This window comes from Lupinus angustifolius, chromosome LG01 (genome assembly GCF_001865875.1).
Source record: "Lupinus angustifolius cultivar Tanjil chromosome LG01, LupAngTanjil_v1.0, whole genome shotgun sequence".
NCBI lineage: Eukaryota > Viridiplantae > Streptophyta > Magnoliopsida > Fabales > Fabaceae > Lupinus > Lupinus angustifolius.
The window spans coordinates 30,503,926-30,576,014 of NC_032009.1; the positions used below are offsets into that span (position 1 = coordinate 30,503,926).

Genomic DNA, 72,089 nt, shown 5'->3' on the forward strand with positions numbered 1-72,089 from the left:
CTTGTTCTCTTGGCAAATCACATAAACTACATGCCCCTGCTTCCACTCATGTGTATGCTATCCCCTTTGAACTTTTACATCTTGATCTTTGGGGTCCTACTCCTATGGACTCTGATTCAGGTTTTAGATATTACCTATCAATAGTTGATGCTGCCACTAGACACACTTTGATATTTCTCCTCAAAACTAAAGCTGACACAATACATGTTTTCACCTATTTGTTACAAATGGTGAAAACTCAGTTTGCTTACTCTGTCAAGTCAGTACAAAGTGATTGGGGTGGAGAATTTAGGCCATTCACTAATCTTCTGCAATCCCTGGGCATTGTTCATAGGTTAACTTGTCCACATACTCATCATCAAAATGGTACTATTGAAAGAAAACATAGACACATTGTTGAAACAGGTTTATCTTTACTTGCTCATGCTTGTTTACCTAGGAATTTTTGGGATCATGCCTTTCTTATTGCTGTTCATTTCATTAATAGATTACCATCAGTGTCTTTGTCCAATAAAACTCCTCATTTTCTCATGTTTGGGGCTCATCCAGATTACTTATCTCTTAAGGTGTTTGGTTGTTCTTGTTTTCCTCATCTTCGACCTTATAACACTCACAAACTTGAGTTTAGATCATCTGAATGCACATTTTTAGGCTACTCTACAACTTATAAAGGTTATAAGTGTCTCACAAAAGAAGGGAAAATCATTGTCTCTAATGATGTTGTTTTTAATGAGTATTCTTTCCCTTATGCCTCAATTTCCAGGTCTGTGTCTCCCACTTCTACTCCTAATATTGACCATTCCCTTAGTCTTGTTCCTATGTTTTTCCAGTCACCTAGTTGCCACACCAGATGCTCTAATATACCTGCTACTTGCACTAATTTACCTACTGATTTCCCTGTTGTGGAAGGTGGTTTGGATACATCAAATACTCTTATTAATGACTCCTCAGATGTGCTTATCAATGACTCAAGCTCTCCTAATACTTCTCCAACACAGGCTCCACCTACAAATTCTTCTGCTCATCCTATGCAGACCAGATCCAAATCTGGTATTTTCAAACCTAAAGTCTTTTTCACTCAGATTGAACCTTCTTCAGCCAAGATTGCCCTCACCATTCCTGTTTGGAAGACTGCTATGCAAGAAGAGTTTGATGCCTTGATTAACTTGGGTACTTGGTCCCTTACTAATCTACCTCTAGGGAAACAAGCAATTGGCTGCAAGTGGGTATTTCGAGTCAAACAGAAACCTGATGGATCTATCAGCAGATACAAGACAAGATTGGTTGCTAAAGGCTTTCATCAAAAGCTTGGAGTTGACTACACTGAGACATTCAGTCCAGTAGTTAAACCTGTCATAATTAAGGTGTTATTGACTTTAGCCTTGACCTATCACTGGCCCATTGAGCAACTAGATGCCAATAATGCTTTTCTCAATGGCACCTTGGTTGAAGAGGTGTATATGCAACAACCTTTAGGTTTTCAACATTCCAACAAAAATTTGGTGTGCAGATTACATAAGGCTATATATGGGCTCAAACAAGCTCCTAGGCAATGGTTTGAAAAACTTAAATCCACATTAATCTCCTTTGGTTTTGCAATCAGCAGGTGTGATAACTCCTTGTTTATTCTCAACACTAACTCTTACAAAATCTATGTTCTGGTTTATGTTGATGGTATTATCATCACTGGATCTTCAATTGAGCAAGTCAGGAAGATCATCACTCAACTAAGCACTGCTTTTGCTCTTAAAAAGTTAGGCACTGTAGACTATTTCCTTGGCATAGAGGTCAAGTCTCTGCCTAATGGTAGATTGTTTATGTCTCAATCTAAATACGTTAGAGATTTGCTTGACAAAGCAAATATGAGTAATGTCAAGCCTATCAATTCTCCTATGGTTCACACTGTCAAACTCACTAAAGAAGGTTCTAATCATCTTGACAATCCCTCCCTCTATAGATCTATAGTTGGAGCATTACAATATGCTACAATAACAAGGCCAGACATTGCTTATTCTATGAACAACATTTGCCAATTTCTTGCAAACCCTCTAGAGGAACACTGGTCAGCAGTAAAAATAATTTTGTGTTACTTGGTTGGTAATCAGAATCATGGCATCATTCTTCAACCTATAATTCTTTGCTCTCCTCTCCCAATCACTGGTTTTTGTGATGCTGATTGGGCTTCTGATTGTGATGATAGAAAATCTACCTCTGATGCTTGTGTTTTTCTTAGCAACAATCTCATTGCTTGGTGGTCTAAAAAGCAAACTACCATCTCTAGATCCAGCACTGAGGCAGAGTATAGAAGTATGGCTCTTCTTGCTCAAGAATTACAATGGGTGCATTATTTGCTCATGGAGTTGAATTTTAGTTTTTTTGCTCCTCTTGTGCTCTGTGATAACTTGAGTACTGTGTCTCTTTCACATAATCTTGTCCTTCATCAAAGGACAAAGCATAATGAGCTGGATCTCTTCTTTGTTCGTGATAAAGTTCAAGACAAAAAGCTTGTTATCAAGCATATTCCTGCCAATTTGCAAACTGCTGATATCCTTACAAAAGTTATGTCTCCAACTCGTTTTCAGTTTCTCAAACATAAACTTCGAGTTATTGATGTTCATGAAGCAACAAATTCACCCTGAGTTTCAAGGAGGAATGTTAGGAATATAGTAAAGGGTAGTTTAGTCCTTGTATAGCTAATCATTTCCTCTTTGAGTTGTTCCTCTTATTCTATAAATAGAAGTTAGTTATTCTCTTGTTAACTAACTTTCATAAATCAATAACAAAATATCTTCTTCTAATTTTATGAGTTAGTTTTCTTTACATAGATTATCAACATTTGATGAACCTTTCGTGTGGAGCCTTTAAGAACCGATTCGAAGAGTTGGGATTATTTGACGTGCATTATGAGATGATGTGCTTTTTGATTCAGTTGGCGAGGCTTCACATGTAATGAAGTGAATCATGGCAAGATCGTAGAGGCGCCAAGGTCGTGTTCATGAGAACCCTTAGGATGTAAATTTCTAGAGAGCTCTACAACCTGGGCTTGTTAGCCACCATGGTCGTGGACCAATACGCGAGAGCATTACACAGTGATTCATGGCATGGCCATGGTGATAAATACAGTTGTGGATGGACACCTTACTCACATATTTATGAAGCTTTAGGGTTTATATATTGGATTTATACATGTATTCTATAACCCTAAAAGGTTAATTGAATTATAATCATATTCTATACCAACATATCGGTAGTTATTCAATACTTCGGAAACATTAACACAATTTGATGAGTCTAGTTAACAATTCCTCATGTGTTTTCTCTCTTATTCTTATTTCTATATCGTTTTTTCGATTGCTCTTTCCCAACAACTCCATTGCACAACAATTGCTATCATAATCATTGGTATAAGATAATTTTTAATGTAGACGTTAAATTTGTGGGAATTGGTAATTGTGGTAGAGGACGGGTAAAGACATGTTAGCTCAACATGGTTTGTCAAATGCAAAACATGAGAATAAACCAATAGAAATAGATCAGCTAGATTGGGTAAGGTTGAAGGAGAATGATGTTAGAACTATACATTTATATTTGTTATACAAGATGATGTATCATGCCAGGAATCTAGTGTCTCTAATAGTGGCATAGTAGTCATTTTAGAGAAATGGTTATGTTCAAGTCTTCAGTTATATTTGAAGCAGAGAATTTATGGCTTAAAGATGTTGAATGGTTCTGATTTACAACATATCAACGCTTTCAATCAAATAATTACATTTTTACACAGGCTTGGTGTGAAAGTTGATGACAATTATAGAGCATGATTATGTTCAACCCCTTGCTTAGTTCATATTATTAAAGTAGATGAGATTATGACTGCACTTTTGTCTCACCATCAAAGAAAACATAATGCAAGGGGAAGTCTTAGGACACAATTTTGTATATGAAGGGCAGTCAATAAGGTGGAAATAAATGCAGTGAATAGCACATGCATTGACATAGATGTAGAGTTCGACATATATATTGGTTGATGTTATGTAAGGTGTTTGGTGGGTATACTTCTTAAGGTGAAGTATGATAATCAATTTGAACTATGATTGAAGGTAGACAATGATTGTCAATTTAGAGAACAAGGCAAAATACATGACATCATTAGGTTTTCTAAGGAAGCACTATGGTTCAATGTGTTGAGTGTTGAAAATATGAGTTGTTGGTGAATTATAGTGTATAAATTTCTTGTGTCGAAAGTCTTCCTAGTAATGAATAGCTAGGTGGTGTGTTATGTTGGTCAACGATGCAAGTTTTGGTGAAGTTATACTACAAGTTTAGCTAAGGGATGAGTTCTTAGTGACATCGTCAAAATTAGTCAAACTCTAAAGGGGAGATGCTCTAATCAGGAGGAAGTCCGATGTAGGAGCTGAGAAAGATAATTAGGCATTGCACAAGTGGAGCAAGGTATTTTCTAAGATAGAGTTTGTTGCAAAGATTTCCTGAAGAGTAAGATATTTGTCAAGGTGAAGATTTTTATGAATAGTGGCTTGTAAGCGAGGAAGCGAAACACAACCTAATCATGGGGCACACCATGGTTGTGTTCTCAAGAACCATAGGAAAAACTTGTAGAGAGATCCACAATCATAGTGTGTTGTAGACCACGACCGTGGATCAATACACATAAGCATTACACATCATTTGACGACTTAGTCGTGGAATTACACCTTAGTGAAAGATTTCTAAATTTAGTTTATGAGCTTTACTATTTATGTATTGGGTTCAATTGAAAGGTTATATATACATGTATTATGTAACCTTAAAATCTAAACTAAATTGGTAGTTATTCAATGATTTTTGATAAAGTACACACAAATGACTAAATTGTATTGACAAGTCTTTTTGTACTTTATTTCTTGTTTATTCATCATTATTTCATTTCATTACTAACACACAACACATTGCCCAATGCAACAATGGTGCATAAATCGTAACAATGTTTTGGTTGATTTGTTATTTAGTTGTAAGATACATGCATTTTAATATCAATGATGATAATTATTACTAGTAAACATTTTAGCGTATAATTAGATTTTTACTAAGAAGTCATGATAGGTCAACATGACTTCTGAATAGCCCCATTTTTTTAATTTTTTATTTAAAAGTTGTGATGAGCAAATTAAACTTCTGAGTGGCCAAATAATTTTTAATTTTTCATTAAGAAGTCGTGTTGAGTCAATACGACTTTTAAGTGACCTTATTTTTTTTAAAAATTTCCACTCAAAAGTTGTGATGAGCCAACACAAATTTTGTGTAAGTCAATTTTTTTTACTATTCCACTAAGAAGTTATGTTAGGGCAACATGACTTCGAGTCACTCATTTATTTTAAAAAATTTCACTTAGAAGTAGTGAAGGAGTAACATGACTTCAATTGTCCAATATTTTTTTAAATTATCACTAAAAAGTCTTGACTGATCAACCTGCTCAATATTTTTTTTATTTTGCAGTCAGAAGTTGTGAAGGGCAATATGACTTCTGATTGCATAATTTTTGTTAAAATTTTATAATCAACAAGCCAACATGACTTCACTTATGTTTTTTTAACTTTTGGCTCAGAATTCATGATGGGCCAATAAAACTTCTAAATGATCAAATTATTCTTTTTTGTTTTAACTTAGAAGAGGAAATTTGGCTCTAAATTTCTACAAGTAACTTCTGTTCCTTTTCTCATATGGGATAAAGAATAAAAGAAGAGCTGACACTATTATTTTTGTTTTTCGTAAATATAATTTTTCTTGAAAAAGTTATAGAACTTGGTTATTAAAATAAAGCATTTAAACTATATGCAAACTGGGTATATATTTATTTATTTGGGAGAGAGAACTTAGAACATCATTAGTACTGCAACAATATTATTATGATTAAGTGGATGTCATAACTCGTTTTATAAATGATCATACTTCTTAGTAAATTAAGTAACTTCTCATTTTATTTTAACAGTCCAACTTACCATTTGTCCTTAAATTTGACCCCGTAACTTAAAAGCTTACAAACTCACATGAAACTGTAGTGATGAAAATAAAAGCGGACTTTTCCACATATGGTTACGAACTAGAAAAGTAGTTGCCGATTATGTTCTTACACAACCTTTTGAAAGCATTCTATGAAAATACTGACATTTTTTGCTTATTTCATTAAGTTTGTGGGAAAATCTTGTGAAAATAAGTTACTTTTAATTTATTCCAAAAAACATATTGAATTCAAGTAAGCTATTTACCAAACATCCCCAATAGTTCAAGAAAAAAACATTTCCTCCTCTTTTATAACTTAATTTAATACATAAACAGAGATGAATTAAGAACAATAATATAAAACTTCCACAATTGATTGGTAGATAAACTCACTTTAATCCACTTGAGTTACATGAAGAAAACTCAACATGGCTTCCTTTTTCCTAGGTATAGCATGCTTGTTGGTATATGAGTAAGGCTCCACGAGCAAGCTTGTTAATTACAGGTTGAAATTTGTAAGATATTGTATTAAAAAAAGAGATTACAATATCTATTCACTGTTAATATATTACTAAATCATTAATCATTTATTTGAATTACTTTTTTTTAGGTGTTAATGATAATTAGATTTGAATAATAAATAATACGACGAAAATATATAAAACTCATACACTATTAGAGTATACATTTTTCTCTTGAAAAAAAGAATAATATATATTTTCAGAAAACAAATTATTTTCTCGTCCCACTAAAAATATAACATTTGTCTTATTTATTCTTTCATTAAATATTATATTTATTATTTCATTAAAATGGTGTTCAACTGTCACAACCTATTATAGGTGGACATGGTCTAATTTATCTCATTGTATGATACTTTATCCTCATTAAAAGAAGAATTAAATATATATATATATATATATATTAAATATGTCGATTTCTGCCAAGAAAATAATGTAATATTAGTTAAGATATAGTAATAATCAATGGAAGATGATAGCAATAGAAAACTTGAACCAATCATATAGATATACTATTGGGTATTCCACGTCCTGTTACTCCTGGTCCTGATGTAGGAAGTAACAATTCATAGGGAGGAACACCTGCACCATTTCTGTTTTTCAAACTTGTGTCCTTATTTCTTGCATTTATTATTTCCTCTATCTCCTCCAATCTACTAGAAAACTTATTCAATAATTTCATGATTTCATGGTCATTGATCCAATGATTATGCTGAAGGTTCACTTGACCCAAGTATTCTTCATCAGCTGAATGAGTAGACAGTGTGTCCTGAACAGCCATTACTTTTGTAGCTTGAAGTTGTGTAGGTAGTGATGATAGGAAAAAAAGTTGAGGATTTTGAATGAAATTCTCATAATCAGGCTCATTTTCTTGGGGGATAAGTTTTCTCATAAGGGTAGGACGGTTAGGCACATACCCTCCAAAAGGGTATTGTCCAAAATTTATGGCTGCATGTTGACCTGAAGCAACCCATATCATTGTGGTGAGTATGCCAGATAGGTCCTCTTTGGTGTTGAGTTTAGGCCACCATGGTTCATTTTTTTTGTCATGGTGACCCTTAGTCTTGATTTCAGTCCACCATGCTTGGAGCTCAACATCAGTTGTCACGGAATTCAGATCGGTGTAGAAGTGTTTGACATAAGATTCTACCCATTCTTTTATGGCAGACCAGATTAGGAGTCCATCTGCAGCATAAGGGTAGTCATCAATCACAAGTTTTACACCACATGACATTGAAGAGTCTTCTACTGCCATGCCCCTGAAAAGCAAGTAGAGTAGTAACTATTAAAAATTAACACAATGCAAGGATGTTGACGAAGGTAAGGCCGCATATATGTATTCTCCCGAATCCTACCTGTTGGTCATACACTAAGCCGCCCTTTTAGACTGCAAATATATTATATCCAATGAACAAAATATTAAAATGGCGGCGAAGTGTCACTGAGAACCAGTTACCAGTGTAGTGTTTCTTGACCATCAAAGTAGGACACATTAAATGCTTGTATACAAAGAAGATAAAATGTAAGAGATGGAGATAAATGTATACGACTATACGTTATCAAATGCAATGTTCAAATTTTGATGTTGAAATAGTAGGACTCTGTAACCAATAAGCACAAAAAAGACTGCATAGTAGGATTTAGAAGCTTGGTTTTAGCCTTAGAATATGTTTTACCTCCGAATAAGATCTGCTGGCAATGACTCCAAATCAAATTGCCACATGTTCTTATAAGCTGCTGAACTAAGCTCCATAGCATACTTTCCTGGACTGAAAGAGGCCTCGATTATACCGCCTCCGTTTATTAGATTTTGTCGAGCAATTGCATTGATTTCTAATGTATAGCGCATATGAGGGTGTAGCAACTTGTAAATGGGATGCATTGAGCTCAGTTGTCTATGAGTAGCAATTATATATGGCTCCATACATGCATGAGTCCTTAACCTGCATATTACAAATATCTTAGTGAGAAAATGCACCATTTATTCTGAATGAGTTATTTATGAATCTGAATTGAGGCATTTCATATTACTGAACCAAGCAATTTATCATAATCAACTGTCTTACCAATGATTTACTAGTTGATGGATTCCAGCATCATTTGAACAAACATGAGCCTTTGCCAACTTCCAAATCCAGTGTGTTGTGGCATCGTGCCCGTGCGTGTAAACTCGTCGGGATGTACGAGTTTGATGAAGCGAAAGCTCAATAGCTATAGGCCGAAGAATACCACTATTTGAATTGAAAAGAATTGTCCTGGAGGCATAAGCTTCCCTCCCAGGTATGGAGTTCATCTTCTTGATAAATGGCAAAAGAATGTCATGGTAATCAATGATGAATAGTCTCTTTTCCTCAATAGCCTGCCCATATAAAAACAAATGGTAGTAAGGACAGGTAAGAATATCTATAATCTTTTTTTGGTATAATTAAGGGTATCCTCTCACTCTATGCATAAGGAATTAATCTCTTTCGGGGTGAGCGTTGTCCCTCACAACAAGTATCGCTCCCAGAAATCAAACATTTGACCTTTTGGTCTATCTAGGGATCTAGTGGGACCTTATATCCATAGACCAACACATTGTCGGTAGAATATCTATAATCTATTACAGATAAACAAGTCAAGCAAAACTAATAGTCTTGATCTAACCTTTTCCAAGCTCATTCCACCAAGTTCTTGCTCAAGTAGTTCTTTTGTTATCGCCGACTCAAGAGGACCGTAAACAGCAGGATCTAGTTTGCTTTGGATGGGAAACTCCTATGGAAGACATAATTGGTAAAGAGACCACAAATTAACAAATTGATACCCCTGCAACTACTTAGACTGTTATGAAAACGGAAAAGAATCATCTCCAGCACCGGAAAGTCAAGTTATTGATTTTACTTTTACCTTCAACAGCTCAATATTCACAGGATTGACCCCTGCTAAAGTCTGTCTTGCAAATTCATTGTCCCTCAACCAAGAAAATCTATCCCCTGGAATAGTAACAGAAGGAACTAGTGAAATGAATGTGCTTTTGAGAAATACTTTGCATGAGGTTCACTAGATACTTTGGCTTCATAAGAACTAACTCTCTCAAAAGCTGAATTTTATATGTAAAGTCAAGTGAATGGTTTTTATATACATGGAAAAAGTCTCTAGAGTAAGATTGTCTTGTCTCTAAAGTAAACAAGTAAGCATATGTATATATTCTCGATTTTTATGTCATTTCGGCTACATGGATCAAGTGACTTATGTCATAATTCAATACTACTTCATTATTTTAATGCCATTTCGAGAACCTACTCTTCTGAAAACTAGCTTTTAGGTGAAGATCCACAGATAAATTTATATATATAACAAAGTTAAGGAACTATTACAAAGGAAAAACAGAGGTAACATACTTTTAATAATGTCAGGGATTTCATATTTCAACAATCTCCCCCCAGCACTGAGGACCTGATTCATCACCTTTCCCAGTAATAGATCATTTATTCCTCCTTTATTCTCTTCCACATTCAAAAGAACACCATCAATATAAAGCTTGTCGATGTCCGAAAAACACTTGAAAGAAATGTCTGAACTTGACAAAGTAGCTGCTAGTGAAGGTATAAGATTGTGGAATAGAGCCTTCAACCTTCCAGAAGAGAAAGTGTTCTGCTTGATTTCTTCAAAAGTTTCATCACGTGGAACATAAACAGGATGAGGCTTCTCAATTCTGCTCTCAGAAAATGGATCTAATTGCACCCATTACAGAACAGATTTGCATGACTCCGTTAGATATATGCATATGCTACTATATGCTCCAAAAGCCAAGACATCAACACACACTAACAAAAGCAGTTAATGAAGGAAAAGGTTCCATGCACTCCAAAATTCTTACACCAATATTATTCTGCTTAAGGACTTTTTAAATGAGTAATACTAGAAATCAAAGAGTTAGGAAAATGATTGTGTATATCATTGATTGAACGAATTCAATGATATTGAATGATTACAAGAGAGTGACGAAGAAGCCCTTTTATATAAAAGTGGAAAGCCAAAACTGACTATACTAACTTAACCATATTGAAACCAAACTAATTCCAAATAATGGGCTTCAACAAACTCAAAGTACTAATATATGTTTTAAGAAGTAAGATATTGTTTAGTTGAATATAGTTAACCAGTTAAACATTTGATACATGTCATTAACCACAAAAATTTATAGGCCATTCTGTTAATATTGAAAATGTCATTAAACATTGGTGGACAAATAGAGAAAATAGTTAATGCAGTAAAAAGACTACAAGAGCTTTTTAGACTAATAACATATTATTTGTGTTAATTATCATTTACGCCAACAATGTATAGATATTAAACTCGAATATTATGAAGTATAGTACCAGAGAGGGTGGGAGGTCTGCCGGTTCTACAGCGGCGAGGATAAGGCGTCTGGACACCCTCAAGGATTGGCCTAACAAGTTCCTTATCCTTATCAGGGTTGCCCAAGTCATTGTAGGGAGCATAGTCATAGATTCTATCATGTTGCTTTCTTTCACCTTTACCTGTACCCCTAATACTTAGCAACTCCTCACGTCGAAGATCTTTAATACCAGCTGGTGTTTGTGATGGTAAGTATGCCTGTTCATACCCACATAAGTCATTGACATCAACAACAAAAGAAATAAGAGTATTATTAGAATGCTATTTTTATTATATTATTTTACACCGGGTATGTATGTAGTCTTACTTGGTGTGTTATTTCTAAGATTGAAATATATGAATCATAACAGCAGTCATTTTAATATTCTAATCATTTTTTCTCTATAACATTTTTTACCTTTATATTATTTTCTTCTCTCTTTTCCTTTTCTATTTCTATTTATATATGTGTACTTTTATACATATTTATTATTTATTATCTTTCTTCACATCATTTTTATGTGCTGTTATTGTGTACTTTTAATGTTAAAAAATTTATTTGTTATTTTAGCATAAAAACTCAAACCAATCTTCTTTTTCCACCAAAATTTATCATCTCAATTGCTACTTTTACTATTTTTTTAACATTTTCTTAATAATGCATAATTCATGATTTATATATATATAGAGACATGCATGCATGCATGTTTATTAGGATAGCAATAGAATGGATTAGGGTTGGGTTTATGTCTGTCCAAATCTGAACTTGAAATCTCCTACCCAAACATAGTGGGGTTAACAAGTATTTTTCCTCTTAGTATTATCCATATATTATATATATATAGGATAATTCTATAAATTAACATTTATCTATAAGTTAAGTTTGGATCCTGGTCATATATCATCTATACCAAACTCAAATCCAATATTTAAAATCAGAAAAAACTTGAACCCAAACCAGTCAAAATGGTTTTCCTACGCTGTAATCCGTAAGCAACATCAATACTCAAATGTAAAAATAATGGTGTGAGAACGTATGGTGGTTTTCCTACTCTCATATAGTGATTTTACTATAATTTACTTTCTTTTTCCAATTAAGAAGAGTGTAGAACTATCAACAACATTTGGTACAAGGTTCCTCTCAAGTGCAAGTCTACAATGCATGAACCTTAACTAAATTCTTATATAAGTTTATTACTTGATAATTATTTTAAGAGTAACATAAAATTATATAAATTATCCCTCACTTTTCTGCACCTACACAAACCCCCTAATTTTTATACTTTTATTACACCCATAACCTTTGCATGAGAAATAAGTGTGATTTTTTGAACAAAAAATGTTATAAACACAATTAAGTTAAACAAAACATGGTATACTATGGAGACAAGTCCAGATAATATATGAGTCGATACCTCTTTATTATTTTTGTTTCGTTACAATATAGTATAAGAGCGATTTAAACAATATCTCTTCAGAATTGTTGATGCATTTTGTAACAAAAATATAATAAATATACATTGATTTGTATATTATTTGGATGTTCCCTCACAATATATCATGTTTTGTTTAACTTAATTGCATTTATCACGTTTTCTGTTTAAAAGATGACACTTATTTCTCATGCAAGGGTGGTCAGTGTAACGAAATTATAAAAATTAGGGAAAGTTTGTGTAGGTGTAAAAAAGTGAGGGATAGTTTGTGTAATTTCACTAAAAGTCAAGGGTGTCAGTGTAATTAACTCTTATTTTAACTATTCATCATATTTAATGGTCTAAATTGGTAAATGTAAAAAGGTTAGCTATCACTGAGTAATATAGAAAGTTGTTACAAACCTGATTACAAAATATGATTCTACTTTCATGGTTGTCATTGTGGGAATGAATCCAAGTGTTAGCTGGGAAGAAAATGGGTTCACCATTGAAACCATGAATAACTATCTCCAAAAGGTAGAACTCCTTAGCATGAAGGTTGGTAATAAGAATAGCACAAGGGTATCCAAAATCACTTGGTACAGTGAAGTTAGCATCATATTCAACTATGTAAGAAACACTTGATGGCTTAGGTATCCACCCTCTTACATTTGATTGCACACTTTTCCCTGAATTAGTAACTGAAAAGTGAAAATACAATATTAATTAATGGGAAGTATAAAACAAATACAATGACATTGAGGAGCCAATACAAATTTGAAAGTTCTTTTATTTCACAAAGGTTAGTAAGTTAATTAAATGCCTTTGGTGTACTTTTTAAAGGTTAAATTATTCTCTAATCAACTAAACTATTTGAGAATTTTTAAATATGTTGTTAAACTTTAAAATTTGAGTATAATATCTATATGTATCATCATCATTGTAAAAATTTATATAGTATTGTTATATCATCTATATTTATTTGGATTATTCTATTTGAAGAGTTCATGATGATAAAATATCAATGATAATTGATAAAACTTATACATTATCGGTACATATATTTTTTTTTAAAATATTTGTAATTGGGTCCATGAACTTCAATAACATTTACAAATAAGTTCTCAAAATAAAAAATAATTGAGTCCTCCAACTTCTAATTTATTTATAATTGGCCCCTCAAACTTTAAAGTTAGACAACGAATCCATTAAATTCAAAACCATTTGTAACTAAAAATTTAATTTCCATTTTTTGTTCCTAAATAATATTTTTTTAAATCTCACGTTCTTTAATAATTAATTATACTTTAATTGGTTTAGTTTTAATTAAATACTTATAAAATATTTACATAAGATTTAAGATAACACTATTAGAATAAATCCTTATAAACCGTACAATAACTAAGAATAGTAAAACATACCATTGAAGATTTTCCAAGCACTAGAAATAAAGAAAAGTGAATAAAAGGAGAACATTTATATTAGATGATCTAAAAATCAATTATATATGTGCCTTTTCTTTTGATTTTAATGCATTATTTATTATCATCATTATTATTATTTTAATTACCATTAACAGGATTCTTATTATTATTAAAGGCAAAAAAAAATTAAGAAAGAATTTATGGAGATAATTATCATTGACTTTATTGTTTAGGGATCCAATTACTATTTTTTATGTTTAGGGTAATGAATTATAAGTGTTTTTCCTATTGCATAAGGTATGCTTGCAGGGTTCATTTTGTTGTTGTTCTAAGGAGACTAAAAGCTAATGTAGTTGCCTACTAAAGTTGATGTAGAATCTCATTGCATGATTCTATCCTAGGTTGATCAGTGTTCTATTCAATGATGCTAAGGCTGCACATATAGCCACGAGCACAATTTCACTCCCTATGGACAAGTCTTGCATTACAAATACTTGCAGCAGAACTCTTAGATCTTTTTAGTACATGTTATAATTATATTAACACATATGAATTAAGAGTTAGTTAGAGGTTGTTAGAAGTTATTAGGTCTATTCTAGTCGTTACTTTTTATGCAAGGCACTCACATCTTTGTATAAAGCTTGTGACTAATCATCACAAATCAATCAATGAAAATACATTGCGCGATATCTCATCATACTTTCATAATATGGTATAAGAGCTTTCAATCTAAGAGCTCTACTGCAAGAAGCATTCTTGTATACAAATCATCCCTACACCTATGGTGAAGTCTACTCATCTCTCCCAACATGATAACAACCCCTATCCTGACCTGCTCTATATAAATAACTTGTTGGTAGGCTCTTATACTTGACCAATACTCATCCTGATTTGAGTTTCTACATCCAACAATTGAGCCAATTCATTGCCAATCCAACCATGAACCACTACAAGGCAATGACAAGAGTCTTGAGATACATTAAAGATAGCCCTGGCCAAGGTTTGTTATATCCCTACACTTCTATTTTATAGTTAAAAGGCTTTACTGATTCGGATTGGGCAGCATGCCCTAATACCCGAAAATCTATATTTGGTTTTTGTATGTTTTTGGGCAATCCTTTAGTATCTTGGAGACCCAAGAAGCAAAGCACAGTATCACGCTCATCCTCTGAATCTGAGTACCGTGCTTTGGCCATATCATCATGTGAAGTGTAATGGCTAACGTACTTGTTAATTGATTTTAAAGTTCCTTACAAGGAACCATCCTTATTATACTGTGATAACAACTCAGCTAGGTACATTGCAGCTAACCCCGTGTTCCATGAACGTATCAAACACATAGAAATTGATTGCCATGTGGTAAGGGAACGTTTACAAAGTAAGCTATATCTTCTACTCCATATTACATCAACTCAACAAACTGTTGATATATTAACAAAACCATTAGATCCCTCTATTTTTTACCATTTTGCTCTACAAACTGGGAGTGAATAATATTCACTCTCCAGTTTGAGGGGGGCTAATGAATTATAAGTGTTTTTCGTATTGCAGAAGGTATGCTTGCAGGGTTCATTTTGTTGTTGTTTTAAGGAGACTAAAAGCTAATGCAGTTGCCTACTAAAACTGATGCAGATTCTCATTGCATGATTCTATCCTAGGTTGATGCAGTGTTCTATTCAAGGATGCTAAGACTACACATATAAGATATGAGCACAATTTCACTTCATATGGACAAGTCTTGCATCACAAATACTTTCAGCAGAACTCTTAGATCTTTTTAGCACATGTTATAATTATATTAACACATGTGAATCAAGAGTTAGTTAGAGATTGTTAGAAGTTGTTAGGTTTATTCTAGCCGTTACTTCTTATGCAAGGCATTCACATCTTTGTATAAAGCTTATGACTAATCATCACAAATCAATCAAAGAAAATACATTGCACAATATTCTCTTAAAACATCTCATCATACTTTCATAATATATGGCCTTAAATACAAATAGTTTTATAGCTCGGGCACCTAAATAAGTTTTTATAAGTTTAGAGACTTATTTAGAAAACTTAAGTTGTCCAGGCCCTATGAAAAACCTTTTTAATAAAGATTTTAATAACTTCTAACTGAATCATTGTTTTTAATACAAAAAGCTACTTAATAATTTTTATTAATAAGTTACAGATAATAATAATAAACATGATATATTTTTAATTATTAAATAACATCATAGTTATGTGAGTATTTGTGGTGCTTATTTGTAATAAAAGTATTTTACTTAAGTATTCTAATTTTTGTTACCCAAGCCGATTATAACCTATAACTGAAAATTTAAGCAGGCTTAAATAATAAAGCTAAGAGTTTTTGTACAGAGTGTATACATCTTTAATTAGAACTTGATAATAAATGATGGATGCACCTTTAAATGATGGATGCACCTTTATTTTCTCATTTTAGTCGAGCTTACTTCAGATAACTTTTTCTTTCCTCCAAATAATTAATGAGATTACAATTCACAATACAATCATTTGCTACCTTCTTCCCATATTAATTTAGTTCCTCGTTAAAAAAGAGTGAAGAAAATATTGATTGGTTTTCAATAGTATAATTTAATTAAAAATATTGATCTATGAACTTTTCTATCATTTTTCCCCATATGAAAAGACTGGTTCTTTATTAAGAAGTAAACATTCTACTAATTATAAAAAATATATAACAATTGGCATAGAACTTATTAATAATCCCTTACCTAACTATAAATATTTATAACTAAATTTTGAATTGAAAGATCAACTCTCCTCTCCTTTTTTCGTGTTCTAAACCCAATATTTACCACTTTAAACTATTGTGATCGTACAAATGTCTAAATGAGTTAGTAAAATGAGGAATGATCACCTTCATAAATTTCCTTATAAATCTTTTGTGATATATAAATTGAATATTTAAAAATATCAATATACATATATCATTACATTTTCTTTTAGATATATGGATCTTCTCTATATAAATAAGATCATCTTATAAAGTATTTTATCAAGATTTATCCTTTTTTTTAAAGGTGTGTCTTGGCATAACAATAACATGTTTGTCTTATTACTTGATTTTATAGAATTAAATTATGTAAACACTTATTCGCTTGCAAGAATAATGATGTATGCATTTTCCTTTTCATACCGTGAGAACTCTATGCAATATAGTACTTTTTATTTGTTTCTTATATTTATAAGGGGCAAGTTTTTCAGGTAATTTTCTTTCACTCAATAATTTATTTTTGAAGAAGACAAATTACTTTATTTATGCAATGACAAATTCGACCTACTCACTGAAACTTATGCTTGGTTGTTTTTGTTGTTAGGTGACAGTGACAGGTAATAATGTAGTGATTTGAAAACTAATTAATTGAACCTCCCCAAGAGACTTTTTGTCCTTCTGGCCCAAGATCTACATTTTAAAAGTTTAAGCACTAATAAAAAAATAAGAGAAATTTCCACATAAGCATAAATAAAGAAGTTGTGCGAACCATTTCTTAGAAGAAAAAAAGCAAGATAGTAGAAAAATCTTTAAACACGTTTGAAAGATCAATTAATAAACAGATAAAAAATAAAATAAGTCAGTAAAAGCCTTTCAGTAGTAACAACAGATTGTTAATTGTAAGTCTGTGATGTCGATTAAATTTTAAAGAATGTGTTAGTAATCTAATATTTCTTTCAAGTTTCAACTAAAATGCCATTTGACTTTAACTTAGATATTTATGCCTGTCTTTTTCTATGCTTCTTTTAGTGGTGATGACATGCATCTTATGCGTTGTCAAATATTAAATTCTAATTTCATAATAAATAAATAATAACTAGTAAAACTTTAAACCTAAATTATCTTATATTGAGTTGTCTAAAAATGTATATAACCCTCATACTACTTGTAGGATTGTTAATAAGAATATACATATACCAATAATATAAGAGTTTTTTAAACTGTCATTACAATATCTAGAATTTACATTTAATCATAGATGTTTCTTATATAAATATTTGATAAGGCATATATTATAATTTACTAATTTTTGGTTACTTAAAATAGATAAGAAAATAAAGTATTTTAATTATTTTTTTCCACTACAAAAATCATGATATATATCATATTTAATTATTTTTTATAAAAATATTTTTATAATTAAATAAAATAGTACATATTTATATTTTTAATAGTCATCCTAAATTGTTTTCTTGTATAAGAGATACTTTATTCTCAATACGTAACTAACCAGGATCAATTTGGTGGCTAATAAGCTGAATCTGGATCCCTTGACCAACTCCATTGATGAAATATTCCCACTGATCCTCAATTTTATCAATAAGCTTCTCCTTCATCTTCTTCCTTATTGTTATCATTGCTTTCACTTCAATCTCATTGCTATCACTAGTATCCAACAGAGCACTTGTTTTTGTTGTAGTCGTTGTTGTCTTAATCTGACCACCATTGTCTCCGCCACTGACCACCGCTTTAGTCTGCACTCTCCGCCACCTGGACACGGAGGAGAAGTGTATCCTCCGGCGTGTTCCGTTTGAAAAGGGCGGAGATCGGCAGAGGGTGATGGAGTTGAGAGGGTTGATTGAAAGCATGGTTGGGATGAAAATGATGGAATTGTGTTATTGTGCTTTGCTGTGTAGTGCAGAGTTGAGTATGGAATTTAATGCAATTGGGTTGTAACATACATATAATAAAAACGTGGTGGATATGGTCCCAACCCCCGAATCAAATTGATAAACGTAAATCTATTAAAATAAAGGCGTAAGAGTTTTTTATACACCAGGAATAATCCATCATTCATGCTGAATAAGGAACAACATCTCTACTTTCACATGTTTTGTAATAATTCATATAGTTCCGGATAATATATGGATTTTGTATAAAAATGTATTCACATATATAGATAGTAGGAATGAGTGTCCTCTCTAGATTTAAATTAGTTTTAATTAAAGTAACATCCAAAATTATAATTGTCTTATATTTTAGTATTGGACTCTTTAAGATAGAATTTCATCCAAGATATTAGCATTTAAATAAGGAGCAACATCTATTTATCATAGGTTTGTATCATTACATGTATTTCTTTATTCTCATTGGTCAAAATAATCAAATATGATATAAACTTTATATTTTATAATTAATGAGAATGAAGGGTGTATATAGAATAATACATTGGGACATAATATTTGCTACCGGAAATAAATAGCATGTGCACAAATATAAAATAAGAAATTGCGTATAATATTAAGTATATTGAGAATCAATGGTTTTGTTTTTTATTAAGAGGACAGCTTTCTTAACTGAAGGAGAAATTATTCTTCATTTATTAAAGATTAGAACCTATATTATTTTTCAAAATATGTAATGACCACCAACTTTTAACATAGTTGTAGAGTGAATTACACTGACACCCCTTGAGTTTTAGTGAAATTACATAAATCACTCATTACTTTTTTACACCTACACAGACCTCCCTAATTTTTATACTTTCATCAATTAACCACCCATGTATGAGAAATAAGTGTAATTTTTTAAACAGAAAATGTGATAAATGCAATTATGTTAAACATATCATTGCTTTCACTTCAATCTCATTGCTATCACTAGTATCCAACAGAGCACTTGTTTTTGTTGTAGTCGTTGTTGTCTTAATCTGACCACCATTGTCTCCGCCACTGACCACCGCTTTAGTCTGCACTCTCCGCCACCTGGACACGGAGGAGAAGTGTATCCTCCGGCGTGTTCCGTTTGAAAAGGGCGGAGATCGGCAGAGGGTGATGGAGTTGAGAGGGTTGATTGAAAGCATGGTTGGGATGAAAATGATGGAATTGTGTTATTGTGCTTTGCTGTGTAGTGCAGAGTTGAGTATGGAATTTAATGCAATTGGGTTGTAACATACATATAATAAAAACGTGGTGGATATGGTCCCAACCCCCGAATCAAATTGATAAACGTAAATCTATTAAAATAAAGGCGTAAGAGTTTTTTATACACCAGGAATAATCCATCATTCATGCTGAATAAGGAACAACATCTCTACTTTCACATGTTTTGTAATAATTCATATAGTTCCGGATAATATATGGATTTTGTATAAAAATGTATTCACATATATAGATAGTAGGAATGAGTGTCCTCTCTAGATTTAAATTAGTTTTAATTAAAGTAACATCCAAAATTATAATTGTCTTATATTTTAGTATTGGACTCTTTAAGATAGAATTTCATCCAAGATATTAGCATTTAAATAAGGAGCAACATCTATTTATCATAGGTTTGTATCATTACATGTATTTCTTTATTCTCATTGGTCAAAATAATCAAATATGATATAAACTTTATATTTTATAATTAATGAGAATGAAGGGTGTATATAGAATAATACATTGGGACATAATATTTGCTACCGGAAATAAATAGCATGTGCACAAATATAAAATAAGAAATTGCGTATAATATTAAGTATATTGAGAATCAATGGTTTTGTTTTTTATTAAGAGGACAGCTTTCTTAACTGAAGGAGAAATTATTCTTCATTTATTAAAGATTAGAACCTATATTATTTTTCAAAATATGTAATGACCACCAACTTTTAACATAGTTGTAGAGTGAATTACACTGACACCCCTTGAGTTTTAGTGAAATTACATAAATCACTCATTACTTTTTTACACCTACACAGACCTCCCTAATTTTTATACTTTCATCAATTAACCACCCATGTATGAGAAATAAGTGTAATTTTTTAAACAGAAAATGTGATAAATGCAATTATGTTAAACAAAAACATGGTATATTGTGGAGACAAGTCCAAATAATATATGAGTTGATACCACTTTATTATTTTTGGTTCGTTACGATATAGTATAAGAGCAATTTAAATAATATTTCTTTAGAATTGTTGATGCATTTTATAACCAAAAATAATAAAGATACATTGATTTGTACATTATTTGGATTTTTTCTCACAATGTACAATGTTTTGTTTAACATAATTGTATTTATCGCATTTTTTTTGTTTAAAATATTAACTTATTTATCATGCGGGATTGTCAGTGTAATAAAAGTATAAAAACTATGAGAAGTTTATATAAATATAGAAAAGTAAGGAATAATTTATGTAATTTCACTAAAACTCAGCGTGTCAGTATAATTAACTCTATATTTTAATAATTTGGGTGTATTGATTCATCGGAAAATTTACATTTTTCTTTGAGAAAGAAAATACGTGTTGGTACTTGGTAGCGCGGGAAAGAACCTTCCACGGTACACGTGAAAATAAATTGAGTAGTTAGGTCGTAAACTCGTAATAGAAGTGGGCACATGGTTGTGTAAGTGTGAGAGCGTGTGGAACCGGACTTCTGCTATATTTCTTCTTTTTCAATGACTTTCTAACTATTTTATACTTCAGAGTCTGGCATATTAATTAGGATGGGATAGGTTGTCCCATGAGCCTGTCTCTATTCCTGTCTAATAATGTACTGATATATGAAAAATGTTAAACAATTTTTTTTTCTAATTCAAGTTCTCCTAACTTTTGAATTATTATTAATCCCTTTTATTTTTTCATTAATTACACGATCCTCAAACTCCCCACTTTTATTTCATTTCTCTCTCCTCTTTATCTTTATCTTTCTCTTTCTTTCTCTCCATTTTGCAGAACAAATCGACTATAAGGGATAAAAATATACCTGGAATACGGGTATGAGGCTATAACCGACTATAAGTCAACTATCCAAAGAGTATGGACCTGCGAGAGTCGTCCAACATAGATAAAATAACTTATACTTGTGTGAGACAGACAAAACACGACAAGATGTTCAGCCATACCAACAACATCTGGAGAATATTTCATGTCATTCTCCGACGTAAATAAGAAACATCCACGTAAGAATATATACTCTCATATACTCACTTGAGCGTCAGTGCATATTTTCGAGTATCCACCTAAGCACTCCCAGAACGATCTCAGGCGGCATCCAGAAAAAAGTGGTACACCAATCACTACCACCCATTGCATTCTCCAAATGTTTCTTCACCCAGTTACCATTGCAACCAGTAGTGCCAAGATCAACAGACTATAAAAAAACACAAGCCTTAACCTCAGACGATAGCACAATATTATTAAAATCACCCATAAGCAGTCAAGGCCACACTCAATCTAAAAACAACCAAGTGATTCACGTAGACTACGGTATATAACCATTACCTCTAAAAATTCCAACAATAATGTCCTAAGCAAATCAATCAATGAGAAGTTGACAACATAAACATAACAACTTTAAGCACCCAAAGACCATGAGATTTACCCACTTCTTCCTAAATAGCAAAAGGATGGTAACCCAAGCTCTGCTAAATGCTTAACATTATTGAAAATAAAGAGTCTCATATATAAAAATAACAAATGGTCTACAAAGACCCACTAGTCCCCTCATAAGTCAGAATCCGCTTAGCCTCTTACTCCCTGCTCTTAGAATGTTCTAGGAAAGAAATGATAAATCGTTGAACTTTATATCTAAAAAATACTGATGAAACAAGGGCTAAACAGGGAAGCTAAAACTTACATTGCATCTTTCTCAACTCTATTACCCAGGTTCATGGTTTCAAATTGCATACTATGCTCCAATATTGAGATGACCACTATTACTCATCATATTGTAATTATGATATGACACTAAATCATAATAACATAACTATATCATGTTGCTACAACCATATTAGACTACATTTGGGTTGTATTGAATTTAAAATTATTTTTTTAGTCATAAAACAATTTGCACGGCAACAACATAATTTGTATGACAATAGTCAAAATAATTACAATCACAATAATCTCAGCTATGACCACAATCGCAACCACTACTTGCAATTATTGTGCCCATCATCTAAGCCATGCCCTGGTTCATGCAAGCCATGCAAATCAGTTGTGTGTGCATTAATATTATCTGAATTTCAAGGTGCATTGACATCCTTATTAACATCATCCACAAATTAATACATGACATTGGACCTCTTGACCAACTTCATTTTAGATTGGGACCCACCACCTAATGATATGCATGCTTGACCTTGGACTATCAAAGAAGGCATATGCTTCTCGATCATCATCGATGGAGGAAGAGAATGGATTGTAAGGGAATTGAAAGTGGTCCATTCTTTTGTCTGAGTTGAACTCCTCTCCATTAATGGAGAGGCCATTAATAGAATATATAGCTGAGATTTTTTTAAACTTTATTTATTTATTTTGTATTAAAAAATAATATGAAATCATGATTGTTAAAAAGATTTTTTTGCCACATGTCATCATCCTATTTAGCATTGGACTCTCCAATACTGGAGAGGATCCCTATCACTGACTCCTTAACGGTTGAGCTTCGTTTGGATGCTAGGCGAGACTTCTTCTTGGTCCAAACTCTAGTAAGTGTATATGTGAACCTAATGATTCAAATTGCAGATTGCATCATATGATGCGGCTAGAATATTGCGTGATTGTGTTGAGTGTCGCAAACGCATCATATTGCTGCAGTGTGACATTACATTAGGCCACAACACAAAGAGTGTCACATCAGGCCACAAAGCAACCGCATGTGTGCCACATCATATCACAAAGCGACTGCATCGGGCTGCATTGATTTAAAAAAAATGTACTAAAAAAATACACTATTTAGACCCATTCATAATAGGCACAACCTTGAAGTGAGATTTAAAAATGATAAAAAATGTATGGAGAAAGTGTAAGAATTTCATACATTGTCAATGTAATGCACCATCAATCATTTATATTAATCATCAACGGCTCTTCAAAAGCAAAAAACATAATATGAATGAATGATGTATGATGTAGTAAAAATGTATAAATCTTTACACTGATAATGAAAAGATATTGCATTCTCTACAAATCATATGTCCCACGTTTTTGTGATTATTTGCATGATGAGAATAGGGAATGGTATTTTTGGGATTAGATAAACTTTTATCTTGTTACTTATTCTTTCCCTATTTACCAAGAATAAGAAGTCACGTTTGAATTTCGAGTAGCAAAATCCTGATCTCTGCGATGTCCTCCCATATTCCCCTGATCAGTTGAAAATTAACTCCCTTACCAATGTTGTTGGAATCATGTTGGTCTTTCTGATCTCCACCACCTCGCCGTTTATGGTCTATTATGCCATCGCCGGGAGAAGTGAAGGCTACGTGCTGGTTAAAGATTTTTGTACAATCTTGCAATGATCGGAAACGTAGAGGTTTTCGAAGTTTCCGAAATCACTACTAAGACCGTTATTTAAAACCTTGCCTCCAACCACACTTAGCCCATAAGTGGCTTCTTAAGATCAATTTCATATAGCCAACCTCTTTGCTAAGAAATTTTATAACCAAAGCATCCTTCCAACGCACTAACATTCCCTCCTTAACCTTAACATCCATAAAAATCATGAGCTTCAATATATTACCATCTTGAAATTCAATCTTAGCCAGATAAAAAGTGCCTTCTAGGAAGGTGCACATCTTTTATCTCATAATGAATGCCAGTACATGTACTATAAGTTATAATTGGTTAAAAAAATATTTAAAAATTAAATTTTAACTTAAATGTATTTTTTTCAACCAATCACAAAATCATAACACATAGAGTGTCACTCATTGTGGGACAACAAATGTACACCCCTTCTAAGAGGTGCAACCTTGTTCTTCCCTATTATGCATACATAACGGTTTGCTTGCAAATTGAGTTTAGAAGAAAATGAAAGATTTGAAAGTTATGAAATACATGTATCTATTTCCTTAACAAAGTGTATGAGTGGACTATAATGACCAGTCCTTATTTCAAAAACTTCATTCTTTTATCACTTGAATCAGTGCACTGAGGGCTAACACATTTGTCAAACAACAAAAAGTTAAGAGTTGGTTGTAATAGCACTGCATTTTTATTAAAAAGGCCATTGCAATTTGTAAATACATTGAGCGCTTCATTTGAATCAAATCAAATAAGTCATATGCTGGATTTATAGACAAATAAATTGGGTTCTTTTAACACCATACAAAATTTCACTTCCCACCATTCTTTTTACCTTGTACACTTCTAGAAAAGTGTTTTTGGAACATAATCAAATAAGAGTCCGACTAATAAGGCATTGGTCTAGTGGTGGAAAGTCCCATTAGATCCGAAAAAGATCAAAAGGTCAGTATTTGATTTCTAGGAACAACACTTATTCGGAGGGATAGTCACACACCCTGAAAGGGATTAGTTCCTTACTCATAAGGTGAAGGGATACCTTTGGTAGTATAAAACAATTTGTTGCAAGACTACATGGGCATCACAAAGCAAGCAAAAATGTAAAATTATACTTTAAAAGAGAAAGTGGCACTATATGGTAATTAACTCATTTTGATGTCTATAAGCTAAAACACCCTTAGAATTGTTCAATCAACATTTGCTTTTTAAGGGAGCTTGCTAATTGTTCTCTCCATTTTCCTTTTCTTCTTTCCCCACTGCAGCTACATTACAGTAACCAAGAATCATAACAAGATACTTGATATCATGCACACTCTGCAATGCAAGCAATGTATTCAATAACTCAACCAGTTTATCATAGCAGAATGAAGTCCAATCTTATGTTCTGTGCTAAATCCTCTGATGCTTGCAAGAAATATTTGCATGAGGATGAAACTGACATGATATCAAACCACCTAATTGTGATAACAGGAAAACTTAAGTCTGGGTTCATCCCGGTTGTCGCAATCAGACAAATTTACTAACTGACCTGCTCTTCGGAAAAATGCCTAACATGTGAATATCATCATCTCCTCAGGTGTAAGTGTGCTCATTTATTGCCTTTGCGAGCAAGGAAGCGTTCTCTAGCGGCTTGTATTCTACTTTCACGGTCATCACCAGATGCAACAATGTCAACATCCTTCTTGGGAAAATCTGGGAGATTTCTCTCAGTTTCCTCCTCAACGTGTTCAACACCGCCACTGTTACAGACAAAGGATTAGAATAAACAATGATGATAGCCTCCTTCTCTCCAAATATAAGTATAGTAAGTTATAGGGCTCTTTTGGTTAGGCTTAAGAAAAAGTGATCCTCCAAAAATGTTTTTGGTAAAAACAATTAATGTAAATCAGAAAGCACATTGTGTGTTACTAGTCTGATAAGTGATTCTAGCTTCTTTGTCATCTCTTGCTCAGAACATTTTTACCACAAACTAGAAATTTAGCTTATCTCAACAAAAAACACTTATAATGTACAACATGAAAGTTTTCATACACACCCAAGGAAAAAATAACATTTAAAAGAATTTGACATATGTTATTCAATGACACAAGAGATAGGGTTACCTCAATTTGTATACATCTAGTGTCTTAAGCTTGTTAATAATGGGTACAACCCATCTCATCTCAACAGAACACACATTTCTCATGTATGGCCGTGGAGTTGCAATCAGCTCATGGTATACAACATAGTCCGGGAACTTGCCCAGTTCATCAGCTTTCAGCACGGATGATGGATGCACCTAAGACAAAAGATTACAGTTATTCAGGTATCTACAAATCAAGCATTTAGTTGAAATTGACAAATACTAGCTAATTGTTCTGAACTAGCATGATTTCACAGCATATATTAGTGATCCTACCCCTTTCTTTTTCTTCGGGGATACATTTCTGTAAGTTTTGTCGCCTTAGATATGGACTTGAAGGTAAAGTGCACAAGAGAAGTAACTTGAGGGAGATATTATATTAACAAAACATGACTACCAAATTTCTTTTTATTCATACCTGGACTACCTGGGATTGAAAACCCAGAATTCGATAGCCATTGTGATGCATCTTTCTTTCAGCCAGCTGATTAGCATAGCCCGTACATAAAGCTTTTCTCAAATTTCGATAACCCTTCCGGAACTCTTCTCCTTTCCCATTTGTCCTAATATCCAGTGGTCCTATTGCAAGGTTGAAAAAAACATATGTAAAGGATTCACTAATTTGATTGTAAAACAAAGAGACACAGATTTTTTAATACTGATCTAATTCCATTTATTTATTTGCTCTTTTTGTGAGTGTGTGTGTCTGGAGTGCATACTGGTTGATCTAATTATCAAAGATAAGCTCAACTGACCAATAGATTCCACACATTAAGTCAGAACAGAATGGTTATACTAGAAACAGCTAACTATGCTGTTAATGATGTAACTACTTTCAAAGAAGAAAACCATCTGTCTCTATGCAATAATTTAATCACATTATGGTAAAATGTCCATTCCCTTTTTACTCTTTTAACTTTTAAGCATGTGCCATATGTTAAAAACCAGAAACACAGTGGTAAAAGGTAAGAAGAAAATGGCAGAGTATATAAGTTGAATATGAGAATGGGGAATAGTGTATTATTTCATAGAAAGCTGAAAAGATTATTACAATAGAAGATTCTATTGCCACAGAGCTAAGCTCCTAATAGAGTGGGTTACTCTCTATTCCATTCCTAACAGAATGCTCTATTCCCCAAAAGATACCTCCTTTCTCTCTCTCATGTGTATAAGTAACCGAAAAGTGCACACCCAATTATCCTCCTTCATTTTGTCCTTTTCCTCTTGCCACCTCATTCTTCCCATCTGCCCCCTTTTTAATTCTTCTAGTATATACTTTCCACACTATGGGCCTATTTTCATCATGTATTAATCTGCCCAAGGTGTCAATAGGACCCTTTGTTGTGTTAGCAGGTCTAACAATACCTCCCCCTTCAAGATCAGTCTTGTCCTCAAGACTGAATTGCGGAAATTGGCTGCGAATAGTGAATTCGTCTTCCCAAGTTGCATCTTCGGGAGATTTTCCAGCCCAATGAATCAGCCAATGGTTAATTGTCTCACCTTCTTTAATCACCTTTCTTTCTGCAATGACAGCAGTGGGTTCGATAACCTCTGCGCAGTCCCCCTCGAGACCCTTAGGTAATTCCATTTGTACGTTGTAATTTCCAATGGCTTTCTTTAACAGCGATACATGAAATACAGGATGTATTTTTGAATCTTGAGGCAATCGAAGCTTGTATGCCACTGCTCCAATCCGTTCTATTATTTCAAAGGCCCCATAAAATCGTGCAGACAATTTCTGGTTAATTCTGGTTATGACTGATTGTTGTCGGTGAGGTCGTAGCTTTAAGAAAACCCACTCTCCTACCACAAAACTCAAATTTGTTCTCTTATGGTCTGAATATTCTTTCATTCTGGTTTGTGCCCTGCTAAGGTGATACTTCAACTGTCGCAAAGCTTCATCTTTGTCGAATAATTCACGCTGAATTGTTTCCACTCTCACCTCTCCATGCTGCACTTTGATCAGAGAAGGTGGTTTTCTCCCATAAACAGCTTCAAAAGGACCGCACCCAATGGATTCATGGTACGTAGTATTGTACCAAAATTTTGCCCAGTGTAACCAATGTATCCAGCCTCACGGTTGATCTGCTATAAAGCACCGTAGGAAGGTCTCTAAGCATCTGTTAATAACCTCTGTTTGTCCATCTGTTTGAGGATGGTAAGCAGTGCTCATCTTCAATTGAGTGCCCTGCATTCTGAACAATTCCTTCCACAGGTTGCTCACAAAAATTGGGTCCCTGTCACTCAATATTGATGCTGGAAAACCGTGCAGCCTCACCACTTCTTTAATAAATGCTTCAGCTACCACCCTGGCCGTGTAAGGGTGTTTCAGAGGGATAAAATGGCTGTACTTGGACAGCCTATCTACTACCACAAAAATAGCATCATAACCCTTCGATTTAGGCAGCCTAGTAATGAAATCCATGGATATTTCCTCCCAGATTTTTTCAGGAATAGAGAGTGGTTGCAAAAGTCCCCCAGGAACTGTAGTTAAGTATTTCTGCATTTGGCAAACATCACACTCCCGAACAAATCGTTGGACATCCCCTTTCATTCCTATCCAATACAAATTTGATGTCATCCTTCAATATGTCCTATAAAACCCTGAGTGACCTCCTTGTGGAGTGATGTGGTACTCCTTTAGCAATGTGGGTATCCAAGAAGATTGTCTTGAAATTACTAACCTGCCTCCATACAACAAAACACCATTCTCCCAAGAATATCCTGGCCTGGACGCATTTCCGCATTGCAAATCACTGATAATTTTCTGAATTGTTTCATCTTTGTAGGTCTCCTCGAGGATGGCTCCGCTGTCCAACCAAAAGGGGTAGTGTGCCATGGCGTGTAACGTTGTTTCTTCATCTCGCCTAGAGAGGTCATCAGCCCCTCTATTTTCTTGACCCGACATGTAGAGTATCCTGAAATTATACCCCAGAAGCTTGGCTGCCCAGTCTTGTTGGTTCACTGTGTTAATTTTCTGCATCAAAAGTTGTTTGAGGCTCTTTTGGTCGGTGCAAACTGTGAAACTTCGACCCAACAAGTACGGTCTCCAGTGTTGTATTGCTAAAGCTACTGCCATCAACTCTTTTTCATACGCAGACTTTGCCAAATTTCTCTCCCCTAATGCTTTGCTAAAATAAGCCACGGGTCTGCCCCGCTGTGTCAAAATGGCCCCAACCCCGTGTCCAGAAGCATCACATTCTATGGTGAATTCCTTGTTGAAATCTGGTAGTGCTAAAACTGGTGTTGTGGTCATTCTCTGTTTGAGTTCTTCAAAAGCTGCATGAGCTTTAGCATTCCAGCCTAAACCCTCTTTCTTGGTGAGGTCCGTTAGTGGCTTTGCAATCTTTCCATAGTCTTTCACAAATTTCCAGTAATACCCGGTGAGACCTAGAAAACCCCTCACCCCCTTTACATTTTTGGGAATGGGCCACTACAAAACACCAGAGACCTTTTCAGGGTCCATAGCAACCCCCTCTTCTGATACGATGTGACCGAGGTATTCGATGGATCTTTGGGCAAATCTGCACTTCTTTCTGTTAGCTACTAGCCTTTGTTCCTGGAGCACCTATAACACTTCGGGAAGGTGGTGCAAGTGTGAGTCCCAATCTTGGTTGTATACCAATATGTCGTCGAAGAATACCAGCACCCATTTTCGTAGCATTGGTCGAAACACCTCATTCATCAAGGACTGAAACGTGGCAGGGGCATTCATAAGTCCAAAAGGCATCACTCTATATTCATAATGTCCCTCGTGTGTTCGGAATGCTGTTTTTTCCACATCTTCAGCCTTCACACGCACTTGATGATAGGCGGATTTGAGGTCGAGTTTTGAAAAAAACTTGGCTCCGTGGACTTCATCCAATAACTCATCAATCACAGGAATTGGAAACTTATCGGGTATTGTGATTTTGTTCAAAGCCCGGTAATCCACACACAAACGCCACGATTTGTCTTTTTTCTTCACTAGAATAACTGGGCTTGAATACGCACTCTGGCTGTTTGTGATAATTCCCGCTGTCATCATCTCTTTAACTTGTTTCTCAATCTCATCCTTGTGGTGATGAGGGTAACGATATGGCCGAACATTAACTGGTCCCTCTCCTGGAAGAAGATTGATGGCGTGTTCCTTCGTTCTCTTTGGTGGCATTCCTTTTGGTTCCTGAAACACCTTATCAAATTGTTTTAATAATTCATTTAAAACAACCCGTTGTGCCTGTGTAATCCTCTCATCACTGTCATCTTTGATTTTCGGAATCCCTATCTCCATGGACATGATTAAACCACCTACCCACATCTTTGGTTGAACCAACAAGCTTTGCAAAGACCCATTACTTCCAACATTATAGTCCTCTCCCTTAAGGTTGATCAACGTCCCCTGCCATGTAAATTTCATAATATGTTGCTTCCAATTCACCACCATTTCTCCTAAACTGGATAGCCAAGAAACACCCAACACCATGTCAATTTCCTCCAAATCGAACAAGTAGGCGTCTATAATGAACTCCACACCGTTCATCTCCACCTTCATTCCTCTACACATCCTTGTTGTTTCCACCTTATAGCCATCGCCCAATTTGATTTTTATGCTCCGAGTTCTTTCACTGGCCCAACCCATAGACTCCACCAAGGTCCTAGATAGAAAGTTGTGAGTGGCACCACTGTCTACTAGAGTCAGCATCAGTACACCTTGAATCAGTCCCCTTAACTTCAATGTGCGTGGGGCAGTCTCCTTATTACTCCCCAAATTCCCAAATTTCAAAATAATGCACTCTCCTTCGGCCCCTTCGTTCTCACCTTGCTCTTCATCTTCCACTTCATCTTCTTCTATTAGATCGTCTGTCACCATAACTCAAAGTTGTTTATCTGGGCATTGATGAAGGGGATGATAGGGTCCTCCACATTTGTAGTGCCTCTGTCTCTTGGGTTGTAAATTTTCTTCTCATTGATTTCTGGTCTCATATTGGGCCTTGACCCACTGCTCTCATTTCTCCCTGGCCCATTCGTTTGTAAACGATTCTCTTTGACCCCATTCACCATCACCCACTCCGTTCCCATTTTATTGTGTTGAGCATTATGACTTGGGCCTGAATAAGACCCCACCTGAGGCCCAGATCCAAAACGAAACTCACCCCTGCGAATCGAATTAGCTCCTGGACTCCGTCCTTGAACCTCATTCTCTACGGCTCTGGTAACATTCATTAGACGAGCACGAGAAATGGGTCCCAACACCTTCAAGCTTCTGATCTTTGCACGTATCTCGTCCTGCAACCCATGCAAAAAGTAACCAAAAAATTGGTCATCGGGCAACCTTCTCACTTGTGATGTCAAACGTTCAAAATCCTGGATGTATTCCTCTACACTGCCACGCTGTCGGAGTGCAGTAAGTTGTTCATACACACTTCCTTCCCCAAAACCTCCGTAACTGTCTATTAGTTCGACTTTCAACCGTTCCCAGGATAGCTCATCTTCATTCATCAAAGAATTGAAAAAGTGTATAGTGGATCCTTCCATACAAAGTTAAGCTAGGCTAACTTGAACTGCTTCATGGGTCTCCTGTACTTTGAAATAAATTTCAGCTCGTGATATCCACCCAACGGGATCCTCACCGTTGAACATAGGCAACTCCACCTTCTTAACAAATTGCCAGAATTCATTGAGAGCTTCGCCCTGTAATTGTTTCATCCCCGAACTCGCTCCATTTCCCCCAATTGGTGATGATGAACTCCTACCCTTCTCCGGTGTTGATTTCGTTACATTAGGGAGCACCTCTTCTTCCTCTGGTGAGTTTATTTGTTTTCATTTATGTCGATCCTTCTCTAAATTCCTCATCAACAGAGCCATCAAGTTGGCTTGATTCTCTTCTGCTTTCTCTTTCATTTCTGCCATCGTTATTTTGATGCTCATTAACTCGTTTTCCATTGCTTGCAACCTTTGCTTCCATTTCTCTAGATTGGACTGTCTTCTTCTTCGGTGGCATTCAACGTGTGTAAATCCTCTTTCACCGGTCCCTTCGTTCACGTACCCGGTAGGTCGGACCAGTTTGTTAAAAACCAGAAACACAATGGTAAAAGGTAAGAAGAAAATAGCAGAGTATATAAGTTGAATATGAGAATGGGGAATAGTGTATTATTTCATATAAAGTTGAAAAGATTATTACAATAGAAGATTCTATTGCCACAGAGCTAAGCTCCTAATAGAGTGGGTTACTCTCTATTCCATTCCTAACAGAATGCTCTATTCCCCAAAAGATACCTCCTTTCTCTCTCTCATGTGTATAAGTAACCGAAAAGTGCACACCCAATTATCCTCCTTCATTTTGTCCTTTTCCTCTTGCCACCTCATTCTTCCCATCTGCCCCCTTTTTAATTCTTCTAGTATATACTTTCCACACTATGGGCCTATTTTCATCATGTATTAATCTGCCCAAGGTGTCAATAGGACCCTTTGTTGTGTTAGCAGGTCTAACACCATAGCTCAACATTACTCCGGGAATGATATCACCAAAAGATCTTTAAATTATAAGATAAACTTGCAAATAAGAAGAAATAACAGAGTTCTTCTCACAGTGAAGATGCTTTTGTTGTCATTTGTCAAATCCCATAAATTATAGCATGCACCATTACTATATGATTTGCAATAAAAAATGAATTATAAACTGCAAAATTTAATTCTACTCAAAAAACACAAATACACGAGGATGAACTGGAAGCAAATGGAAAGGAGCAATTAAAATATGCCCCATTTTAATTTCATAGTCAACTATTTCTCCACACTTCTATTTTATTTTTTAAAAGAAATGTATCAAAAGAAACATAAATATGTGTCAAAATCAAGTGCTAGTTCTTTTTGCTAGTAACATGACCACTGCATCTGAAAGGAAATTAGTTACTTTGTGCATTATGAAATGCAAACCTTTCGCCATTTTCTGCATTATCTGAGATAACTGCTTACGCACATCTCGGACAAACAACATCCCTCGCACCTACAATTAGTTAATTCCAGAATGATCATCACATCTATCATACACTGAACAAACTCAAAAAATGCCATATATGCATATACCTTCGTATTTTAGTATGCCTATGTTCATGAAATTAAAATTCAAGCATGGATTTTTATCAAAAAATAACAGAATGTCTTTCTCGACAAACCATAATATTTTTGCTTTAGAGGATACATCATACAACCATCTGAATTCAATGTGTGGAGGAAAATTCTCCAATACTACAAGGGATTATTAACAGCCTTATAACACAATATTTATTAACAGACTTTACTGCAAAAACTCAGTCCCAAATTTATACATCATTCTTGGAATTACTAGAATGCATAAAGGTACCTGCAAGCCATTATCTTTGCACCAACCAATGTCATAATCAGTTTGATCCCAACACTCATATATCTGCAGCAATTGAATGTGGTCACCCAAGCCAGAACCATCAGGAAGATTAGTTACTGGGTTTTTCCTCTTTCTCTCAATCTTGCTGTCCGGTAAAAGAAAGTTGTTACAGCCCGGTTACTAATTACTCGAAAATATTAAATGTACAAAACCTCAAGAAAACAGAAGAAAAACATCATGTAATATACATAAGCGTGTAGTTCATGAAAGTTGCAATATCAAAGTATACACAAGCATGGGAGTTGAAAAACATTTTTTAAGTATGTAGTTAATGTAAATTCAATCAAGTGGGTGCATTTGAGAAGTATGCTAACCTACTCAACTATGCATAGAGGAGAACATCCAAACTTTTATTTTGACCAAGTAATCACTCACTTTCCTCTTAAGAGTGCATAAGACTTGAGGGCATTTAAGTCATTTCATACAAAATCAAATGATACTAACTCTTCCATGTTAATAGAATCCCCGCTTAGCAATTTCTTTCTCCTGATAAAAGGTTCTCTCCATAAACTTGGAAAGAAAGACCAGGATGGCTGTGGCATTTTAACCATAAAAATTGTTAATTATCTAGCATGCTTGAGTTTACTGTATTCAGAGAAGGCCGTTCAATAATTCTATAAGCCTCGAAAGAAAGAGCGCCTTAATAACCACAAATTTTGTGCATTTCTTAAAAGGAAATGTATTTTTTATATTGTTGAAACTTGAAAGTGTGTGCCTTGTGACTCTTGCTTATATCTTATATCTATATAAATCAACCTCCGCCCTGGTGCTGATAGCAATGCAGTTTCAGCTGATAACATGGCAGCAACAGTCAAAGCCTCGGATATGCAACCATAATTGTTTGCCTCCATTAAGGTTCTCGAGAGGGATGGTTCTAACGGAAGTTCTGCATAGAATAAAAAGAATCAGGGAACCTAGAGAAATATATATCCCTAAACATTTTATCAGAAAAATTAATGGGTAAGAACAGAATAAATTTTATGTAAACACGGAAAAACTTGTTATAAAAAAATAGCTGTTGTGAAGAGGCCCTTATTATGGTCATTAAGATAATGACTAAAAATTGTTATGTACAATGCCAAGGTAGTCAAATCACAATTTGAATCGTGAAATGCCAACTTAATTTTTGAATCGTGAAAATCATAAATCGCAAACGATTCATACACACAATGACCTATAACTTAAAATATATCATATAAATCATGCATAATGCCTAATGTGATGATTTTAAAGTGGGAATAGACAAAACAACTTAACAAGTCTCACAGAAAAACGAATGTGTGAAATAGGGTGCAGAGTGAATGAACCTCTGAAGCACCTGTTGCTGAAAAAGGAACGTGGCAATGGGATAATCAAATAGGATATATATAGTTCTCCTTTAATTCCTTTTTCATTTAGCAACTTAAAGCTCGTATGAATATTCTTTTTATGAGATTTGGTGGAAAAAGTTAAAAAGAAAATTTTTAACGAATTGTGTGAATCGTAACAGTGATAATGAATCACACCGATTCACGATCATCTGTGATTCACCACATGATACAAATCATTCACTTGTCAAATCGTAAGATACGAATTCTGAATTGTAAAATTTTAACAACTATTGACAACTCTACTATGAAAATAATAATAATAATACTAATAGTGAAACAGTGTCCTGGTGAAGGCCCTCATCACTTATGATGAAGAAGATAACAATATTCCCCAAGGCATGATTTCTCCATACAAATATTTGAAATTCAATACTAAACTATAGAAACAAACAATAAGTACCAGCCATTTTTTGTCCAGTATTTGTAATTGCACCATTTTCATCAATTGCATCGATCAGGTATAATTGCTTCAAGGCATCTTGTAATGACTCGGCTGCAGAAAACCCAGTTATTCAATCACCAAATTATGGTTAGGTGCCTATCAAATTACTGATTGTAAAGGATCAAGAATATAACTAAGGAAATAAAAACATGCACAACTATAAGGTCACATGCAAAAAAATGGGGGGTAAAAAATAAAGACAATGAAAAAGGAAAGGAAATAATTAAAACTGACGAGATAACAAAAGAAAATAATTCCCAGGATCAATGAGAAACAAAGTTCAGTTACCAATGATCTTTTACCAAACTGGCAGAACAGCATAAGTGTCATTTACCAAACTTTTACATTATAAGAAAAATCTTACATGAAGGAGGATCAAGAAAGTCAAATTTGAGAATGTCAATATCTGGAAGGTCCAATGACTTCAAGTAAAGAACACAGCCAGCGAGAGAAGATCTCTGTATTTCAGGAACTGTAGCATCCAAGAACTCGTCATCGTAAACTCGGGAAGGATATAGACGATAGCATTTCCCTGGACGGGTTCGTCCAGCTCGGCCTGCGCGCTGATTAGCTTGCACTCTGCAATGTCAGAATTTTTTGAATAATCTTGAAAATTATGAATTGTTTATTTCAAAATAAAAATAGAAGAATAAATAACACAACCCCCATTGAGGTTTGGCTAAATGACATCCCCACCCCCCATCCCCACGAAAGCTATAACATTAACGGTTCTGTAAGAATAACGGAAATACAGAACACTCTCACTTCACCAAAAAAAATTAATATCATTGGAGGGTTTCTTCAACGGCCTGACCACTACCCAAAGCATGAAAGAGAGCAAGAAAATTCACCCCATTCACTGTTTCATTCTAGCAATTCAAAAGGTAAGGGTGGAAACTTCACAACACCCATGATGAATGTATCTCACATAAAGAAAGGATGCTCAAGTCATGGATTCCCCTTTAACTGCCAAAAATGTCATGGAAGATCATTCAGCACTAGTCGGAAAATTCTCGTCCAAGGTAAAATACACCGCAAAAATCTGATAATGCCATCAACAATCAAGTTGTACGTCACCCCTCTTCTGTAGTTCACTCTTCACCAGAGAACTGCAAACCTATTGGGTCACAGATTCAAGGATCAATTGCTGGTAAATGCTTATTTAATCAGTTCTCACATTCTTTTTCAAAGTCAAAGCACACCTGCTATAGAGCTTGGGAAAACCTTTGCCCAATGAGATGTCTACATCTGAGTCATAAAGGAACTGGAACATTTGACATTCATTCTCTGAACTTGGATGCCTTAGGAATGGACTTGTCCTCCATTGAAATCTTAAGTGATATAGAGCATCCTTGCAAAAAAGAAGGGTGGCCCAGTGCTCAAGGCCCCCACCTAGTGGGGTCTGGGGACAGTAGATATACGCAACCTTACCCTCACAAGCAAAAATGTTGTTTACATGATTTGAACTTATGACCTTCAAGTCAAAAGGCGAGTAACATGAGCCATAGGCCACAACCGCTCCCACTCACTACCACCATACATCAACTATCAACACTCACTCAACTCAAGAACACAATAGCCCACAACAACAAACAGTCACCAAATCCCACAATCTGAGAGGGGCATGAACGATTGGTGTTAACAATGGCATATGGAGTTTTGTGATAACGGCAATAGCAGCTGGGATAGGCTTGCAAAGGTGGCAGGCTGTTAGTGGTGGTGGTTCACGATTGGGTGGTGAAAATGGTAAGGGGAATGATGCTAACATGACAAAGATGAAGATGGTGAGTACATCTTATTCAGGGGTGGGGGTGTTAGAGTGTGGGAGGCACTGGGTATTGCAGTGAGGGTTTATGTGTCAAGGCTATGGTGTGTGGTTAGGATGCATGGAGGGTGCGACAACCTAGGTGGGCAGCCATGGATCATGGTGCTTTGCACTGGAGCCTGGTGAATTGGGTGGAATCTACAATGAGGGCTAAGGCCATCGAGAACGGCAGTTGCCATACGGTAACTGGAAACCACTTTAACCGGTTAAGTTTATGAGTGTGTTACTCAACCATGGTTAACAATAGTGAGTCACACCTAACAGCACAGTTTAACTGATGAACACTGGTATGAATTCAAGAAGAAAGAAAAGAATTAATGGAAAACAATACCCGAAACCAGAATCAATGTGATTCTTGATTGGGATGAAGAACAAGAGTATTATTACAAAGAATGAAAGAAGAACAAGAATAGAAAAGGAATGAAAGAAGAATAAGAATTCAGATTATACAAGAGGTCCCACGACCCTCCTTTGATTCCACAACCAAAATTCTAATTCCCAATTAACTCCCCCTTCTCCAAGAGGCTAGTTCCCTATTTATAGCCTAACTAACAAACTATTATAGAAAGCCTGACAAACTAACTGCTGAGGGACATTTTAGGAAATGTATTACAATTAAGAAGACTCTAACTAGACTTGCCTATTTTCCCTTCTATACACATTTTTAATCCTAGGCTTAAGCTTAATCTTATCATTAACCTTATCCATTCAATAGATTGGGGTGCATTTTCTGAGTAAGAATGGGATTATGTGTCAGTTAGCCAAACCTCTAGGATGGTTTGTGTTGTTACCCTTTTTAAACTATCCTAATAATTATTAACACAAGAAAAAAATTTTAAACATGTGTGATTGCTTCTTTGTTCATATCATAGTAATAAAAAAGTACTCAAGATTTTTAGTGACTATGAACCTCTATTGGGAAAAAAAAACTTAAATATGATTCACTTGCATGTAAAGAAGCATTGCATCAGAGCACCTATACTTCATGTTACAACAATAATCAAAGCCTTTTCCCACAAGGGGAGGAAATGCTTCAAGCCACAATGAGATATTAAATTATGAATAGCTTACTTGCTAATTTGAACAACATCAAGAGAATACATGCCAGCAGATGGGTTGTACTGTCTTTGCTTTACATACCCTGAGTCAATGACATACCTAAAATACATAAAAACATTTTCCGAAATTTTGAGAAGACAAACTAATGTGCTTGATCCAAAATAGAAAATAATTGCTAAATGCAGCAAAATCAACGAACACATGTAAACCTTGTAATCACAATAGGAAAATTCAAATGGCAAGGAAAGATCTGTATCCTCAATAGTTGCATCTCAGACAGTGTTACAAGAATCACATCATAAATTTTTCATACAGAAATTAACATTATGTAACAAAAAACATGTCTAAAAATATAAGCAAAATAAAGAATTAGTTAAAGCAACATCTTAAGTGAATTTTTAAATTATGTCAAGAGGAATAGAATGTGCTGCCTGCTCTTCTATGGTGTACATTGAGCACTTGTATTCTTGTTTTGTCAACAATATTTTATCCTCTTCTGGGTTCTATACGCTAAGCAATAGTCACACTGTTTTTATAGAAATAGCTTAATCATGACATTACTCCAGCCTGTTAGCAATATTCAAGAAATGGATCATAGGAGTTTGGTTTTCCAAACAGTATTAGACTCTTTTCTGGCTAATATGAAAATAAATGGGCTAAGAACAGATACGAAACTTTTGAATTATTACAGTAAGTAATAACAGCAATGGCAACCTTAACAAAAAAACTTATATCAATGATAATATATAGTGAGCTGGGTAGGCATGTCTTTCGTGAAGTTTTAATAGTAAATTAAAACTACTTAAAAAAAGTATCAGCGCCCTTACACTACACCATCAACAGTCAAAGAAGTTTCAGCAATGTTTGTTGCAACAATAATTCGTCTGCAATTTGGAGGTGGAGGACTAAATACACGCACCTGTAAGATTATACAAGACATGAATGAGAAAAAATGCACGAAAAAAGGTATAATGGCTCAAACCTATTTTTATATAGTACCTCAAACATCAAATGAAAATCTATGGTTTTTTCCTAAAAGAAAAGAAGCAAATATACGCTTTTAAGTGTATACTGCAAGTCGAGAAATATGATTTTACATATGGTTATGAAGCAAGCAAAGTAAGTATCAAGTCAAAAGAGCAAAAAACTATGGCAAATCCACTCAAGGCAGTTTCACACTAAGTTTTTTCCAAGAAATTGAGAAAACTCTCCAAGTTCCATTAGTCAGGTTTTCTAAAGGCAAAACTCAAGAAAAATAAGCCGTTCCAAATGATCAGACAATTGCAAATGGTGTTTCTTAATATTTGAAATTTCAGACGTGGATAATTACATCAGTTTACAGAAAATTGAAAGTACTTAGAAAGGAGTCAGTACCTCAAACCATTGGTATGCGCATTTCTCAGATAGGAAGACTTCAAAATATAAAATTTACCTACCTGCAATTCAGGTGGCAAAGAACCATGTAGGGGAAGGATTATAGCATCCATGCAGGAACCTTCCTCAAGAGCCCGAACTTTATCTTCCAACTTAGATACCAACTTCTCTATATCATCCTGTATGAAGATCATTGAAGTTTTTTCTGTCATGACATCATATTAGAAATTAAATGATTAAAAGTTACACTCTGGAGTAGAAGTTACAGGGTTAATACCATATAACAAAATGTTCACCTGTCCAGTCATGAATATTAAAATATCCCCTTCTGGTTGACGAGCATGTATATCTGCAAAACCAATACCTCATCAACCACTGAAAATAAAAAGTTAAACTACAGAAAATAGTACGGCTGAACTGGAGTGCGTACAGGTCAAGTTGACACAACTTGACAATATTTCCTGACTTTCTATTTGAAACGCCATTGAATCATCAAAGGAGCTAAAGCCTAAGGAAATGAGTGTGATATTTTACAACAATATGAACGATTTCACAATTCAGATTTAAAATACATCACCCTCTTAGGCCTTAGCATCTTGTTTACGTATATGCAATGATTTTATCATCCTCTTTTTAAGGGCCAATACCAGTTTTTCAAAGAGATGTTATCTTAATAGATGACAAAAAAACATGTCGTGTAGGAGTTTATATCATATGCAATGAACCAGGCAAAAAGTTAACATATTGACATAATTTTTGCCTGACTACATGGTGCCAGCGCAATTTTATCTAGACACCGTGCCGGATAAATTAAAAATTATAGGTACTATTAAAACATGTATCATGGAAGGAAGATGAGGTTAAAACTCCACGCCATACCAAGAGCTGTTTTCAGAGAAGATTCGAGATAGCTTGAGGGACGCTCCTTGTTATAAAGTATCTCAACTGGGTACAGCTTTCCTGGAATTGTCAAGACAGGACAATCTGTAAAGAACTTTGATACTTTATTGCCATCAAGAGTCGCTGATGTGATCAAAACTTTGAAGTCAGAGGAACGAACTTTAACCAAGCGTTTCATCAACCCCATCAAAATATCCCTGATAATTAAACACACCAATTACAAATTGCAGTAATTTGAAGGGGGGAAGGTATCCATGACATCTGATCGAAATATATAAAACTACACTTGGAAATACTATATAACATGGTTTTAAATTGTTCTCTGCGACCATAATATTGTGGTTTTTGAGGTTTCCATGGCCTCAACAAAACTGCAATTGCAGCCACATCAGACATATTATGTTTGCAATTTCTATTAAAACCATGCTGCATAGTCTAAAGTGTTAGAAAGCTGTAAGGATATAAGATAGAACAAGGTGGTACATGTCTTACGTGTTTAAACTTCGTTCATGAGCTTCATCCAATATGACTACAGAATAATCATTTAGCTCAGGATCAGCTAGACTTTCCCGGAGGAGGACCCCATCAGTAAGGTATCTGATCAAATTAAGTCAAATCAAATGAACCTCACTGCCACACAATCAAAGAACATTCGAAAAGTAAAAGATGGGGACATTTAGAAGAGCTTATAGAGAGCTTATTTAAGCTTATAAAACAACTTAAGAAAATAATCTTATGAAAATAGCTTATCTATGACCTTCCAACAAGCTATTTTCAGCTTAATTCAATAAGCATGTGAGAATAAGCTTGTTTTAGCATACTTCAAAATAGCTTACTTCAAAATAGCTTATTCAAGAAGTGCTTAATTAAGCTGTTTAGAAAAACGCACCCCAAGTTAAAATTCAAAAGAAACACAAAATTATGGCATTGCTTACTTTATGCGTGTGTTGTGTGAAGTCCTATCCTCAAATCGAATTGCATACCCCACTTCCTCACCGAGATGAACCCCAAGTTCCTGAGAAACTCGTCTACACAAATTAAAACAACAACGTATCAACAAAAAATCACATTTTTTCACTAACCCATTATTCAAAACCACATAAAGACTTGAACTTTGCAACACATGAAGCAAAATCATGAGAAATAACAAGTACCCAACACTTCAAAATTGAAATAGAGGGTGTTACTCTACCTAGCGACAGATACGGCGGCGACACGGCGGGGCTGAGTGACGGCGATTTTGCCAGAATTGGAGTAACCGTGGCGGTGAAGAATCTGAGAGAGTTGTGTGCTCTTTCCGGAACCGGTTTCTCCAATGATTACAACAACAGGGTTTTGGTTAACGGTTTGTATGATCTTTTCTTCGTGTTGGAGTATTGGAAGAGTGGCCATGGAAAGAGTAGAGAAACCAAAGCTTGAATCAGAAGTGTAGTGAATTCAAGTATAAGGTGGTTTAATACTTCAAATTAATGAATTTTAAGGGGTGAATTGAGAAATTGTAAAATCATTAGGGTAATCTGTAAAATAAAAGTTTAATTAGTCTATAGATCTTGAACAATTTAAAAAAATTACATAGGTATGGAAACTTCAATTTTTTATAATTAGGTTACTTAACTAAAATATTTTAATTTATACTTGAACTTTCACAATTTAAATTTTATGCTTCAACTTTAAAATTAACTTTTGTTGTGTCCTACAATTATGGCTAACTTTTTTTTGGGAAAAAAATGTATATGTAGTGAAAGTTTGAGTTTTATACATTGTCATTGTATCATCTATAATTTATGTTTAATCATTATTAAATCTTTAGAAAAAATAATATAAATAAATGATATATAAATAGTATACTTATGCTATATAGATAATACACTCAACTTTTGTTTCGCCCTTCACTAATAATAATTTAGGAGGAGGGAACCACTTATGCTAAACTTACTCTTCATCTTAATCATTAATTCTACGAAAATTCAATGGTTTTAATTAGTGAGTAGATCTAAATCATTAAGTTTCTAAAAGATTGATAGTTAAGATGAAAGTAAATTTGAAAAATTTACTCATAAAATAAGTGGATCTCACTCATAATTTATATACTTAGTATTATTAAAAGAGATTGATAGTGATCAATTGGTGAAATATTATTTTACTCTATTATTATAATAATAAGTTACATTTCCAACTTGTACTATATAACTTGCAGGTTGAATAAAAAAGTTGAAGAATTAAAATATACGTAAACTATATTTTCCAACCTAACATTTATCGAGATTGTAAACCTAAATGAAAATGTTGATATTTTGATTCTTTAAAGTCAACTAATACAAACATTCACATCGTTTCCATTAGATCTCTCATATATCAAATTGACCACGTACGCTTTTGTTTCATAATTCATTTAATCATTAGTAAGAATAACAATCTAGCACATATATTATTGGCTATATAGATAAAAGGATCTTATTGAGATATATTTGAACAAAAATTTACTAGTTCATAAACATGTTGGAACGGATTTGATGTTTTTTTTAAGAAATCAACTTATTAATCTTTTAATTTCTTTCCTAATATTTTGGTGAATAACAAACAATTAAAATTAAAAAACAAAAATTTAATAGTAATTATTTATGCTAAAGATATTTTTAAATAGATCATGAAAAGAAAATATATTCCAACACATCCAAAACAATGCTTGCAATGTTTTTAAAGTGTTAAATCAAACCTGTGTAGAGATTAAGTTCATCCCATGAATTGTCATGTCCACTAACAATTGTGTCCAATCAAATATGCCTCTAGGAAACATTGCATGCAAACTCATGTGTATATCAAATATATATATGATTTTTACTCGTCAACTGATTTGAATTTTTTTTCAAATAATTGTTATACATATTTAATAAGAATATTTGTTGTTTCAACTATCACTATAATAATCAGAAAGGACGCTCAACAACAACAACACAAGCAATCAACCTTTAAAGTTTGAAGTAATTATCAAATAGGATATGTGAAGAAGAAATCATACATAAGGGATCTAATACATTTATTGAACATCTAAACTTGGTCCAAGACACAACAAATTCTGCATTATAAACTTCTCGATGCGAGACTCGTTGCATTAAATGTTATTTCTAAATGGATATTAATTTGAAGACCGTTGGGGCATCTTACAAGAGCTATGAAGATTATATATAGCCATATAAAGATACTTTTTCTATAGAATCATAAGCTTAATTCTAGATTTTATATCTTGTATAAAGGCAACTAAGCTAAGAGAGAGAGAATATTCGTGAGTTCATAAATGAGTTTTAGAATAAAGTGATCTTAAATCTTCACATATTCATTCAGTGAGATGTAATAATCAATGCATAAATCTCTTTTGAGTCTTATAACTTGGAGAGACTTGGTATTTAAAATAATATTGGGTTGATTTTAGAGCGTAAAGAGGTGAGTTAGACTCGGGAGGAGGAGAAAAGAGTGTGATGATGAGAAAAGTGTGAAATGAGGCGAGTTAGAATGGGGTTGAGAATGGATATTTACAAGGATGGGTAATTATTTTGGGTAGAAAAAGTAACCTTTGCATGCTTGAAGTAGACCCTACAAAGCAATTTGGTTAGTCAAGCCAAAATCATCAACAAGAGAATATTCCTTTCACATTTCCACCATAAATAGAGGATTATCCCCGTAAGAAAGTTTACTTACATTTACTAACATACTAAACTTACTTAATCTCTTGCTATTATTCTCTCACATTTTATATCTCTCATATATTGACTTGATCATCAGAGAATCTTTTCAGATATCTCCACATATCACACCTTCTCAAGACTAAAGAACAAGATGGATGACAATGTGTCAATCCATTTAGTGGGAGGTAGATGCTCAAACCTTGGGGGACAAGATTGGGCAATTGCATGCTATAAAGGCTTGGAATAATAAAATGTTTTTATATAAAAAACTTACTTTGGACTTAAAAGATCAAGATATGACTTCATTGATTAATCATTTGAATAATTTTAAGGGAATTATTAAATATTAACCATTTTTATGTTTAGTTTTAAATTTGATGAAGAAACTAAGAGGTCGTTGCTTCTTGAGTTCTCACTAGTATAGGTGTTTGTGGTCGGCTTGGATTGATATTTAGGTAAAATATCATCTGATCCAGACACGTAATTAATTTATGGTTTATTTAAGCCTGGTTTGTTTATATTAAGATGTTTAATCCAATCCGATCTATATATTATATGCAGTTTTGACACGGTTTAGATCGTTTTTTTTATAAAAGATTGACATTGCATATTTATTTTAAAACTCATAAAAATGACTAACACATTAAGTGTAATACACTTTAAAATATTAAGCATAATTCAGAGGGGAAAATATGAGCATTATCATAAAAAAAATATTCAACAACAAAAAACAATGTTAAACAATAGCAAAAAACAACAAATTATAGTGTTCAACAAGAACAAAATAGTAGCAAAATTCAACAAGTAGTTTCTAGCACAATTCCTCGCTTAATATAAAATTTCACCATGCTATTAGAAGTGAACTCCCCTCCATTATCGCTCCTCATTTTCTTAACTTATTATCTAAATTGTGTATCCACAATTTTGTAAAATGTTATTAAAAACTCGCGCACATCAGGCTTGTGTTTAATCAAGTAAGTCCACACAATATGAATAAAATCATCAACAATAGACAACAAATAATGTGCTCCAGAAAATAAGGGGAAACTATATGGCCCCCAAATGTCATCATGTAGTAATTCAAAATAAACAATTGATTTTATTGAACTATCATAAAATGAGAAATGAGTTTGCTTAGCCCTTACACATGAATCACATGGTTAGATGTTGAAAGTTTTAGAATAATTGTCCAAGAAATATATTTCACAATGGTTGGAAGTTGAAGAATAACCGAATCTTCTGTGCCAAATTTTTACATCAACAGAAACTGTCACCATTGCTCCTTTATTTATGGTCGGTTCCATGTAGTATTTTACCTACCCATGCCAATCAAGGTCCTCGAGCATAAATCTTGCATTGTGCAAAAATCTGGAAAAATGTTAATGTATAATTCAAGTCTCTTGTCATTCTACTAACTTAGAGTAAATTATATTTAAGTTCCAGAATATGTAGAGCATTATTTAATTTCAAACCATTTGGTAGAACTAAATTCCCAACTCCCTTTACATGTATTACATCTCCATTAGGAATAGTGGTCAACATGTCATTGTCATATTCTCACTCGTCTTCCAAAAAGGTTTTATGACAAAGTTATATGTTCAGTAGCATATGTGCCTATCATCCAAGCACTATTTAAAATCATCTTAGTGGCTATGTTAGTAGAGGGTGAGGCTCTTTTAGTTGTTGAGCCATTAATTTTTGTTTAGTGGTGTATCAACATAGCGTACCGCGCCACTTTTAGTCCCAGAATTTGAACTGGATTCGATATTGACATATGTTGCCTTGAGTACTTTCGTTTAATTTATCGTTATGTCATCTTGATTCCCTTTTTGGTTGGCCACCATTTTGGATAACCAATACGCTTGAAACACGCTTCAGATTCATGTCCCTGGTGACCACAATGGGTACAATATGATGAAGTATCAGATCCGCTACACTTGCCCTCCCTTTCATGAAAGCGATTTTGAAAATTATTTTGCGGCAAAACAACTTCCCTACCGGATCCACGATTTTGAGAATAGGCTTGGAAAGCGGTAGCTTCTTGCATGGGTTTCCTTCTAGCGAAGATGGTCTTTTGTTGTTCATCCTCTAACACCATGTGGTATGTTGAACTCAGACCTGATGTTGGTTTCATGGCCAAATATGAGCTTTTAATGGTTCTGAAATCATTATCCATTCCCATTAAGAACTCATACAATTGTTCTTTCTCCTTTGCTTCAATCAATTTCTTTCCAATATCATATGTACATGTTGTTAGAAATTCATAATTTCTAATTAAGGTGGACATCATATATTTAATACAATTATATTGACTAATTATTTTTTGGGTTATAAAATAAGTGATCTAATTAATGACAACCTAAAAGACTTCTAAAACTGATAACAAATATGAGCTTAATGAGTGGATACTCAAACAGTTGGCCTATAGGGGATAATGAGAACCCTATAAGTTAACACATAAAGAACGGTTATGGTCTCCAAGACACCAAATCACAACTAGTTTTCTCCTCTCCACATCAGAGAGAAAATAAAGGTCTCAAAAGGAATTAAAGATTTGGTTGAGGAAGACCATCATACCAAAACTCTCTCAAAAGGTATATCAAATGAGTAGATCAGAGAACATGGATTCATGTATGACTTTGTATCCTTGTTTTATATTATGTGTGAGAATCATGAAATTCAAGATCCTAGGATTGGTATTTCACCAATCATCATGAAATATCTAACAAGTGATATCAGAGCTTTAGGTTCTGAATTTTATGGTTCTCCATTAAGGATGTGTTTCCCCCCAATTTTTTATAAACCCTAATTTTTAAATTTGGGGATTTTTTGGTTGTGTTATTGGTTATGAAAATTGGGTATTTATGAATAATGAAGATAACTTTTATCTACTTCCGCTTATTTGAATCATGAGTAATTTGTATTATGAATCATTGCAATATGTGTTAAAAAATAAATTCATATATGTACACGGATATTGCATTAACTACTTTTATGACTCTATTAAGCAACATGTATATTATATGTGCATTAATATCTTAGTGTTGGACATTGATTTTTGTCATTTTACAATTTTGTAATTTGTTAAAGTATATATGAGTTAAGACGTATTTTTATTTTATACATTTACAATCTGAAATTTATGACCTTGTATATATTATGAATTAAAATTTACATATATACATATGTAATTATTTTTAGCTTGAAGTTGTCGTGATGTCTGTAATTATTGATTAAATTTAATATATATATATTATATATAATAGTTACGGTTAATGCTTAAAATTATATATACATTTATTATGTTAATATGTGAAAGCGTATATATATAGTGTCACATATTTGTTTTAAGGATATACATAATTATATTCGATTTGGAATTTCGATAGTAATTTGCATATATTTTTATGTTTTTCAATCTGTTATTTGATTAAGGTTGCATTCATTTTTATGCATTAATATATATGTAATATATCTTTTTTGATTTGGAATTAGATTATGGGATTAGATTTGTTCATCGTAAAAGATATCAAATTTGAAGGTTTTTTAATTCCAAGATCATATTTTTTTTTATAATGGACTCATATTGTTTTCCTTTTGACTGGTAATTATTTTTGAATTAATTGATGCAATATATTGTCAAATTAACCTCTATTGTGAAAATTGATTAAGATTACATAGATTAGTATAAGATTATTTATGCAAATTGTGTTCGGCCTAAAGGAAGACACAATTTGGCCAAGTAATGACATACATGTGATGATAAATAAGTAACAATTATAAAGTTTTTTCTATATGAATAATAGTTGATCCAAAGAAAGGCTATTGTTTGACAGAATTAGTTGTTAATATTTGATCATTATGTTGAGAGTATCACTTACAAATTAATTTCTTTGTCCAAAAACTACAAAATTGATGTTGTGTTAGATATCTTGTGATGAGTCTAATATGTGAACATATCTTATTTTATATATTACCTGACTTGTTTATTTGAATGGTTGCAACACTTCATGATTGTTGCATTGGTTGGTGGTTGATTACATTATTAAGTGGTTGTTGTTGTTGAAGCATTGTTTGTGTTTGGAAAGCTTGTCCTGCCATGTTTAATTATGTATAAACTGATAACATTTTTTATGGAAAATTCAAAAGGACCATCAACGGAATTCGAAATGCAGTCCTTGTGATGAGAATGATGCAATGTTACCAATAGGCTATAATGAATATATGTATTTATATGTGGATATAAATAATATATGTTTTGGATTAAGGTTATGTTGAATCAAACTCAACTAAATGGTTTTTCTTTTGGAAAATAAAATTGTTTGACATTTTAAGTGAACCTATTAAATATGAAGTTGCCAAAGTGACATATTTTCTATGAATTGTTCATAATAAATGTCAAATGCTAGTGTGTATATATATCCATGTGAGTATTAATTGGCCTAAATGAAGATTATTATTTGGCCGGATTATACACACATGTGTGATGGTAAACATGTGATTATTATAAAGTTACATATGTGAATGATATATCAGTCCAAAGAAGGATTTATTATTTGATATGCATTATGATCAATGTTTGATCATTAGAAACAATAGTATCATTAGTGATTGATATGAAATATCAAGTTAATTGTATGTTTGCATATTATGCGAATAGTGATCGATTCAAACAAAGATTATTATTTGGCCCAAATTACAAATATATTTGTAGCAATAAATATGTGATAATCATATGACCTTCTATGTCAATAATAAGTCGGTCCAAAGAAAGACTTATTGTTTGACATGACTGATTATCGATCTTTGATTACTACATTGAGTGTATCACTTAAAAGTTAATATTTTTGTCCAAATACTGAATATTAATGTTGTGTTAGGTAACTCTTGATGTATCACATTATCATTTGAATTTAAGTATTAAAGTTAAATGTGAGTTTAATTGCAAGAATATTGCAATTTGTTTTGTTCTTATACTAGTGTTGCAAATATTTCTACTCAAATTAAGAGCGTCTCATTGTTGAATGAGACAAACTTTAAGGTCTATATGGAAGCCGTAGAAATTATTCTCGGCTGTATGAATTTAGATCTGGCACTTCAGGTGGAGAAATTCATTTCTACCATAGAAATCCCCGATGAGGTTAAAATTGAGAAATTGAAACACTCTATTCCAGATGCGTTTTGGGCTCTATCTCTAAGGATCAGATCGTAAGGAAATTCCTTGAAGAAATAGAACCATACTTTGCCAAATATGAAAAGACGGAGTCGAGTAGCTTTTTGGCTAAACTCATCTCCATGAAGTTTAAAGGCAAAGAGAACATAAGGGAGTATATTATGGAGATGACTAATCTCGCATCAAAACTCAAGTCACTTAAGTTAGAACTTGGTGATGACTTGCTCGTGCACTTAGTTTTGATCTCGCTTCTTACATACTTTGGGCCATTCAAAGTCAGCTGTAACACTTAGAAGGACAAATGGTCTCTAAATGAGTTTATATCTCACCGTGTGCAAGAGAAAGGGAGAATGTAGAGAGATAAGACTAAAAGTGCTCATTTGACAGGAAAACCTAGCATGAGGGGTGTCTTTGGACTGATAAAAGACTAAGCTTAAAACACTTGCACATTTGGGGTTGTCTAGATGAGGCGCAACCTTATATGTTGCATGAAAGAAAACTGGACTCGAGAATAGTTAGCTGCTACTTTGTTGGTTATGTTGAACGCTCTCAGGGCTATAAATTTTATGATCCCACTTCAAGACTTTTTTTGATACGGGAAATGCAAGACTTCTTGAGGAAGTTGATTTTGGGAAGGAAGAGATTATAAGGAGTGTTATCTTTGAGGAAGAACCTGTCACTAATGGTGGACAAGTTCTTATGCCTATTACCTTTCAAGGAATAACTTCGGTAATAGAAAATAATGTTCAGTATATTGTTTCTAGCAATATTCCATAACAAGACAACAATGAGGTTTTCCCTCAAGTACCTATAGAACAAATTCAACAACCTCAAAAAGTATAAGTGTCATTAAGGAGATCCACTAGAGAGGAGAAGTGCAATTCCTGATAATTATATTGTATTTCTTCAAGACCATGAGGATAACATCAGGTTATAGATGATGATCCATTGAACTTCTGTCAAGCCAGGAAAAGTTCTAACTCTCAAAAGTGGATTGATGTCATGAAGGATGAGATGAAGTCTATGCATGACAATGACGTTGGGATCTTCTCGAATTACCTGAAGGTGTGAAACCTATTGGTTGCAAATGGATACTTAAAACGAAGAGGGATTCGCAGGGTAATATTGACAAATATAAAGCTCGTCTAGTTGCTAAAGGCTTCACTTAGGAAGAAGACATTGATTATAAAGAAACTTTTTCTCCAGTATCTTCGAAGGATTCTTTTATTATTTTAGAATAATATTGGCACTTGTAGCTCGTTTTGATTTAGAGCTGCATTAGATGGATGTTAAGATTGCATTTCTAAATGGTGACATTAAAGAAACAATCTATATGGTGCATCAAGTTATTATCTCATATGGTTTTGAGGCAAATAAAGTTGATGATTGCTTGTACCACAGGTTCAATGGGAGTAAATTTATATTCCTAATATTATATATCATACTGCTTGCGAGCAGTGATATGGGGCTATTGCTTTAGACCAAGAGATTTTTAACGAAGAATTTTGAAATGAAAGATCTTGGGGAAGCTTATTTTGTATTAGGTATTCAGATACTAAGAGATCGCTCTCAATGTATCCTAAGGTTATCACAAGAAAGCTATATAAATAAAGTCATATATAGATTTGACATGAAAGAAAGTAAACTAGGGGATACCCCTATAGCTAAGGGAGACAAGTTGCCCCAAAAATGACCTTGAAAGATACGACATGCAAAAGATTTCTTATGCATATGCAGTATGAAGTCTAATGTATGCTCAAGTTTGTACACGTCCCGACATAGCATTTGTCGTGGAAGTTTTGGGAAGATATATGAGCAATCTTGTAATGCATCACTAGAAGGCAGTCAAACATGTTATGTGTTACATTATAAAGAACAAAGGAGTATATGCTCACTTATCGGAGATCTGAGAATTTAGAGATCATTTGGTACTCTGACTCCTTTTTTGGGTGTCTAGACAATAGACACTTCATCTATAGATATGTATTTATCTTGGCTGAAGGTGCTATCTCTTGGAAGTCTACTAAACAGACATTCATAGCTCCTTCAACCATGGTTGTAGAGTTCATGGTTTGTTTTGAAACATTAGACCATGGCATATGGTTGCGAAAGTTTTCTCACTAGCTTACGTGTGGTTGATGGTACTAAAAGACCACCGAGAATTTATTATGATAATAAGTCTGTGGTTCTTTACTCCAACAATAATCGGAGTTAAAGTCAAAATTTATTGACATCAAGTTTCTCGTTGTTAAAGAAAGTGTTCCAAATAGACAAATTTTCATAGAACATATAGGGACAAATTTTATGCTAGTTGATCAACTTCATAAGGGTTTGGTACCTGAAGTCATTCATGAGCATATTGCTCATATGAGTATTTCTCCTTAGGATACCTTAGTTCAGTGGGAGTCTATATGTTTTAAGATACTTTGGACGTCATATATAATTTTATGCATAATAAAGTTGATGGTTTATTGTTCTATTTTGAACGCGTGTATTGTAACTATTATGTTGCAATTAAAGACTTTGGATTGATCTCACTAAAGAATAAAGAAGGACGAGTTGGAAATAAACATGTTTGAGATCATATTGCATGAAATTTCCATGTCACTCATCCATATTCAATCTATGTCATTAAATATATTAATATGATGATCATCATGGTCGAGTCACGTTTGAATATGATGAAGGTTGCGGTAGTTTCATAGTTGATATATGAGATGGACCAAATTGTATTAAGAAGAATTATAAATATAAATAGCATACAGATGCGCGCCTAAAGAATATGTGATATAATTGTTTAAGGAAAAGTATGAAGTCCAAGTGTGAGATTGTTAGAAATTCATAATTTCTAATTAAGGTGGGCATCCTATATTTAATATAATTATATTGACTATTTATTTTTTGGGTTCCAAAACAAATTATCTAATTAATGACAACCTAAAAAACTTCTGAAATTGATAACAGATATGGACTTAATGAGTGGATACTCAAACAGTTGGCATATAGGGGATAATGTGAACCCTATAAGTTAATACATAAGAAACGGTTATGGTCCCCATGACACCAAATCACAAATAGTTTTTACCCCTCCCCATCAGAGAGGGGACGAAGATCCCAAAAGGAATTAAGGATTTGGTTGAGGAATGTCATCATACCAAAACTCTCTCAAAATGTATATCAAATGAGTAGATCAGAGAACATGAATTCAAGTATGGCTTTGTATCCTTATTTTATATTATGTATGAGAATCATGAGACACAAGATCCTAGGATTGGTATTTCACCAATCATCAGGAAATATCTAAAACATGTCCCACATGTGCATTTTGGCATATGCAAAACATATTAGATTTCCTCCCAAAAGTCCTCGCAGCTTTGTGTAATAGGTTGAGACCCAGGCCCTTTCTTGACATGTGGTGGTTAGCGCATGTTTGAGCTCATAAGATGAAGAGCACTTTCTCTGCCAAAATGTTCCTCTAGGTCCTTCCAAATTTCTCTAGCAGTGTTAGTGTATTCTACAATATTTTTTTATCTCTGGTTCCATGGTCGTTCATAGCCAACCTTTGATCATGAAATCACAACTCTTCTAAGGCATCAAATTGCACGAACCTTTGTCGGGAATTTTGATGGTTCTGTAAGACTTAGATGACAACTAAGAGGGGGTGAATTAATTATTTAAAACTATGACTGATTTTTCTGCACAATTCAAGAGTTAATAGCAGTGGAAAAAGATATGCAGAAATAATCAAGTAAATGTAAATAGATAAAGGAGAATAGATTACACAAAGATTTTATATGATTCACCTTCTTGTTCATCGAAGGTTACGTGCAGTACTCTTGCAGCACAAGAGATTTCTTCACTAGATATTAAGAGTAGCAATTACAATTTCTCACCCCGAGATTTCCTTGTACCTTACTCACTCTCTAATACCTATATCACTCTTTGAAAAACACACTTTCCAAGTGAGTCTATCCCCTTTCTTATCACACCCTTGTGAAAGAAAGTAATTCAATACTTTGAATGAACAAAACGTTTACCTATGGCAATGGATTGCCTTTACAAGATTTTGAAGTTATAATGCTCAGAAGGTTTGAATAACTTGCAATAACACTTAAGGTAATTTGGAAAACAAGTTCTAAAAGTTATGAACAAGTTGCACCAAGTGTAGAACAAGTATTTCAGAAAATTATAGATTTGAATGAATGAAGTATATCTGAGTTGTGTATTGTATGTGTGTATATGAAATGAGTTTCAACGCATTTATATAGACTTTCCAATCAACCAGAATACCTCTACGAAAAGTTAGGATTTGTTTGGAATGAAACCATTTCGTTGGGGTTGAAAGTTGTGTAGTTTGAATCTGAAAACTGGTGTAACAGCTCTAAGTAGTCGATGTAATCGATTACCCAACAAGTATGTCCAACTGCGTAATTGATTTGCACAGGCAGTAATCGATTACTCAAAATGTGTAATCGATTACCCAACTGCTCTATCCAACTGTGTAATTATTTATCGTATTATGTAATCAGTTACCCACATGGTGTAATCGATTACCCTGATCAATTTTTGTTGGATAACTCGTTTCTCACTCATGTAACTTGTTACATAGTTCTGGTAATATGTTACTTAGATCTAGTAACTTGTTACACAGTATTTTGAAAATTGTTTTCATTTATACTTGTGTTTATCAATTTTCTTTTAAACTACTTTTGAGCATTACTACTAAGTGTATAGTTTAGAGTATATGGATAAAAGTACCTAAAGACTTAGATTCTAATTTCTTCAAGTTTTGTCTTCATTGTCTTCCTAAGTATTCTTCCTTTTCTTCTTTTATGTGATGTAGGTGTCTTCATCAAAATCGTGCCAAGATCAGGAGTCAGATCTTCTTAACAATCTCCCTCTTTTTGATGATGACAAACCAATATCTTCTTAAGAGTATTGTTTCATAAGAGTAGCATACTTTGTGATATTTTTGACTTGTCTTGAGTATGTTCCCCCTTTGATTTGGAGTTATGTGCCTGAAATAATTTTAACAAAAAATACAATCTTCCAACTTTTCTCCCCCTTTTGACTTCATAAAAAAAAAAAAAAAGTCAAGAGTCCAACACAATATATATATAACATACAATATGTATATAACAATTATAAAGGTACTCATAAAAGTGATATCGCATAGCAGAAAATTTAAAAGATGTTCATACAAGTTCAAACCATAACCATAAAAATAACAAAAACAATAAATTTGTTCACAATCATGCAACATTACAAACAAAATTCCTAGACAACAAGAGATCTAAGATTCAGGTTCAGTGTTATCGTTGTCAAGGTTCATGCTATTTATCTTATAAGAAAAACATTGAAGCTCGAATTGAACTTGATGTAGCCTCGAAGAGAGAATAACTCATCCATGATCATCTTATTGGTAGGAATGGGAACAAATGAAAAAGACTAAGCATGAAACTCAGAAGTTTGTTGTTCAGGAGGTTGGTAGAGGCATTTAAATTAGGATCAGCAGGTGCAGCCTGTCTATCACTTTGATGCTTATAGAGTCAATCAATGAAATCTTGGAAGAAGCCCATTTTGTGGATCACATCCACATCAATCTTACTATCACGTGCATCAAGTGTGACTTTGGATTCACCAATAGTGGATACACTAAAATGCTCAAGTATGTTGGTTATGAAGATTGCTTAAGGTAGAGGGCTATGAGATTCTCGAACCAACCACATATGTCTCATCATTGTGTTAGCCAAATTGATTGAAAGGTTATGCTTAAGATCTTACATCAATTGTAGTTCCATATCATTGATTTGAGAATGATTTGAATATTATGGAAGAATCACATAGCTCAAAAAGTAATGAAGCAAGCGATCTCCGAGATTGAGATTTCCTACAACAAAGATATCTCTACTCTTTACAATTTCACCTAAAGTTATTTGCTTACACAATTATATTTCTCTCTTAGTTGCCAACTCAGTCTTAGAGAATCTACATATAGAGTAGTAGAACTCTTTTCTATCATAATTATCCCAATCGTATGCAAGACCGAAATCTTTTATGATACCTTGAGAAGATATGTTACATCAAATTGAACTAAAGGTCTTAATATCCAAAATAATTTCTTTTTCTTTCACATAGGATGTTAGACGGTGTTTCCTAAAGTTCAAGTTACAGTAAAATACTTTAACAAGTTTATGATAGTAGGCTTTTGATTCTCACAGAAATCAAAGTAATCTTGTTGCCTTAGAAGAGTAGGGAAATGAAAATCTTCAAATTCAAAGTTACTGGCATTACCATAGTTAGGAGCGAAGATGGAGTGTCCAAGAAAATGCTCTGAGAATGTTTTGCGTTGAATATTGTTTGCAAGAAGACGTGTCAAATCCAATGGATTAGCCTCAAAAGATGAAGCTCCTTGCTTCCTTTGAGACACACCTGCACATTGCTTCTTAGCTCTTGATGATGAAGTCATTGATTGAGTTTTTGAAAAACTCAGGTTTAGATATTTGAGAGATTTGGGGATTTTTTATTGGGGCCACTAAACACGAAATCTATGGAATAAAAGTGTTGAGAAATGAAAGTGTGATATAAAACGATTTGAAAATCACACAAATTAGATCAAAAATGAAGATTTTAGGGAAAATCTAGGTTGAACACAAAAAAGAGGGTTTGAGGAGGAAGAAGAAGTGTTTGAAAAATGAGGAGGAAAACTTAAATACTGCTCACAGTAATCAATTATTCATAGTGAGTAATCGGTTACTCATAGTGAGTAATAAGTTACTCAACATAAAACAATTTCCATATTTCAAACAAACACCTTATATAATCGATTACACAGGTGGGTAATCAATTACACGGGTGGTTAATCGATTATTGAAACTTCCTACTCAATGTTGTAATTGTTACTCTCCAAAGTAGTCGGTTACTGAACCTATAATTTTGAATTTTCAGGTACACTCATGTTTGGTAATCGGTTACTAAACATATGTAATCGCGTAATCGATTACATACCCAAGAATTTTAAAATTTTCAAAATATTTAAACAATTTGAAATACAAGTAGGCATATCATAAGCATAATGAAACACACATATAATCATGAATAAGCATTTAAGATAAGTAAGCTTCATCAAGTATGTATAATTCTCGTCTAATTTTATAGAAATGTTCTTTTGCCAAGGGTTTAGTGAATATGTCTGCTAGTTGGTCATGAGTATCAACAAATTCTATAGATACATCTTTCTTTTAGAAATGGTCCCTAAAGAAATGATGTCTTATATCTATGTGTTTGGTTCTAGAATGCATTACTAGATTCTTTGTGAGATTTATAGCACTAGTATTGTCACATTTTAGGGGTATGCAGCCTAAGTCTAAGCCATAATCTCGCAATTGTTGTTTAAGCCACAACAGTTGGACACAACAACTACCTGCCTCTATGTATTCTGCCTCAACAGTACTTAGACTAACACATGTTTGTTTCTTGCATAACCACGAGACTAGTGCATTACCTAATATATGAAAAGTACCACTTGTACTTTTTCTCTCAGTTTTGCATCCAGGAAAATCTGAATCTGAATATCCAACCAAATCACATACACTTCCTTTTGGATACCATAATCCAACATCAGTTATGCCTTTTAGATATTTAATGATTCTTTTGACAACAACTAAATGTGACTCTTTTGGTTTAGATTGATACCGAGCACACAAATAGACACTAAACATTATATCAAGTCTACTTGTAGTTAAATAAAGTAGGGAATCGATCATACCTCGATACTTTGATATATCAATGCATTTTCCAGCTTCATCTGTATCAATGTATGTACCAGAATCCATAGGAGTGACAATTGGCTTTCAGTAATCCATTTCAAATTTATTCAGCAAATCTTTGCAGTATTTGAATTGACTCACAAAAATATCATCTTTGAGTTGTTTGATTTGTAATCCAATGAAGTAATTAAGTTTCCCCAGACATTTCAAACTCCCCTTGCATCATTTTGCCAAAATCACTACACAAGGTTTCATTAGTAGAACCAAAAATAATATCATCTATATATATTTGAACAAGAAGAGTGTGTTGATTTATTTTCTTAATAAATAATGTAGTGTCGACCTTTCCTTTTGTAAAACCGTTTTTCAATAACAAAGTTTGTTAGACGATCATACCAAGCACGAAGAGCTTGCTTTAAGCCATAGAGAGCTTTCTTTAGTTTATAAACATGATAAGGATGTTTGTAGTCTTCAAAACCTGAAGGTTGTTCTACAAAGACTTCTTCTTGTATATAACCATTAAGAAATGTATTATTTACGCCCATTTGATATAACTGAAAATTTAAAGAGCAAGCATATGCAAGTAACAACCGAATAGCCTTCAGTCTAGTAACATGAGCGAAGGTTTCATTATAATCTATTCCTTCTTCCTGATTGTATCCTTGTGCTACTAGTCTAACTTTATTTCTAACAATAATTCCATTTTCATCTAATTTATTACGGAATACCCAATGAGTTCCTATAACATGCCTATTATCTAGTCTAGGAACAAGTTCCCAAACTTCATTTCTCTCAAACTGGTTCAATTCTTCTTGCATAGCAAGAATCCAGTGTTCATCCTCGATTGCATCATCAATCTTGGAAGGTTCTATTTGAGAAACGAAAGCCATATTTAAACAAGCACCATTTAGCTTTAAGCGAGTAGTGACACTCTTACTTATGTTGCCAATGATGTTGTCAATACGATGATCTTGATGAGTTCTCCATTCTTTGGGTAAATCAGAATGAATATGCTCTTCTTGAGAAGATAGATTATCATCTATTTTCAAGTGCTCCGTATTGGTTGTTGCATTGGTAAAAGAATCCTCATTTAAAGGGGAACTTGGCAAGTTCTCTTCATAAGAGTTAACTCATACTTTATTATAGGATTGGTTTCATCAAAATATAAATGAACAGATTCTTCCATGGCTAAAGTTGTTTTATTGAAAATTCTATAAGTTTTACTCGTAAGAGAGTAGCCTAGGAAGAGTCCTTCATCAGCCTTTGTATCAAATTTGCCTAAGTTATCTTTATCATTATTTAAAACAAAACATTTACAACCAAATACAAGCAAATGAGAAATGTTTGATTTTCTACCTTTAAAGAGTTCATATGGGGTTTTCTTGAGAATTGGTCTTATAAGAACTCTATTTGAAACATAAAAAGTCGTACTAACTGCATCAGCCCAAAAATATTTTGGGAGATTAGTCTCATTCAACATTGTACGAGCAAGTTCTTCTAAGGATCGATTCTTTCTCTCTACAACACCATTTTGTTGTGGTGTTTTAGGAGCAGAAAAATTGTGATTGATGCCTAAATCATTACAGAATTCTTTGAAAGAAGCACTGTGAAATTCTCTCTCATGATCACTTCTTATAGCAACGATTTTTAGAGATTTTTTATTTTGAACTTTGTTAGCATATTTTCTAAAGGCTTTGAATGCATCATTCTTATGAACTAAGAATAGAGTCCAAGTATATCTTAAGAAATCGTCTACTATAACAAGAGCATAATAGTTACCACCATAACTTTTGGTCCTTGAGGGGCAAATAAGTACATGTGTAGTAATTGTGATGGTCTATCAGAAGAAACCATATGCTTAGGTTTGAAAGAAGTCTTTGTTTGTTTACCCATTTGACAAACACTATATAGTTTGTCTTTAACAAACCTCATTTTGGGTAAACCAACAGCTAAATCTTTCTTAATTAGTTTATTCAAATGATCCATATGAATATGAGTAATCTTATGTCAAAGTCATGCATCATTATTATTAACCACTAAACATTTTATTGGTAAAGAAGAATTTATGTCAATCATATAAACATTACTTATTCTCTTACCAATTAGTTTAGAGTTATTAGAATCCTTACGTTCGATGATGCATTTATCTGCATAGAATGCCACATGAAATTCTTTGTCTTATAGTTGACTTATGCTCAACAAGTTGTGCTTGAGTCCTTCGACATATAATACTCCTTCTATAATTGTTGAAGGTGGCTTACCGATTCTACCAACACCAAGTATTTTTCCTTTGTTGTTATCATCATATGTAACATAGCATTTGTCTCATGGAGTAAAAATAGAGAATTTATCTTTGTCGCCCTTCATATGCTTTGAGCAGCCACTGTCCAGATACCATAGATTGCAAGCGCCTCTCACATTTTCTTGCAAAACAAGTTAAGTAATATTAGGTACCCAATTTTCTTTGGGTCCTCCATGGTTAGCACTTTTCTCAACCTATCTATAATGACCTAAGGGCACACCATGTTTTCTAATCATGCAAGTGTTTAGTATATGTCCATGGTTCTTACAATAAGTGCATATGGGATGATACTTATGTATCCTAGATTTGTTGTTATTACTATTAAATGCATGGATACTTTGTTTTTAAAAGTTTATCTTTGTTGAGACGTTTTGTTTCTTAGAAACTTAGCTGTTAGAATAGCCAAAACCTCTTCGGTATGTAGAATATCTCTCAACTTTGATAATTTTGGTCTTGGCTACTCTTGTTTATTTTATTAAGTTCAAGACTTAATGTTGAAACTTTCTTTTTAAGAGTAATGCAGTGTTGACATGAAGAAGATGATGGTTTATTTCTAAATACTTCTAACTTATTTTTTTGTTTTAAAAATAGTTTGATGAGTTTGACGTATTCATCATGTAAATCATTAAATGCAAGATTCAATTCATAAGAAGAAAATATGTTAGATTCATTTACCTCTTCATTTTCTGTTTCAGAGGCAGAACTGGTATCATTATGTTCCCAAGCTATGTAGGTTATTCGTCTAGTCTTCATTTCATTCTTGCCTTTGAAGGTATTCCTCTTCAGGTTTGGACATTCCATTTTCATATGACCAGGCTTACCACATTCAAAACATGTGAAGTTTTGGTTTGAAGTAGAATCGTCATTATTCTTGGTAAATTTCTTCATTTGTCCAGTTTTAGTGTCATTGTTCCTTTTAAGGAACTTGCTGAACTTCTTTATGAACAAGCTCATATCTTCCATCTCTTCCTTTTTAGATTCATCTCCTGGTGAATCATATTTATCCACCTTTGCTTTGAGAGATATATTATTCTTCTTCTTTTCTTGCTCTTCATGTTGTTCAAGCTGACTGAGTTCAAATTCATGTCCCTGCAATTTACCAAACAAAGCAACTATGGACATTTTTGATAAACTTTTCTTTCTATAAATGGGTGTAACTTTTGGTTGTCTTGTTCTAGTAAGTGATCTTGGAACTTTTAAGTTCAAGTCACTATTTGATAAAGTTTTTCCAAGTGCAAGGAGATGATTTGTAAGGTGAGTAAATCTCTTTTGTAAATCAAGTATTTTCTCTTCAGGCTTCATACGAAACATTTCGTGTTCCTCAGAAAGATTATTTAGTCTCGACCTTTTTACCTCCTCGGTTCCTTTGTGTGTGGTCTCTAGAGTATCGCACATTTCTTTAGCAATTTTGTAGTTTGATACTCTAAAAAATTCATCAATACCGAGTGTAGACGTGAGGATATTTTTTGCTTTTAGATCATATTGCTATTTCTTCTGGTCTTCATCATTCCATGAGGATTTCGGCTTCACTTACCTCACACTGTTGATAATTGAGAAGGGTTCATAGGGTCTTTCCTCGATTGCATTACAAATGTCTATATCTTGAGACTCTATGAAGCTTCTCATTCTGATCTTCTAGAAGTCGTAGCATTCTCCAACAAAGTTTGAAGGGCGGTTGATGTAGGAACCTTCTCCTAGAAATTATTTTGCGGCCATCTTCAAAACATGATCAGTTTTGAGAATAAATTACTCAAAAAAGCTCTAGTGCCAATTGTTAGACTGAGATGACAACTAAGAGGGGGGGAATTAGTTGTTTAAAACTATGACTGATTTTTCTGCACAATTTAAGAGTTAATTGCAGCGGAAAATAATATGCAGAAATAATCAAGTAAATGTAAGGATATAAAGAGAATATAGTGTATAGATGTTTTTATAGTGGTTCACTTTCTTGTTCACCGAAGACTACATCCAGTACTCTTGCAACACAAGAGATTTCTTTACTAGATATTAAGAGTAGTAATTACAATTTCTCAATCCAAGATTCTCTTGTACCTTACTCACTCTCTAACACCTATATCACTCTTTGTAAAACACCATTTCCAAGTGACTCTGTCTCTTTTCTTATCACACCCTCTGAAAGAAAGTAATTCACAACTTTGAAAGAAGAATATGTTTAACAATGGCAATGAATTGCCTTTACAAAATTTTGAAGTTATACACTCTTACAATCCAATAACTCAATATATACTTTAGTACTAATGCTCATAATGTTTGAGTAGCTTGCAATAACACTTAAGTCAACTTTGCAAATCAAGTTCTGAAAGTTAAGAACAAGTTGCACCAAGTGTAGAACAAGTATTTCAGAAAATTGTAGTTTTAGTGAGTGATTTCAAACTGAGTTATGTTATGAAATTGTTTGTACTCTTTTTTGTTTCAAATGAGTTTCAAAGCCTTTATATAGACTTTGCAATCAACCAGAATACCTCTATGCAAATGTAGGATTCGTTTGGAATGAAACCATTTCATTTGGGTTGAAAGTTGTGTGGTTTGAATATGAAAATCTGGTGTAACAACTCTTAGTAATTGATTACCCAAACTTGTTGTCCAAGTGAGAAATTGATTTTAACAGGCCGTAATTGATTACTCAAATGGTGTAATCGATTACCCAACTGTTCTCTCCAATTGGGTAATCATTTACCGTGTTGTGTAATCGGTTACCCACATGGTGTAATCGATTATCCTGATCATTTGTTGTTAGATAACTCGTTTCTCACTCATGTAACATATTACTTAGTTCTGGTAACCTGTTACTTAGTCAAAGTAACATATTACTGAGATCTAATAACCTGTTACACAGTATTTTGAAAATTGTTTTCATTTATACTTGTGTTTATCAATTTCCTTTTAAAATAATTTTGAGCATTACTACTAAGTGTATAGTTTAGATATAAAAATAGAAGTACCTAAAGACTTAGATTCTAATTTCTTTAAGTTTTGTCTTTATAAGTATTCTTCATTTTCTTCTTTTATATGATGTTAGTGTCTTCATCAAAACCATGTCAAGATTAGGAGCCAAATCTTCTTCACATGTTCCATCAATAAAACCAATTTCATTCTTCGCGAAATAGAAAATTCCTCATCTTTTGAGACCAATCTGCATAGTTGCTATAATTTATAGTATCACTCACATGCACTTATCTTGGATAATATCTTGCATTGATGTAGTAGAAAGAATCAGGGTCTGCCTATGGTAAGGGAAAACTAATGGCTAGCATTTGTTAGGTGTTTCCGGACATGGTAATGGTTTTATGGATCTTTATTTGGTGGAAGATGATGGAGGCTATAGTTTTTCGTCTAGAATTATGTTAATTTGCTCTGATACCATGATAAAATTGGTTATCACATTCATATTATTTAGTATAATCAAATAAATAAATATATGGAGAGAGCAACAAAATCCTTCAAAACAAGGAAGTGATTGAAATAAAATTATAATATCCTAAAATAAATAATAACTAATAATAGAAGGAAAAGATAAAAAGATATGATTTGATTTCCTTTAGTTAATCACCTAAATAGAGTATAATAGTGTAATATTTTTCAGGTTTATATTCACACCATTTATCTAACAACATAATTAATTGAAATGCCTCTAGGAGACCCATTTGCCACATTTTAGTCTTAGTTGTGCATATAGGTACATTTTAAATTAAAGTAATTTTTTTTTAAAAATTGATAACATATAACTTCTAGAAATTCCATGCATAAATTTTGGTTAGTAATAATGATTGTCAAAATATAATTTCAAATATAATTTCAAATATGATTTCATTATTCTTTAATTAATTACAAAATATGTTTTTCCATTCAAGAGTTTGTTAGTAAATTAATTAATATAAATCAAACATCATTTTAAAGTTTTGTATATCTAATATAATAAATATATATTGTGAAGAAGATCTTGCTCTTGACCTTGGCACGGTTTTGTTGAAGACACCAACATCACATAAAGAAGAAAATGAAGAATACTTATGAAGGCAATGAAGATAAAACTTCAATAATTAGAGTCTAAGTCTATATGTACTTCTATCCTTATACTCTATAATATATAAATAGTAGTAACGCTCAAAATTATTTTAAAAAAAATTGAAAACTATAAGTATATATGAAAACAATTTTCAAAAATACTATATAAGAGGTTACTGGATCTAAGTAACAGGTTAATGTGACTAAGTAACAGGTTACATGAGTGAGAAATGAGTTATCCAACAAAAACTGAACATGATAATTGATTACACCATTTTGAGTAACTGATTACACAATGTGATAATCAGTAACTCAGTTGAACAAAATACTTGGGTAATCGATTATATACTTTGAGTAACCGGTTACACTGTATGGTAATCAAAATAACTCAGTTGGACAAAATATTTGGGTAATTGATTACATCATAATCGATTACATAGCGTGATAATCAATTACTCAATTGGACAGAATGTTTGGGTAACCGATTATGTCAATGTTGTAATCAATTACTAAGAGTTGTTGCACGAGTTTTCATATTTAAACTGCACAAGCTTTCACTCCAAACGAAATGGTTTCATTCCAATTAATTCCTACCTTTTCATAGAGGTGTTATGGTTTATTGGAAAGCCTATTTAAAGACATTGAAACAAATAATTCTTACGCACAACTCATACACACAATCTAAATTTTTCTGAAATACTTGTTCAGCACTTTCTGCTACTTGTTCTTAACTTTCAGATTATATTTTATGAAGTTGTCTTAAGTGTTGTTTTAAATTTATTCAAACATTTTGAGAATTATTATTAAGTGTATAAAGATTTATTGGATTGCAAGAGTTCATAGTTTCAAATCTTGTAAAGGCAATCCTTGTCTAGTTAAAATTTTATTCATTCAATTTGTTGAATTACTTTCTTTCACAATGGTGTTATAAGAAAGGGGATAAAGTCACTTGGAAAGATTGTTTATAAAGAGTGTATTAGAGAGTGAGTAAGTTACAAGTAAGTCTCGAGATGAGAATTTGTAATTACCATTCTTAATATCTAGTGAAGAAATCTTTTTTGCTGCAAGAGTACTGGACGTAACCTTCAATGGACAAGAAGGTGAATCAATATAAAATTCTCTGAGTACTCTCTTCTCTCTTATCTCCTTAAATTTGTTTGAGATTTTTCTGCATAACTTTTCCGCTGCTATCAACTCTGAAATTTGCAGAAAAACCTATCACCGATTTAAGACAGCTAATTCAACTCATCTTAATTGTCATCCCATCCCAGTCTTACCTATACTAATTAATGGAAATGATACAATTATCCTTATTGAAAATAAATTTCTATTTATACATATATATAATATAAATGTGTATGTTTAAAACAAATTTTAAGATCAACACTTTTATGACAAAAATCACAATTCTTATTAAACTTGTTATTATTCCTTTTATGGAATTAAATCTGTTACAATTTATTCCTTAAAAAAACCGTTATTATCAAATTATATTGAAATGGACCAATTATATCCAAATGATTTAATAAAAACCCATTCCTATTATATATTTTTTAAATAATTACATAGCACATAAAAGTAACTTCAGTAGAACATATAAAAGTATCAAACATAACACTTGAGATCAAGAAGAACCACATATTTTAAAAGAAAATATATAAGAGTATCAAGAATTACACTCATGATTAAGAAGAAGATCAAAAATTAAAGAAATCCATATTTTAAAATAAAATAGAAAAATAAGATAAAAATAAAATAAACATGACTTTGAAGTTATGTTATTATATACTAGCGTGCTGACATGCATTGTCGTGCATGTCAACTCGTTTTCCTATTGTTTGTAATATATAGTTTGTATTTTATAAATTCAAATGTAATTTTTTGCGCTAAATTTACGGTTGAATTTATGCAATTGGTGTAATATTCAATTTTTAAATACACTTTTAAAATAAGAAGATAATAAGGATAAAATAAGAAAATAATATTATATGGTTTTTTGGTAGAAATAAAAAGATATTGAGGACAAAATAGAAAAACACAAATTACAACATGATGAGTGGTTATTTTGTGTTTTCCCTTTATTAATAGTATAGATAACTCATTATAAAATAAAATATATTTGTTAGCCATGATTATGAAATTAAATAATTACTTCATTCCATTTTTTGTTTGGTATATCATAGTTGACCAACATTTATTTTATTTCAAATTAATGTAAAAAACAATTGTTACTGTTTTTTATATTAATTAAATCATTATTCCTAAACTATAGATATGATTTTCGAGGTAAGTCTAATTATTCCTAAATTGCATGTGGAGGACCACAAAAATGAATTATACAAAATGAATTAATTCTAGTCATGATAGATACATTTGGATAGTAATAAAGATTGTCCAAAATATGATGACATGTGATTTCTTTATTCCTAAATTACAAAATATGATTTTTGATTCATGAGCTTGTTAGGATATTAAGTAATACGAAATCAAACATGATTTTAAAGTCTTGTACATCTAATATAATAAATATATACTAATGTAAATAATACAGTTATCCTTAATGAATATAAATTTCTATTTATACATACATATAATATAAATGTGCATATTTAAGATAAATTTTAAGACCAATATTTTTATGATAAAAATTACAATTCTTATTAAACTCATTACTATTATCGTTATGGGACTAAACCCGTTACAATTTATTCCTTAAAAACCCTTACTATCATATTATATTGGAATGAAATCAAGGATACCCAAAGTGATTTAATAGGAAGTTCATTACTAATATTATTTATTAATAATTGCATAACTATACAAATAACTTCAAAAAAACATAAAAAAAATCAATCAGGACATTTAAGATTAAGAAGAATATCAAAGATTAAGAGAAACTCACATTTTAAAATAAAATAAACATGGCTTTGAATTTTTGTTATTATAACTCTTAACGAAATAAAATATAATTATTAGTCATGATTACGAAATGAACCATTTTTTGTTTGTATATCATAATTGACTAATATTTATTTTGTTTCAATTTGAATCATATAACATATCAATGTTATGGTTCTCGATATTAATTGAACCATTATTCCTAAATTACAAAACATAATTTTCAAGGCAGTATCAAATGTCTTTCTTTATTCCTGAATTATAAAATATGATTTTCGATTCAAGAACTTGATAGGATGTTAAGTAATATGGAATGAAACATGATTTTGAAGTCTTGTATATCTAATATAATAAATATATACTAATGGAAATGATATACCTATCTGTAATAAAAATAATTTTCTAATTATACATATAATATAAATGTGTATGTTTAAAATAAAATTTAAGATCAACAAATTTATGACAAAAAAATCGCATTTCTTATAAAACTCATCACTATTCCTTTTATGAGATTAAACCGTTACAATTTATTCCTTAAAAACCGTTAATATCATATTACATTGAAATGAAATCAACCATACCCAAATCAATGTTATTAAAACCATATCAGTTATTAAACCGGTCAAGGTACTGATATAGTGATACAGTGATTCAATCGGTGGTTCAGTAATTAAACCGCTATACTAACGCTATATAAATTTTTTGCACTATAAGTATATACAATTTCTCATATTTAATTTTTTTTACACTATTACTAGATATATACACATTTTTATTTTATATCTTTTATTGATTTCTTAAATGTTTGTATAACTTGGATAAAAAAGAGCATGAAGATAACAAAAAAAATCAATTTCATCCAATCAAAATCCTCCATGTATCAAATATAATATCATTCTCTCTCTTACTTTATTCTTGCCCTCCCCCACTTTCTCTCAAGTCTCAACCTTCTCTTACTTACTTTCTTTTATTTTTCCCCCCTACAATATCTTTTTCTTGAGTTAGACTCCTCTCCATCAAGTTAGGAGAAATACACTAAAAACTCAATAGACAATAACATTTATGACCTTTACTTTTTATTGAAATTACAACTTTGGCCTTAAAAATACACTCCAAAGTGTAACTTGCCAGTCTTACTCCTTTTTCTTCTCTCTCACTCTTTCCCTTCTCTCTCACTCTTTCTCACACGTTTTTCTTCTCCTTCACATGTTTTTCTTTTCTCTTATCTCTTTCTCATTTTCTCTTTTCCCTCTCTGTCTCGGAATTCTTCAAAACAATCGGTTCAATGTCTAGGTTGGGTTTTTTTTTTAATGCAACAACCGGACGGTTTAGTGCCAACTCGGCCGATTCACCATTTTTGAGGAATACCGATCGGTTTTGACCGGTTTCCACCGGATCTTGTGCATACCAGGTACAACAACCATCCCGTACTAGTAAGGGGTCCGATTCACTGGTTTTCCAATTGAACCGGCTTATACGGTCCAGTTTTATCAACAGTGACCCAAAGTGATTTAACAAGAAACCCTTTACTATTATAATTTTAAAAAAATAGTATAACACATAAAAATAACTTCAATAAAAATACATAAAAGTATCCCATGATACTTAAGATTAAGAAGAAGACCAATGATAAAGATATATAACTCCTAACGAAATAAAATAAATATGACTTTGAATTTATATTATTATAATTCATAACGAAATAAAATGTATTTATTAGTCGTGATTACGAAATGAAATGATAGAAGGTCATATATGTGAAGTTAGTTAGAAAGAGAAAACGAGTTTTGAAAATGACTTGCTCAGAAGATAACAAATAACAAGGACATCGAGTTTTCCATGAGTTACATGTTGTGTGGTGACGTCTACAAATTCTAATTTTTGGGAACAAAAATATACCTTTTTACATATTCAAGTATCAAAATTTGGAAATATTTATTTTTGTAAAAGTGTAATATTTATGTATTGATAATGTAAAGATTTATATACAGTCAGTGCATTATCTACCATTAATTTGAATTACTTTTATTTAAAAGTCAATCATGATTGAAAATGAATGATAAATAATATACTGACAATATAAAAAAAGATAGATAATACATGGTATAAAACACTATTACATACAAGTTATACATCTTTTTTCTCTTTTTGTAATAACCCCATACCATCCAATTTATAACACAATAGAAGAACATTTAATATAATTTAAAGCCCGGGTCTTTTGCGAAGAGTGTAATGGGCTAATACAGTCCAAAGTGTATCCAAGAACAAGCCTAACCGTAATTTCCATTCCAAGTTTCCAACACTCCTCTTGTTGCTCTTCCTCAACTTTGCTATATTGCAAAACCAAAACTCCAGAACTCAGAGTTAAAATAAATAAAATAAAAATAAATAAATTCTTGTATTTGCATGCCAAAACAATTTTTTATAATTAAGTTTTTTTTACTGTGTCAATATTTCATTCAGTTTTTCCGATCTATTCGTGATCGTTGATTGCATTACGTAATTTCCCGGAACAAGAAATGGCGGGAAGCGGAAGAACAACCGTCCGGAGCAGAGTTCGATCCTCCGCCGATGCCGACGGCGGCGAAACGAAACCTAATCTGAAGCGCCGCAGAGAGAGGAGCAAATACGGAAGCACAATTCCGATTTTCAACAGCAGTGTCAATCTCAAAGTGTTGCTAGGTATCAGCTTCGTCGCATTCTTCATCATCTTCTTCCAGATCCGTAGCCTCGTAAATTACTCCGAACAGCCACAGCTACCTCGTGCGGTTACTCCGTTTCCCGCGGCGAAGATAATGGACCTTCCTCAGGTCAATGGTTTCTTCCGAGTTTCCTTCTTATTGATTGTTATTTGTGAAATGTTTATGTTTCAGTGAATTTTGGCGTGTATGTGAAACTGTGAATGGAATTTGGTTAATCGCAGTTTCAAGGTGAACACAAGGAGAGTTTGTACTGGGGAACTTATCGTCCACAAGTATATCTCGGAATTCGTGCAAGGTATGATCTTATTGTGTGAATGATGTGACTAACATTGCTTATCAAATGAAGTTCATGTGCAAGCCACTAAGAGCGGGAGTGCACTTATTGAATGGTGTTTATCTCGTTAGAGCTTATGATTATGCTCATTGTATCAAATTGTGGACCACATCACCTGATGTGGCTGCAATATTGTGATTACGGTGGCCTCCGCAATTGCATCATCCCACAATTGTGGTGTGATACATAATCATAATGATGCGGCCACATCATACCATAGCACAACACATAAGATCACATTTGGATCACATCAGGCCACATCAAATTCAAAACACATTTTATAAGCACACAAAAATCACACTGCAACGGCTGCATTTTGCATCGCAATGACACCAATACCGCAACATAAAACACTAAATAGGCGTGTAGCGTCGATAATATTTCTGTCTGCAGATATTCTTACTAGTTCTTTTTTTGTCATGTCAGGACTCCACAATCTTTGATTGCTGGATTAATGTGGATTGGCGTGAAGGATGGTAGATATCACCTGCGACATGTTTGCAGACATGAGGATGAGCTAGACACTTATGGGTGGATAAAGCATGACGGACGTGATTTTGGGCATCAAGTGCTGGATGACCATGGCTTGAATTTGGCTACTACGTTTTTAAAATCAAAGGGAGATGGAAGTGGTTATGGAGGGGATTGGGCAGTTCGGATTAATGTGCAAATTGATAAGTAAGTGATGCTATTAACTTTTAATTAAGGCATAACAATTTGGTTAGTAATTTTTCCTTGTAGGAGTGCACACCATGGCAAGTTTGCTAAAATTAGAGAAGATGAACTCATGCCTTATTAATGAATAATACATAACTGAACATTGATCTTAATATTCCATTCATATTGTTTCCCTGTATGAGTCTCTGCATCTGAGTATTGCCTTATTTATTGACTTCTATCTATTGGATGTCTTTGTTCTTGTGGTCCAACCTCAGGTCTAAGTGGAATGAGGAATTTGGTGAGGGTGCTCAGCTTTTTTTCTATTTGGCTGATGAAGGTGGCAATGTTCTAGATTTAAGTAGAGAAAATTTGAACATTCGTGGGGATTCTTTACTTGCGTCTGGCTCTCGAATGGACATTGGAGATTGGCAGCTACACTTAAAATCAATGGTAATGCTAGGAAATAGTGTTGTGGTTATATAAAGATTGTGTTACACATACTAGCACTGGATACTTTTACGGAATTCATGGTTAATTGCATATAATTAGCTTACACTTATCGCAATAATCTTGTTTCCTTCTTCAAAACAGTTCAAGAATATGATAAGCCTGGGAATCTCTACTTCTCGAATCTCGAAGCAAACATGCAATGTGCTCTTATTTAGTATTTTAACTGCTTAAATGAAACCTTTCAGACCTGTTTTGTAATTCAACAATCAATCAGTCCATATAATCAATTTCTTCTCTTGCCCTAATGTTGTAATTGTCACTCTTGATTCATTGTTCTCTTAGTAGTAACACATATTCACTTTCTTTTGTTTTCCCTTTTCAGGACAATTTGGAACTGCATTATTCTGGATTTCACACACCTCACTTTCATAATTTGTCTGATCTTGTTGAGGAAAATCTTGCATCTCAAGTATGTTATGGTATTTCGGTTCAATTTATGTCATGATATAGTTTCAATGCAATTCCAGAGTAAGTGGTTTTGGAACTGTTTTTAAGCTTTGCCTTGATTACTCTACTTATGTGCATGTCTTAGTAGATAAGAAAGCATGCTCGACTGCAGCTATCTGATTCATTAGATGATTCTCCAAATGTGTTAGTTTTTCAGGTAATAAAGCTTATACACTTTTTAAGACTCATTTAACAAATTTGATGTTTTAATTATGAGTCTCTCTCTGGACTCTCTCTCTCTCTCTCTCTCACTCACACATACATAAAGACACACACTTATGTCAATACATATCTTCCGACTACTCTCAGAAGATATGAAGCAGGCTCTGGCACATACATATGATGAAGCAAACACAAGGACACATGAATTTCTAAAAACTGTGGGACATGGACACGACATGCATTAACCTTAAATTGCATGCTTGTCATGTGTCATTCAAGTGTTTGTGTTCATGTCTCTAGCACATGTCATGATACCAAAATGGAGTGTCACTTGTGCTTGGAAGCATCTTTTCAGATATGGTTTTTCTGTCACTCGTGCTTCATTTCTATTTAATTGGATTTTTTATAATTTGTTTGCTGTAGATTGTTGGTGGATTTCCTTTCACAGCAGATATTGCACTTATTTCTGGAACTGATTCAGAAAGCTCAGGAGTAGAGGAGCGTATCAGTAATCTTACAGGTTTTTCCACTCCTTTATAAAATTTCGCCAAAATATGACGCATATGTTTATGTGCTCTCTGAGAAAGGGAAACAAGTTTACTTGTTAACTTTGATGTAGGAATAGATCACTGCTCTAAGAAGCTTCTCATGTGGACAAACATTATACGGCCTTATACAATTGTGTTACTAATTTGTGTTAATTACTGTTATGGTTAAAATTGGGAAGATATGCCTACTTTTCTTTCAAATTCATTTATTTTGGCTTTTAGTTTGCCGTTTGGGATATTTTCATGTATAACTACTATATATTTTTGAGAGCTAAGGTGCTCTTTACTAAATTTATAAATATTTTTATCTTATTTGACAGTAGCTTGCTAAATCAGTGTCTGAATGTTTCTTCCGCTTAATGTTAGGCACTTCACTGACTAATCTACTTAA

At 33.1% G+C, this 72,089-nt stretch overlaps 3 protein-coding genes across 4 annotated transcripts in view; 1 reads left to right on the plus strand and 2 right to left on the minus strand.

Annotated features, from left to right (window-relative positions):
* Positions 6,946-18,454, minus strand: LOC109359905 (lipoxygenase 6, chloroplastic). Its single transcript, XM_019604600.1, has 9 exons — positions 17,985-18,454; positions 12,731-13,008; positions 10,877-11,114; positions 9,896-10,228; positions 9,402-9,487; positions 9,162-9,269; positions 8,582-8,874; positions 8,192-8,458; positions 6,946-7,774 (listed from the first exon to the last, which is right to left on the minus strand). The coding sequence occupies exons 1-9, from the start codon at positions 18,340-18,342 to the stop codon at positions 7,015-7,017; spliced, it is 2,721 nt and encodes a 906-aa protein (XP_019460145.1). The 5' UTR covers positions 18,343-18,454; the 3' UTR covers positions 6,946-7,014.
* LOC109359921 (probable pre-mRNA-splicing factor ATP-dependent RNA helicase DEAH4) lies at positions 25,075-41,950 on the minus strand. Of its 2 annotated transcripts, XM_019604618.1 has the most exons (16): positions 41,671-41,950; positions 41,414-41,506; positions 40,971-41,075; positions 40,458-40,675; positions 39,875-39,927; positions 39,641-39,757; positions 39,032-39,123; positions 38,217-38,303; positions 35,685-35,899; positions 35,279-35,371; positions 34,265-34,394; positions 33,449-33,593; positions 33,022-33,091; positions 26,525-26,685; positions 26,087-26,262; positions 25,075-25,723 (listed from the first exon to the last, which is right to left on the minus strand). In XM_019604618.1, exons 1-16 carry the CDS (start codon positions 41,868-41,870, stop codon positions 25,573-25,575), a joined length of 2,106 nt encoding a protein of 701 aa, XP_019460163.1. In that variant the 5' UTR covers positions 41,871-41,950; the 3' UTR covers positions 25,075-25,572. The 2 variants fall into 2 exon arrangements, with proteins under 2 accessions (XP_019460163.1, XP_019460166.1); XM_019604621.1 differs by lacking the exon at positions 41,671-41,950 and having other exon boundaries at positions 40,971-41,108; positions 41,414-41,498.
* Positions 68,629-72,089, plus strand: part of LOC109359950 (mannosyl-oligosaccharide glucosidase GCS1-like) — a 13,502-nt gene continuing 10,041 nt past the window's right edge. The window contains exons 1-8 of the mRNA XM_019604654.1: positions 68,629-69,145; positions 69,259-69,332; positions 69,798-70,049; positions 70,307-70,481; positions 70,864-70,950; positions 71,077-71,145; positions 71,574-71,670; positions 72,065-72,089. The exon at positions 72,065-72,089 is cut by the window's right edge and continues 58 nt beyond it. Of these exons, the coding sequence (XP_019460199.1) occupies positions 68,855-69,145; positions 69,259-69,332; positions 69,798-70,049; positions 70,307-70,481; positions 70,864-70,950; positions 71,077-71,145; positions 71,574-71,670; positions 72,065-72,089 (1,070 nt within the window). The 5' untranslated portion in view covers positions 68,629-68,854. The remainder of the gene's footprint in view (positions 69,146-69,258; positions 69,333-69,797; positions 70,050-70,306; positions 70,482-70,863; positions 70,951-71,076; positions 71,146-71,573; positions 71,671-72,064) is intronic.

Coding starts and splice junctions, on each gene's coding strand:
- LOC109359905 (XM_019604600.1), bottom strand. CDS start 18,342: ATGCTTTCAATCAACCCTCTCAACTCCATCACCCTCTGCCGATCTCCG. Junction 10,229..10,876: donor CAGACCTCCCACCCTCTCTG/GTACTATACTTC, acceptor GGGTGCAATTAG/ATCCATTTTCTGAGAGCAGA. Junction 7,775..8,191: donor CCAGCAGATCTTATTCGGAG/GTAAAACATATT, acceptor CTTGCTTTTCAG/GGGCATGGCAGTAGAAGACT.
- LOC109359921 (XM_019604618.1), bottom strand. CDS start 41,870: ATGGCCACTCTTCCAATACTCCAACACGAAGAAAAGATCATACAAACC. Junction 35,900..38,216: donor GATGTTGTTCAAATTAGCAA/GTAAGCTATTCA, acceptor CTGACATTGCAG/AGTGCAAGCTAATCAGCGCG. Junction 34,395..35,278: donor TACTGGACAAAAAATGGCTG/GTACTTATTGTT, acceptor TATTCTATGCAG/AACTTCCGTTAGAACCATCC.